The following is a 72,089-nucleotide window of genomic DNA, read 5'->3' as shown; positions in this document are numbered from 1 at the left end:
AAAATGACATAGAAACCAAAAAAGAACGAGTCAGAAGTGAAGAATACAATAACTGAAATGAAGAGTGTACTAGGTCCACAGTGTGAGGGATATAAATGATGAACATCTAAGTATTACCTTGTCTTTGTGCACCTGAAACTAATAAAAATAAATTAAAAAAAAAAAAAGAGTGTACTAGAAGGAATCACCAGCAGACTAGATGAAGCAGAATATTGAATCAGCGATTTAGAAGAGAAGGTAACAGAAAACACCCAATCAGAACAGCAAAAAGAGAATAGAATCAAAAAAAAAAAAAAGGATAGTTTAAGAGGGACAACCTCAAACATAACAACATTTGCATCATAGTGGTATCAGAAGGAAAAGAGAAAAAGCGAGGGATTGAAAACATATTTCAAGAATTAATGATTGAGAACTTATCTAACTTGGTAAAGGAAACAGACAAATAGACATACAATTTCAGGAAGTGCAGAGAGTCCCAAACAAGATGAACCCAAACTGGCGCACACCAAGACATATTATAACTGAAATGGCAAAGATTAAAGACAAAGAGAGAATCCTAAAAGCATCAAGAGAAAGGCAACTAGGAAGGGGGCCCTCATAAGATTGTCAACTGACTTCTTAACAGAAACTTTGCAGACCAGAAGAGATTGGCACTAAATATTCAATGTGATGAAAAGCAAGAACCTAAAGCAAAATTACTCTATTATTTAAAATGAAAGAACAGACAAAAAGCTCCCCAGACAAGAAAAAGCTAAAGGAGTTCATCACCACCAAACCAGCATTGCAAGGAATCTTAGATAGACTTCGTTAAGACGGGAAAAAAAGTAAAAAGTAAAATTATGAATAATAAAATGGCAATAGCTACATATTTATTGACAATCACTTTCAATGTAAATGGATTAAATGCTCTAATCAAAAGACAGAGGGGCTGAATGGATAAGAAAACAAAACCTTTACATATACTATTTACAAGAGACTCACTTTAAAGACACATAGAGATGTGAAGTAAAGGGATAGAAAAAGATATTTCATGGAAATGGAAATGAAAACAGCAACAAATAAAGGGGGGGTAGCAATACTTATGCTAGACAAGATAGACTTTAAAACAAAGGCTACAAGAAGAGACAATGGAAGTCCCAGTAATCCCACTTCAGAGTATTTATCTAAAGAAACCCCAAATACTACTTGGAAGTGACATGTGCATATCCAGATGTTTATTGCAGCACTGTTTACAATGGCCAAGATGTGGAGGCAGCCTGGGTGTCGGTCAATGGAAGAATGGATAAAGAGGAGGTGGTACATACGTACATACGATGAAATATTGCTCAGCCATGGGAAGGGAATTTGTTCTTGCCATCTGCAGCAACGTAAATGGAACTGGAGGGCACTGTGCTGAGTGGATTGTGCCGAGTGGATTGTCAGACAGCAAAACAGATACAATGTGATCTTGCATATATGTGGAATCTAAAGAACAAAATAAACAAACAGAACAGAAACAAACTCATAGACACAGAAAATATTTTACTGTTTGCCAGATGGGTGGGGGGTTGAGTGTGAGTGAAAAAAAAGGGGAAGGGATTTAGAAGTACAAATTGGTCTTACAAAGTAGTTATGAGGATGCAGTGTATAGCATAAGGAATATAGTCAACAATATTGTAATAACTATGTGTGGTGTCAGATGGGTCATAGATTTGTTGGGGTGATAGGTGGGAGAGGGTTGGGAACAGGGTGAAAAGATGAAGGGATTAAGAAGTACAAATTGGTAGTTATGAAATAGTCATGCGGATATAAAGTGAAGCAGGGAATATAGTCAATAATATGATAATAACTACGCATAGTGCCAGGTGAATTCTAGGCTAGTCAGGGGGATCATTTCTTAAATTATATAAATGTCTAACCACTATGCTCTACACCTGAAATTAATATAAAATAATATTGAATGTCAACTGTAATTGAAAAATTAAAAAAGGGAGGAAAAGGTGAAAGAGAATAAGAGATCCAAATTTCCAGGCATAAAACAAATTAGTCATGGGGATGTAAAGTACAGCATGGGGAATATAGTCAATAATATTGTCATAGTATGGTATGGTGTCAGATGGTTGCTGGACTTATCATGGTGATCACTTTAGGTATATAGATGTTGAATAACTATGGTGTACACCTGAAACTAATATAATATTGTATGTTAGCTATATTTTAAATTAAAAAAATTTTTAAAGTGTTTGCTATATTGAAAAATAAATGTCATGAGAAGTAACATGTCCCTACCACCTCCAGCTATTCCAGAGAAAGGCCATGGCTGGTTTTCTTTGTCTAATAAAAAATCATGCCTCAAAATTATACAGTCCCCACTGTCTAATTAAAACTGACGCCTTGCCAAAACTTTTGAAGTGTTTTTTTGGAGGGTCATTTTTCAGTCTTTGAAAAATATTGTGAGCATAGCATTCATTTAAGAAGCAGTTATTATGTAATTTTTTAACGTATATCCAAAGACAGTATATTAATATACCAACTCTACTGATTCATATATACCTTACTGACATTGAGAGTTCATGGAGAGAATACTTCTTTTCTGCAATGAATTACCTAAATTTTGAGTCCTTTCTGATATACTGTCACAACTGAATTACACCCATTACTATCCTGGAAAACTTCTTACCAGGTTCTTTATAACCCATTAAACATCTAGTCAGAAGACCTTTCAAATCCATTAAAAATAACATTAGACTTACAAAAACTAAAATACAATTTTCTTCAAATTTAGAAAGAGAATTTCTGAGAAAACCAATTACTGGAATTTTCATGTTCTTCTGTGATAAAAAAAGATATATATAAATATAAGTCAATGCTGAGTGAAATTGTTAAACAGGCAAAGTATCTTCAAGACTTTTCCATCTTCAGGCATTCAGTATTTTTACATTGTCTTGTCTTCCCCCTCACAAAGTAAAGGAGCTAGTAAATATATTCATACCCAGGTGTTGTGAATTGGCACTTATGTCGTCTTAGAATTGAAATATGTATTGGAGACCACCCAGCCCAGCCTTCTACCTAATATAGCAATTGACACTTCAATACACTTGAGAAGCAATCATTTCTGACACTTGCAAGGATCAACTCTCTCCCCATTCTGTTGCTGGGCAAGCTCTCTCAGAAAGCAGTGACCTCCTTTGGGTCAAAGTTGCCTCTCCACTTGCACCTGTTACCTTTTGGCTCCACAAATTGTGTCCAGCCTTAAGCTCAACTGCTCTTCAGGTATTTGAAGAAAGCTATTTTATTTTAAGTGTCTCTTTCACTGACTTGATTAACTTCAGTAATTTCAACTTCTCTTATATCATGATTTCTAGAGACTACTATCTTGTTCACTCTTGTTTGGATGTTTTCTAGTTTGTAAACATTCTTCTGCAAGTATGTCACTCAGAAAAATTTCATTTTGACAATTTCTGGGAAGGTGTCAGAGTATTTGGGGAAGATCTCAGACATTGAAATCATGCAGACTCCTGGTTCTGAATCCAGCTTTTGCACCTACCAGCTGTGTGGCTTTAGCAAGTTATATAACCTCTCTGTTTTCTCATCTGTCAAAGTCAAATTATGCCACCTGATAAAATTGAATACTAGATAAAAATCAAAGTGGCATCAAAGCATACCCCCCAGCACAGAGTAATAAACCCTCAATTTATGATAGCTATTATTAATACATATCACTATGGCTGGCTAAAAAATGATGGCACCAAAGATGTCTGAGTTGCTTTATATATCCAGGTGGGTATATGAATATTCTAGAAGCAAGAAACTAGGTTTGCAAAACTCCCAAGGGTGACTTCTGTGTTTTCAGTATAATTTCTCCTGGCTCTAATTCAAGGGTACAGATTAATCCATTGTGTGTGTGTGTGTGTGTGTGTGTGTGTGTGTGTGTGTGTGTATTGACACATTCTATATTTCAAGTATTTCAACTTTGGGAATTGAACAGTAAAGTTTTCCAAAATCCCAAAGTAGTGCTTGGGTTTTCTAATTTTATTTGAAATAAATGATCTCCCAGGTCATAAATTTTCTGTATCATCAACTAGCTCTGCTCACGGGTGCTATGGGAGAGATTTGCGTTATTGCTGACACTAAATCTCCACCAAACACCTCACTCTTGCTATAGAAATTACCACGAATATGGCACAGTTTTGGAGTTCAACTTCTAACTGTTCCACAACAGGGCTAACACCTAGAGAAAGGAAAGAGAGAGAAAGGGGGAGCGGAGGGACAGCCCCATTGGATCTGCTCACACACTAGAAATTAAGAGGTCCTCTCATGTCCACTGTGGACCCCTGCACAGGTGGCCTCTATGAGACTATGATCTAAAATGAGATTGAAATGATGAACGTCTAAGTATTACCTTGTTTTGTACACCTGAAACTAATAAATAAATTAATTAATTAAAAAAAATAAATAAATAAAAAAATAAAATGAGATTGAATTGAAGCAATTGCATTTTTAAATCCTAAATACACTGAAATGCAAATGGATCTCATTTCAGACTTCATTGGAGAAATTTTGACCTTAGGAACCTCTTCCTTCCTTGTCTAACTTCCCATCTTGAGATCTCTTGGTTTAGAGCTCTGAGAGAAAGTGGAAGGTGCAGGAGGCATCCTAAAACTGCAAAACTGAAAGTACTAGTTTCAGCATACAGAGAGAGTAATTGGTTGAAAGGGGCTGCCACCCAACTCTTTGCTCGATCTTGGCACACACATTGCTGAGCAAAACACGTCCTTTGATGCTCACTTTTCATGGTCCTTCCTGAATCTGACACCTGCTAACATGACCACCTCTGCCACTCACATGCTGTTTCAAAAGTGTATTCAGCCTTCCTGACTAGACTCTCTTTAATTCCCTGCAGCTCAGAGCCCCCAAGCACTTCCTGTCCCCTTGAGTTCAGCCCTAAGTGAGGGACCCTCCCGGGTCTTTCCAAATGCACAGAATACTCTGATTTCCCAACCTGCCACCTATCCCTAACATCAAGCGGTGTCCTGTGGTGTATTTACATGTAAAATCCCCATTTAAGATGCAAGTTACAAATAAATTCACAGCCACAGGCTAGGCATAGAGGAGCAGCCCCTCCAGGAGAACCAGAGTCCCTAGGACTCCCCCAACCCTACAACGAGGCCTAATACGTAGCATTGTCTCTGGTCCCAAATTTCATATGATCTACCAGAGACTGTTCCTCTGTCTCACCAGCACCTCCAACTCAACAACTGAACCCTCATCTTCTCTGCCAAACCTGCTCTTCCTCCTGTGTCATTCTCCTCCATCTATGGGACTAATTTGTTTCTGTTGTCCCATACTACTATTTACATTGTATGCAGTTCTTTCATCTTACAGAGCAAGTTATTTTATTATGTCACCTGCATAACAAAAACAAATAAATCTCTTATGAAAATGCAAAATGAAATGCAATATGATACAGTGACTTTTGTAGTAAATTAACAGATGCACTCCAGTTAACTTTGTATCGTTGCACCCAGCTGTATAAGCCCAAACAAACTAGCATATCTCCCGTGACCCCTTTCTCACTCTCGGCCGCCACATCCCATCAATCACCAAGTCTTGCTAGTGCTACCTCCTAAATAGCTCTTCAATCCACTTGTATCAGTTTCCACTGTCACTTACACAAGACATTTTCATGTCTTCAGTAACTTTTTCTTTGTGTAGTTTGGGCTTTCTCCTAACCATGTTCTACATTACACAGCAGGATGTTTCCATGTGCCAGTCCTCTTCTTACATCTTTAGCTCTTTCTCTTGAGAGTCACATCCTGGAAAAAGGCTCCTCCAATACAGAAACATTCACTCACACCTCCAGGACTTGCACAGGTTTCTCCACTGCTCCAAATGGACAACTGCTTTTACATGGCCTCCTGCCTCCTCCAGTCTTGGCTTAGATGTGACTTATTTCCTTGACTCTTTAGACTCACTATGTGCTCCCAGAGACCATGTAGTCAGTCCAGACGATGTTTTTCTTGTTGGATTGTGTACTTGAAATTCCCATTAACCTGCGGTTTCTTCCACTAGAGTAAGACTCAGAGAAGACAGGGGCTGGGTCTTGTTTACTACTGGACTCTCTACACAGGACATTGTAGGGGTTCCAGGAAAGATGGTTGAACTGAATGAGGTTGAAAGATGGTTGAACTGAATATCCAAAATATTCAAGGATACCCAAAAGATATTTTTTTATACATGGAGGTGAAGTTTATGCCATATTTTTGGTAAGACCTATGCTTTGCAAAGATGCCTTTATGAGCTTATGGTTTTGTTCAGGTTTTGATTCTCTGGCTATGGATGAAACAAATACGTCTATTCCTCTGTGACTAAATCTAATACCCAAATTCTATTAGCATGTGGAAGACAATAGCAACATCTAATATTTATATACTGCTTTACAATTTCAAAGTCATTTCAAATCCACCAACCTAATTAATTTTATTAATGCCATGTTCCTCTAATTATTCATTATCTGTTATGCATTCTAGATAAGTGTCCTTGTTTCTAAGATCTCCTCTCTCAGAAACCTGATGCATAACATAGCTCAGCTTGACTGACTAATACAAATGGCGTTAATAATTCAACATGACCTTTTCAATCCTGTTTTGTGCCTAAGGTTGTGCCCATTCCTAAGGCTCCCAAACATTTCAGGCTCACTACCTCCTATGAGTCACAGTTCCAGCTTCCACTTCATGACTAAGTGTGCTCGGCCACCAGAGCAGCAAGTTGGACAGACAAGTGTACTGTAGCCTCATCTTTCTCTTGGGTCATTTTATTTTCCTCCCAACTTACCTTCCTGCCTTCAGCTTGAGATTTTCTGGTTCACTCTCCTCTCTGCTGCTCAAATGTTTTTCAAAATTATAAATATTTCTGTGCCACAGTCTGCTCTAATACTCTTCAGTGACTCCAGCATTCCAAACAGCTCCCGATGGTGTGCAATGCTTGTGATGATTTGCCCTCTCTATCTTTCTCCAGGTTCCTCTCCCACTGTTCACCTTTCATGCTTCCTGACCCCTGGACACCATACTCCACGTCAAGCTGTTAACAATCTGTGAGCATGTCATGCTGTTTCCTGCTTTTATCCATTTTCAAAGACCTTTCTCTATTTGAAATACACTCTTCCACTTAATCAACATGAGACACTCCTACTGATCCATCAAGAACCTCCAATTCTGTCAAGGCCTCTCTTCTGTCCAAGAAAAGCTGATTATCCCCAATGGAACTGCCACCATACTTTATCTTCACTTGTTACATTGCTTGGTGGCCATATGTTTACACATGTGTCACACCTTTCAAACTATGAGTTGCTAGAGGACAATTCTGAGTTTCATTTTTCATTGTACCTGCACACCTGGTATATCATAGGTGTGTTTATTAAATGAATGAACGAACTAACACATCAATCATCAGAAGCAGCAGAGACTCCGAACTGTGTTAGAATTTTTCTAACCACATTATAAAGGCACCAACATTGATTCTCTACTTTGACTCAAGCTTTTCACTTGGTTTTGATTAAGGCCAGAGGCACAGTGGTGGTACCATCCAAAGAAAAATCCTAATGGTCATTAATCTTCCTGAGAAATCCTTATTTTTCCTACCAGTTGTTTTACTAAGTCTTATGACTATTCACTAGTCTAGCCCATTAAAAATCATAAAGACACATATAAATTGCATACTCCTCCAACTTGTTCTAAAACACCAAAGTTACCACATAAGTGCCATGAAAAGTCTACCGTAAAACAGAGTAATACACGAACATGAGGAGAATTATAAAGTGAGGCCAAAAATTGATTTGGGAAAAAATATACATTTGTCTTGAAACTTCTTAAAAAGAAAAATAAATAAATACCACCCATGTAGTGCTCTGTCAGCTAACTTTGCTGATGCATTTGTTTTTGACAGTGTTGGCACCAAGTGCAAAGTTAATATATATCTAGGAATTTAGAATGGTGGGGAAAGGGTGGGGAAAAATATATGTTTCTAGCGGTGTGCTTCAATTGGCATAGTTTTACAGAAATTACATTTGATGGGGAGAAAAATCATTTGACCACTTCCCCATATGATGGAGAGTATCATGATTCCAACATGACACGTCCACAGGAATTAGAAAAGTACACACCTTGAGACTTGCTAACTGTCCACAATCTCTAAGTCTAACATTCTGTAGCAACACATTTGACTTAATAAACTACAGCAACGTATTCAAACTTCTAAGACGCTGCCAAGTAAAATGAGATGATTTGACTAGAATAACATGTTCTAACTGCTCTGCAATGTAAGAGAGGTGTTATTCTACTTTCCACTGTACCCAGTGCATTCCACAGAGTTTGCCCCCAATTGTCTTTAATAGCGTAACCATAGAACTTATATAACATTTGTTCTTTTGAAATCCGATTTCATTTAAAGAGACAGTAAGCAGTCAATGATTTTCATCTGATTAATTTATCTGGGAGGATGCTTTTAAATCTACCTTTTATATCACATTGTATTAATCATAAACAATATGTTTTACTACACAAAGACATAGGAGATTTTTCTGTCAGTTCATTAAAACAAAGTTAGGTCTTCACATCAAACTATTATTATTGTATAGTTAATACTGTTACTTATTAGAAGAGAAAAAGGATGGTGAGGGCTAGGATATCAAGGTTTATCAAATGTTTCCATAATTCAAAATAGGTTTTTACTTCAGTGAGAAGCAATTCTATAGAACTGAAGAGTATGCAGGGATTTTTAAAAATAATAGCATAGGAATAAATCCAACTGCAAAAAAATTAATCCCTATGAATAATCAAGAGACACATCAATACCTTTGCTGGTGACTATGATACATTCAAGGTGCTCACCCCATTACATGGCTTACGCTTTACAATGGACCACAATAGATTCTGAGAGGTTCACGATGGTGGAGTAGATAAATACTCTGCCTGCATCTTTCCGTGAGCACATTAAAATTACAACTAAATTATAGAAAAATCAACCTGGAAAATCATCTTAAGTCTAGCTGAACAGAAGTTTTTAAACCATGACTACAAAGAAGAAGCCATATTGAGACTGGTAGGAGAGGCGGAGATGCGAAACGGGCTGGTCCCAAACCTCCATGTGATGGTTGAGAACCGGGAGGGATATCTCAGCCGAAAAGGTTCCCCCTGGAGGAGCAAGAGATTCTAGCTGCAAAACAACTTCCCCAGCCTGAACTACTGGTTCTGGGAAAAGAGTCCCCATAACATCCGGCTGTGAAAAATAAAGGATTCTGACCATCCTGGTGGGAGGAAAGGCTACAGGAAACACAGACATCCTTTTAAACGGCCCACACACAGACTCTCTCATTTGCAGGCACTCACCTTGGGCTCCAGCAAAGGGACACTTATGCAGGGAGTGTCAGAGACATGCAGCAAACAGACTGAGGTGTGGGGAATTAGAGCGAGGGCTGGAGAACGGTTGTTATTTTCCCTGTGTGGAATCTTCCTCCCAAGCAGCTGGCAGGAGGGAGCCACCTTTTCTGTGTTGAGCTCACCCATACCAGGGCCAAATCTGAATCTGATTGGCCAGGTGAGCTCTATTTCTCCACCCTACTGACTCACTGAGACCCTGACTCACCCAACTTGCATACTGCAGGAGGCTTTATCAGCCGCTGAAACTTAAAGGAGCCGGCAAGTGGCAGAAAGCTTCAGTTTGCAGCGTGGTCTCTCCCACGTGCCTCCAGGTACAGCACAGGTACTCCCTGGCCAGCCACAGGCAATGGCTGACCTGGGATTGCACTGAAGTCCCTCCTAAGAGGCCCCGGAGCCAACAAACCTGGGAGTTGGCTCAGATCACAGCAGAACACCACCCAATTAGTCCCACAAGCAGCACAACCAAAGGGTGGTTTCAACAGACACCAGAGCTTGCTGGGGTAAATTCCCCTCAGTGGAGAAAGCCCACCACACAGCAGCCTATAAACTGTGGATGTGACCAAACCCCACAACCAATCAGCCTGAGGGTCAATCCCACCTACTGACTACCAATAGCAATCAAGGCTCAGCTATAGCAGGAAGGCACACACAACTGACACAAGGGACATTCCTGGAGCACCCAGAGCAGATGACCTGGGAAACGGTGCCAGAGCCCCACAGGGCACCTTCTACATAAGGTCATCTGTCCAAGACTGGGAGACATAACAGATCTACCTAAAACATAGAAACAAACACAGAGAAGCAGTCAAAATAAGGAAACAGAAATACATCCCAAATGAAAGAACAGGAGAAAACTCCAGAAAAAATAACTAAACAAAATGGAGGCAAGCAATCTACCAGATACAGAGTTCAAAACAGTGGTTATAAAGATGCTGAAGGAACTTACTGAGAACTTCAACAAAGAGATAGAAGAGATAAAAAAAAGTGACATAGAAACCAAAAAAAGAACCAGTCAGAAGTGAAGAATACAATAATTGAAAGGAAGAATGCACTAGAAGGAATCACCAGCAGACCAGGTGACACAGAGGATCAAACCAGCAATTTGGAAGACACCAAATCAGAACAGCAAAAAAAAAAAGAAAGAAACCCAAAAAATGAGGATAGTTTAAGAAACCTCTGGGACAACATCATGCGTAACTACTGGTTGTCTGTCGTTGGAAGAATGGATAAAGAGGAGGTGGTACATATATACAATGGATATTGGTCAGCCAGGGAAGGTTTGGGTTCTTGCCATCCGCAGTTTCATCGATAGACCTGGAGGCTACTATGTTGTTTGGAATGTAAGACAGAGAAGGACAGATGCAATGTAATTTCACTTATATGTAAAATCTAAAGAACAAAAGAAACAAACAAAACAGAAACAAACTCATAGATACAGAGAACATTTTGATGGTTGCCAGATGAGAGGGGGTTGGGGGTGAGTACCAAAGGGGAAGGGATTAAGAAGTACAAATGGGTTGTTATACAGTAATCATGCAGATGTAGGGTGTAGCATAAGGAATATAGTCATTAATATTGTAATAACTATGTATGGTGTTATATTGGTACTAGATTTGCTGGGATGATAGATGTGAGAGGATTGGTAGGCAGGGTGAGAAAGGTGAAGGGATTAAGAAGTACAAAATGGTAGAACAAAATTGACATGGGGATATAAAGTAAAGCACAGGGAATATTGTCAATAATAAGGTAATAACTAAGTATAGTGCCAGGTGAGTACCAGACTAGTCAGGGGGATCATTTCTTAAATTATATAATGTCTAACTACTATGCTGTACACCTGAAATTGATATAAAATAATATTGAATGTAAATCATAATTGAAAATTTAAAATAGGGGGGAAAAGTTGAAGGGAAATAAGAGATCCAAATTTCTTGGTATAAAATAAATAAGTCATGAGGATGTCATGTATAACATTGGGAATATAGTCAATGACAGTGTGATAGCATGGTACAGTGTCAGATGGTTGCTGGACTTTTATCATGGCGATCACTTTTATTAGGTATATAAATGTTGAATAACTGTGGCGTACACCTGAAATTAATATAATATTGTATGTTAGCTATATTTTAATAAAAATATTTTTAATAGTAAGTGTAATATAAGGCAAAAAGTAATGAAAAAGTAGCAGGGGGATTTGTAGCACAAACCTTTTAATTGTCCATTAAAACTTTAAAATAAAAATTAATAAAAAACATTAAATTTCATACACACACAAAGAAAAAAAGAAAAACAATGGCCAACAACATATTACAAAGAAATATTATAGATCCTATATGTTCCGAGCTGCCTTACAAAATCCTAAAAAAAAAAAAAAATCTGTCTTAAGAAAAGAAAGAAAAAAACAAGACCTCTTTTCTTAACTTATTTTTGAATGACTAGATTCAATAAATAAGAAATGTTTAGGGGAAAATACCTACTGTTTTTTTATAAGCCTGAAAGTTACACTATTTAAGCAAAAAGTTGAAATGTATTTCCTTTTTTATCTGTTTTCTAATGTACTTTTGATACTTTTCTTACTATAATCAGTTGCTAATGAATATGATTAATAAACCTTGCTACACTTAAGATTTCCATGATAACATAGATTTAAAGTTGGAAAAGCCTTTTAATATCAACAATGTGATAGAATAATCTATAACCTACTGTGCACCATCTCAGAAATGATACACCTATTTTTTCTATGTGCTTTGGATCAATAATATGAAATAATCAAATCAATCTTTAATACTCAGAAAATAAGTATTTTTTAACTAAATGCTTGTTATAGAATTAAAATGTAAAATAAATTAACTCACATCTGTTTTTTTCCAACTTGAAGATTAACAATTAATATGAAAATGTAAATAAGTTGCAAACTAGAATTTTATTTAGATCCATTCAGTACCACATACTGAAAGAAGGAAAGATTTTTAGATCTGTAAACCAAAAACATAGACAAATTAAACTTCAATATATCCCACCTAGTTAACACTTAGCTTATAGTTAGGGATTTTAAACCTTAAAAATGAATTTTTATTTTTCCAATGGATTCATAAGAAACATGCAGCATTGCATGTTTGGTAAAGCTCTATTGATTTGAAAGTTTTGCTAATGTTATTCTCTGTATTAGGTAAGTTCATGGAGAAATAAAACAAGAGACCAAAATCAATATTGTACCATTGTGGAGTTTTAGGGAAGAGATACTAATTGAAATTAGAATTCAATCAGAAAAAGCTTTTCAAGGAAATTTAGCACAAGATCTTGAAATAGGACGAAGTAATAAGACACTCGATCAATTTGCTTTCCTTTGTTTTCTTTCTTTCATTCTACTTAGTTTTTTAACTAAGGTAAGGGAAAGAGCAACATCTGCCTCAGAGTAAGAGAAAAGGGGACTTTAACAGTGCTGAGAAAAGTAAGATGGTGGAACAGACAATTCTAAGTTTTGGTAAAAATTGAATTTAACAGAATAGATTTCTTATACCTCTAATTTGTAAATCAAAATTAGGTTCTTTATCCTGTATTAACAAAAACAGGGATATCTAGGTGTAGCAAAATAAGAAGGCTGCTTCTGGCCAAAGGAGAACTGAGTAACTCTTAAAAGTTGTAAGAATATAAGACATTCTATATGGAAATAAGAAGGTTGTTTGTATCCAAAGAAAAATAAGGAAGTATACCCTATCTTTAACAAGTTGCCCACCTTGCAAGGCAAGCTGCCTAAGGGTGTGATAATAACTGAGAAAATGTCCCAGATTGTATTAGCCGATAAGGAAAAAATGTGAAGTTCACTGATTAGCCCACAGTGTAAAAAATGGACCACCAAAGGAAGGTCGGCTACCAATCCACCAGAAGCTCTCGGGTTGTATCTATGCAAGAACATGAGCAGTGGGTCAGTCAGAACAACAATACTGAATCCATTCCATTACTATTTATGAAACAAAGACCCAAACCCAAAACAGTATACCTACCAGCCTCAACCATAGAGCAGAAATAAAATCTCCATGTTCATCGCCCTGAGTGTACAGTGTATCTCAATAGTAGCAAAGGACAGGTGAGAATTAAAAACATGGGACTTCCAATGAGAATGAGGCAACTGGGAAACAGACATCCCCTTAATATGATTTGTATTTTCCTTTTATGATATAATTCAGTAAGTAAATTAATCCAATAATATACATTAGATGGCAAAACTAAAGCCCGTTTATGAAATAATATGTGTAAACATTTAGTAGAATGTTTAGTAGAATAATGAGGTAAGCAGCTTAATATATCCTTTTAGTAAATTGTGAATATATTAATATATTGCCTAATAAAAATACCAAATATACTAGAAAGTGATCCTATAATCTTAAGCATAATACTGATAACAAATACACTGTTTGGGTCCTTTATTTTCTTTAAATTTTTTTTAATGCTCCTTCTGCATAAAATGAATGCATTATTATACATAAAGAAATCTTGCTTTTTCATTCATGGTGTATGTCAGTTATTCATATTAAATATAAATCTATTAGAATGGGAAATATGCAATCTGCAAAGTATTCTTGTCACTTATGAATTAATTACAATTGTAAAACTATATGTTATTGTAGTATGAAACATGAAAGTATTTAGTATGCTTGCCAGGTATGTTTTAAGTCCTTAGAGTAAAAATCATTTTACTTAGTACAAAAAAATTGCAGTGGAATCTACATAATTATAATTATTCATGCAAAATACTTCACAGGGCTTCTTACAAAAACAAACTGATCAAAAGACTGCCATTGTGAGGGAAAAAGAAAAATATGTTTATAAGTTTGGTAGTTTGCTTAAGATCAGACTGTATACAAATTCCAGACCTAAAAATGAAAATGTAGTTGTGATTTAGTAAAATCGAAGCTTTGAGTTATGTCAAATTGATGCTCCTTGAAAGTTAAGATTCATTTTCCCCAAAGAGCGGTATTCAGACAAATCCCCGTTACCACCTTCTCCATCACACACCTACTCTCCAAAGAGAGCAGAGCTTTTGAGCTCACCATAATTCACTTCCCACTCAAGATCCTCTTGAATGTAACACTAGCTGGCATTACTAAATCTATAAGGAGTTGCAGCCTTTAGAATAGCTTACTGACTAGCAAGTAATACATCATCAGGCATTCTTTCATCCAGACCAGACCCCCCAGGTGATTCTGACATGAATCCCATTAGGCCTTAGGCTACGTCAGCAGTTCTCCAAGTGTGGTCCCTGGGCCAGCAGCAGCATCACCTGGCAATTTGTGAGAAATGCAGATTCTCAGTTCTCCCCCCAAACCTATGAAATAAAAAATTCTGGAGGTGGAGCCCAGCAATCTGTGTTTAAACATGCCCCCCACATGATTCTGACATGCTAAAATTTGATACTCACTGCTCTACATCATGCAACTACCTATGTAGGTCCTGAAGATGAAGTTACGATGAAGAGAAGAGCTATGGTAGGCACCTTTAAGTTGGTTAAAAAAATAGGACATTGTCTCAAGGTGGTGACAGTGGTTTAAAGTCCACACCCCTCTTTATAGAAAAGAAGTAGTGTAATGGTACTGGTTTGCCCAAAGCACACCCCAGTTGGTATTCCCATGACCCATGTAGCCCTACTTTGCCCTTAATTTTTCTTTCTTTTCTAGAAAAGAGGCCTTTTCAGGGCCATGAACTATTTATCCTTTTATCTCCATTTTCCAATCTCATAAGCCAGCACTGAGGAAGCTATTGAGGATTTGTTTGTTCGCTTGTTTGTTTAAGTTAGCCTGACATTCTCTCTGGGGAAAAACTGGCCTTCCCAGTTTATCTTCCTTTGCAGACACAAGGGACTAACATCAACCTAACTTTACAACCTCTGTCCCACCCCTCTTCCTAACCCATGACCCTCCAGTCCCATCTGTCCCTTGAATGTAGCAAACTCGTTTTCCCTCAGACACTTTGCATTCACTGTCCCTCTACATGGAACATTCTAGAACCCAGGCCTTACGAGCCCACTCCTTTCTGGTCATTTGACCTCAGCCCCAATGTTTCCTCCTCAGAGAAACCATCTCAGAACACACGTCCAACCCTAGCCTTAGCTATTCACAGTTTATCATCTCACTGTTTAATCTATTTACTGTTCCTCAGAAATGTGCTTTCTTTTATTTATTTCATTATTGGTTTGGGCACTCTGCACACAAATGCAAATTCCACGAGAGCAGAGACCTTGTCTGTTTTGTTTACCATGCTGTATCCAACACCAAATAGCACCTGGAACTGAAGTAAACATTCCCTGAATATATGTTCAATGAATGAATAAAAATATTTCCATAATATTTATTCTGTTAACTAGAATTCTTTTGATTGAAAGTTATTGAAACCATTTCAATGTAACCTAGTCAAACAGAATATTTGTTAAAGGATATAAGAATATCTCACAGAAATCCAGGACAGGAACACATTCAGATCTTCAGAACAACTGGAATAAGGGTGTGCAATTCATGTGTAGGGTCTCCCTTTCTATTTTGTTCCTTTGCTACAGTTCCCAATCTTCTCTCTCACATTGCATTGGCATACCCCCCATCTCTGGTCCACGTGGAAGGAAATCTGACATCACTATCTTTGAAGTTGTACCTATTCCACTTTCAGCCTGCTGGAGAAAGAATAAATTCTCATTCTCATTCCCAGATTCAAAAATTTCAGGAAAGCTCTCCATTTCACCCAACTATGCCAAGTTCTCAACCATAGTGGAAGCGAGAAAGGTGATATGATGAAGGCTCTATGTTATACTTTCATGAAAGTATCTCAGTAACCATGCAGGTTCAGTAGAAGAAGAATGGTAGTTCTTCAGAAAAAAAGAGGTAATTCTCAAGGAAACATAGATGCTGAGTAGATAAAACCATTAGTCCCACTAGTTGAGTAGTATTAATTACATTGGGCCGTCAGATGCTCATTGATAAACTATTGAGAGGCAGCATAGTATTTGGTGAGGGTTGTAAACTTTACAGCCTAGCTTCTGGGCTTCAATCTCCAACCTTACCACTTAAAACCTGTGTCATCTGGGGCAAGATTCTTATCTTATCCAGGTGTCAGTGTTTCCTTTGTAAAATAAGGAAGACACAAAGCTATTGTGAGGATTAATACATGAAAATAAATTCCCACAGGGTCTGGCATACAGTGAGTTTTGAATGTGTTAATATAGCTTCCAAAGCAGCCTAACAGTTCAAAGGAAGCATTGACACTACAAAGTGCCACCAAACAGAATGGTTACAGGCACACACTAGCAAGCCATCTGCAAATGTACAGTGTCAAAAGAAATGCTCGACACACTTCAGTGTTTTTTTTTAGATACATTTCCACACATTAGTAGAATACTGTCATCTTGACATAAAAATGGCCATCATTTGGATATGTGAGTGTGGGCTCATGTATAAGAGACAGAGGGAATTTTTCTATAAATGGACATGTGACCGGATCATATGTGACCAACCTCATGGCTCATTCTTCCCCCTCACACACACACACTAATGCTTTCTTTCAGCAATCTCCTACAGCACTCTTTTTTTTCTCCTCACCACTTCTCACTGACAGACTTTGCTGTCCAATGGACACACAGTCTGTGAAAGCTGCTCCAAACAGAAAGATTCAGAGACATATCTGAAGAGACTGTCTCTTTAGTTGTTAAGACGCAACAAATGATGGCGTCCCAGGGAGAGAGAAGGAGTTGAAACATGGGGCTGAGGGAAGGCCCTAGAATCAACCTGAAGCTGGGAGGGAGCCATCCCTCACGAAGTTCTGGCTGTAGCACAGGAGCAAGCACTCTACAGAGCTGACTGTGCTCCTGCTTTCATCTGGGAGACCCCACTGCCACAGAGACACAAAGGACTTCCCATTTGGGAGTAACATTCGTCAGTGCCAAAAGGACTCCACCATGACACATGCCCTCCCTCCTGAGACCCCACACACACACACAGTCACTGAGTACTTGTGTTGACCTTCTGTCCATTGGACACTTGGAAGGCTAAGAACTTAGACCCTTGTTTCCTCTAGGTCTTGAAATCCTTCCAAACAACTTCAAACAGCAAATATTTTCAGGCCACAGAGAGAAAATATGTGATTTTTTAAATTCAATAATACTTAATTATCATAAATTTAAACATATATTAATAAATCACATGTGTGAATGTCACAGTATCTGATAAGTTGCCAGTTTCTGAAGCAACAGGACTTTCTCATTAAGCTATAATAATCTGACAAAATATTTAGTGGCTCAAAATGAATACTAGGAAAAGATACAATCGTCGTTATATTTTTAAAAAAATAATAGAAATATCTACTTTAAGGTGGCAAGTTCTTCATTGCTAGAAACGCTCCAGTATTTAATGTCAGATACAAGGTGGTATTTCTAAAATAGTCCAGTGTGTAAACCAGAAAGACATTGATCTCACTCTTTCAAAGCCACGCAGGACCAAAGGTGCTGCACTTAAGGCAAATTGATCTGATTTCATCTACTGGCCCCTAACTCCTAAAATCAAGGCTCCTCTTGTTGGTACTAATTTGAGCTTCCCATTAGCCATCTCTGATATGGGGCCACTCAACTCTCAACAGCTTGTATTTGAAACCTTTTACTTCATTGGGGTGTTTGGCTAATATTTACCCATTGCTTCTGGAGCATGGCTTTACTTTCAGCCCTTGCTCCATCTCACACTCATCTGATATACAATATTTATTAGGAGTGCTGCAAAGGAGAATTCCTGCTGAGGGGTTTGTTCTAAAATTACCTTCAATAACCCTTTAAAAACTAAGATTTTTCACACCCTCTGAATGCATGAGTAGTCAGGATTATACTCATTCAATTTTTGGTGATAGGAACAGCCTCATAAAGCTGTAGAAACCCAAACAGAAATGTTTCTGGGAAAGCACGACCAAACTCATTCTCTAAAAGATCAGCTGTACCTGCTAACCACATGGAAAAGCCAGGCATCAAAATCACATTTGTGGTAACTCCAGAAATTAATTTTGTCATCATTACCCTCTTTAAATATAAACAAAAATACAATATGAAACATGGTCAACATCTTATGGAGTTCCAGGGAAGATGCAATCTATTTTATTTCTTATTTCACATATCTGTCTTTACATGATTTGAGATATCGGATTACCTCATTCTTGAAAAAGTACAAAATGTGCACCAATGACTAAAATATTTTCCAATTTAAATGGTGAACAAACATTTATGAATAGCTACAAAAATAATATTTTTTTCTAAATTGAAGGTGCTTTTTGTTTCGTCATGGAAATAACACATTGACATTAGCAACAGTATCAAAAATCCTACACCCAAAAGATAATTTGAACTTACAATAGCAACTCAAGAATTGTATGATTAAAGAACATTTTTTTCCACATAGTTTTGTTTTCTTTAAGATTCTCCAGAGGTATTTCTACACCACAACTTTTATTTTTGCTACAAGTTAGCATGTAGCATTTGTTCATTCTTCAACGAACAAAAAATCCATTAGATTTTCCTCATCAAATTCCTGAATGTCTACAAAAGTGGGTTGCAGGAGGGGAGCCTTTACATATTCCTATCCCACAGATCAAAAGATAAGTTTTATCGTGAGGAAAAACCTTGCCCCCAAAGTTTTCAACAAATGTGTGAGGTTTATCCATGAATCGCCAACTGAAAACATAAGGCATAATAATCATTTCTAGGCAGCCAACAGATGAAACTGCACTAGCGTTTATTTGGATTGCTCTTCTCCTGCTTAAATAGGATTGAATATGTCAGCCCCTTCTTGCTTCCTAACCCAGAATGTGGAGTAGCATTTTCTGCTACAGTCACATCAGTTTAGTGTAAAACTATTGATAGCCTAAGAATTGTGTACAATCCAACTACTTCAACATTTAATGAAAATTGTTTTTCAAATATGCAGAACGATGGACCAAGATAACATATTTGACTATTTACCGGGGTAACAGCTGTGGTAATGAGGAGTCAAGCTCATCTGTAACATGAGCTTTCCATAACCGACACAACCTTAGAGTGGAACAGAGGTGGGTGGGTATAATTACCCCACCAACTTACCCCCAACTTCCTTACAAAATCACACATTATGGTTAAAATAAAGCCTCAGCTTGTGCAACTAAATATATTCCACATTTTCTCTGATCAGCAAGCATATCATATTCTCTTAAGTGATCAAAAGTATTGGCAGCAAAGGATTTCATTTTCTGAACATTTATATCCATTACTGACAACAGAAATAGAATTTTCTAGAAAGTACTATCTGAAAATATTCTTAACCAAGCACCTACATGAAGGAGCTATTTCAACACAATTGATTTTATTACCGGGATTAGTGTTTTTTGCATGAAACATTAAGATAGTTTTTATGATGCCTTGAAAAATGTAAACAAGTAACAAATTAAGAAACACAAAATCTTTTGTAATACTTTTTTTGATTGTTTCATAGGCACTCTTATAGTTTGTCCAAAACAATTTTGCTTAAAATATTTCAAAGATAAAATTGCATCAAACCTTCAGAAAATAACTCAGATACTTATATTTAAAATAACCTTGGCCCCTGGGGACCCGTTACTTTTTAAGGGGCTGTGGTCAAATAGAAATTCGATTCACCTTCCTACTCTTCTCAGGAGAGTCCATAATAGTCAGATACACATGACCTTCCAAAGTTAGTTTATTTTGGATTATAGCTTGATTCCCCAAAGATTTGGATATTTAACAAGGAATTACTACTGACTTAAATAAGTTCACAAAAGATACTAAGTAGGCTGTGCATGCTACACATAAACACAGAGAAGTATCCATGAAGGCCAACATTCCTATAAATGTGGGATTCATTTTAGCCTGATTAGCAACGGTTTTCAAAATGGCTCCATTAATCCTCACACAACCACCCCCCACCTCAACCCAGAACCAACAAAATCTTCAGCTTATTGAAGCTTGAAACTTGAGAAAATAATCTTGCACTCCATTGGAACCCCATATGCAGCTGTAGGTATCCCTCTGGGACCTTCATGGGGTTGTAGACACCTCAGTAAAAGAGTTTTATTAGCATTTATTTAATTTTGAAGGGATTAGATGAAATGTTAGCATACCTGACTACAATCCACATTCCACAATCACCACCCCAATACCATGACTTCTTCCAAGAAAATGACCATGTATTTTGAGAATGGCTTTATACAGTCAGCATGTTTTGCAGCTTGAGGTTTCTCTGGAGGGGGAAAAAAGATGAATAGTTTGAGGTTTTGCAGCTAACTAGCTACTTAAGAAGGAAGCAGACATAAGCCAAAACCTCAGAGAATCATGTCAAACTATTTAAAGGCAAATCCATGCCTTTAATTCTCATTCTTATCTGAAAAGAAATTATTATTCTCAATGAACAATTTTATTCTCATTGCCATGTATTATAGAGGTTAGGTACTAAATTAGAATACATTGTAAAAAAATCTTCAGGTCATAACTGAGCATTTAAACAGCTTTTCTTATTTCAAGGGAATAGTAAGAAAAGCATTAACCCTTGCAGTAAGACCTATTGGGCTCAATTCTGGGAGGAAACAAATCAGCCAGAACCTCCATGGGAGATAACGTACATGTACACACAAAATGATCTTGATAAAATACATTTTTTACTGATTGCCTTCTATGTACCTAGTATTGTATATACCAATGTATAATGGACACAGTATTTCCAGAGATTATTCCCGGCCAGAAAATTAATTGTGAACCATAAAAGGGGGAAAAAAATTATCCCTCCAAACAAAGAAAATTACCTGCTGGTTTCATACAAATCAGAGCTGGCATTTGAAGCACAGGATTCTGGCTTTTCTGTGCAGCATCCAGTTAAGCTGGCATCTGATGACAGTGAGCACATTGCCAATATCAGCTGCATGCCAACCCTATCACTAGTCAGGCTGGCAGCCCCGAAATAAAACAAAGACCAGATTACTGCCCTTGAAAATATCAAGAGGGAGGAACTGCTGCTTAAGAGGCATTTAAATAATCTTCCTATGTTACTTAATAAGATTACCCCTAAAAGACCATGAGAAACCAACTCCTTTCTGCCCCATGCTTTGTGCTTGCCTGGTTAGAAAGCTTCGTTTAGACTTATTCGTAGTGTCCCTCTCCACCAAGTGTAGAAGTTGGGCCCCAACATCTTGGCTTGTCACTCTTAATGAGGATGTTGTCAGACAGCCTAAATCCTTGCTGAGAGACTACAGTTTAATACACCTCTCATCCAGGCCAACAGCAGAAACGTGGCTGTGTTGGCACACTCAGAGGCCGAATGTATGTCCCTTTCATTGATCTAACATTTTCTTTTCATGAGTACGCACATCCACCCAGCAAACCTATGAAAATGAGGGTTATTTTCCCCATTTACAGTTGAAAAAAAATGGAACTGCAAGAGCCAGACAATTTGCTGATGAGTGCTCTTTCCATATTTCATCACCACACCTCTACCCAGGAGCTCTTCTAAAAGCCTTTTTCCTTTAAAGTTGTGAATGTGATCAATTTACACGTCTCAATGGCAAGGATGTGAGAGAATCATAGTCATCACATTCACCATCCAGCTGGATGGCACTTACCACTTTAGGTTGCAAATGTCAACTGGTATGCCTCTCCATGGTGGCAGATAGCCATCCCCCCACATAATCTTCATACAGCTAACAGTAGCATGCAGGGTAGAACTCCCCTTCAAAATCCTGGCAATTTTATTAATTTGTTTTGGGTGCACATATCCTTTTAAAGGTTTATCATTGTACTAAATGGCTTTCCAGAAAGAATTTTAAATAACAGAGATTTTAGGCCATTATTGAAATAGCCATATCACCTCGAAGTTTCCTCTCTTAAACAAGAATAAGAGCTTCCTAACATGTTCTACAGAACGCCATGAAGAATTGCTTTTAGGATGACAACGTATAACTATAAATTGTGAGAATGGAGTTCAGGTCATTTTCTACACACATAGGCATAGCAGATTACATCTACCTATGGGGGAAAAAAAAGAAAAAAGATAGGACATAGATTCTGCAAATGCAAAAACATAAATCAACTCCACTGTGGGATATTGAACTTCTAAGTTTAATGTTAATCCTAAATTGCTCAGAAACATTGTTTGCTTTAATTATTATAATATTCTCATTCAAATTAAAAAATTAGGTGTTGTAATTCAGACTTTTAATTAAGCGAATTAGCTTTTGACATTTTCTTGGAAATAGATGTTCCCAATGTGGTTTTTTTTTTCCCCCTTTACTTGCAATTAAACATTCCTTAGCACTATTTAAATACTGAGGTAAGAAATACACAATTTATAGCAATGTGCCAGTTTTTGTTAGACATTGAGGAGGCAGCTGTTAATCTCAGGCGTCGTGCATTTTAGTGAGAGGTGCAAACTTGCATTGAATATGAATGATCTTTTTTATGGTGATGGACACAAATACCACAACTGAACCTGGAGCATGATCATTTTGGGGTTCTGGAGACAAACCCAGCTGGTACTCTTGGAAGGGCTCTTTTTATTTACTGAAGCAGAGCAGATCCTTGCCATACCTAAGTATGTCTTAACTTTGCTTTCATGTCTCAACTATAAATTTTCTGCTGCCACATTCCTGTTGCTTCTGTTACTTGAAGTTGTCAGAGGAAAAAGTTAACTCTGCCATGAAACAAAGACCTCTTTATATTTGCCTGAGGTGTAGCTGAAGGAGCCCTGTAAACTGAGTGCTGACTGCAGAAGTGCTGCCTTTGTCATGTGTGTTGTAACTCTCATCTCAGTGTCCCTAATAATTGGTAGGGACAAATGAAGCCTGTGGTGAGATCATTAGCAATGTCTTCTCCCTGACTTTATCTTCGAGCATTTGTTTTTATGATAGAGCCAATGGATCTCATCATTGTAGTTCATCAATATGTCTTTACATTAACAATAATGATGATGATGATAATGATGATGATGCTTTATTCCTTTTGTAATAAGTACCCACTCTGACATTTCTCTAATTAAGAAGTTCGACTTTTAAAACATGTTCTTTTTGTTGCCTGGATACAAAAGTTTCAACAGATTTAAGATAGCTAGTGAGGTGAGGTCCTGCATTGAACACCTCTGCCTCCTTGCAAGCCCTTCATTGAATGCCCCTTCCGTTTGGGTGACTTGATCCAGTTCAGGAGCAAGGAGAATTGATCTTTTATGACTCATAAAATATTTTCTCCTTCAAAAAGAATGAAGGAAATACAACACAGTGATCAAATATATGTGTATTTGTGCCTATTTGAAATCAAGCTCTTTGATATGCAATACTGATCCTATCATCAGGGAAAAGAAAAAAGAAACATTTTAAAGAACTCTATTAAAAAAAAAAAGGTTCCACTTCATTTCATAAAACCTGAAAAACTCTAGAAGTACATCTAGTTACTCATCTTTGAAGTCACCTGCTCAGTCAAACATTCTTAGCTGTGTATCTGTGGTTTCAAATGTTTGCTTTTGTAATAAAACAATTCTAACCTTATGAGACTGTCAACTCTACAGAATAAGATCAGCTAACTAAAAGCTTTTGCTTTGGTTTTTCAACAATGCAACAAAAAAAAAATGAAAAGGAAGACGAGGAAAAAAATAACATGGTATTCAAACAACTCAAATGAATATGGGAAAAGAAAATTATACTACAGAATCCATTGAATAATGGTCTATGATCTTATCAATTTTCATAAATTAAGCAAGTTGAAACTGGTCACTGTTTAGCTAGCAAATTTGAGTGACTAAAAAGAGACTGATGAAAAGCAAATACCATCAACTAGATTTTATCTGTGGACAGACTTACCAACCTGTGGGTTAGCAATGCCATCCGATCTTTTGCCCACCCACAGGCCTTTGTGTTCTTTTGAAACCCCAGGCCACCTGGGGCTAATAGAAAACCTCTTCCCAGACCCCACTGGGCCACACTGGCTATTTACTACAACTAAAACCTATCTCCTGTGGCCAGTCACTGCAGTGGAGAGAATGAAGAGAAATTCTCCCAATTCATCATCAGGGACATGATTCTGTAAGTTTTGATGTATGGCACTTCTCTTTAAATAAAACAAATGCTATTGTTTGCATATTTTGTGTCAGGCACTTTGCCAAAAACATATGTATGTATTATTTCATTTAATCCTCACAACACTCCAAGGAAGAAACTATTATAATTTTCACGTTAGAGGTGAAGACAGTAATTTCAAAGAGATTAAAGTCACACAAACAGTAGGATTTGAACTCCTGTTTGTCTTACTCCAAAGTACTTGTGAAGAGGACATGTGTAACTTTGATCTATCCAGAATTTCTTTGCCCTTCTCTCTGGTACCCTCCAACTTTCCTTTGGGAAACTGCCTCTCCCACTTTCCACGTGGTAGAGCCAATGGTCCCAGAAGTGGTTCATGACCCAAACTGGACTAGTCGGATTCGTTTGGGCACATAAATGTTGAGCAAGAAGGGAACGTGAGCTTGGTCATCAGGTGGCTGAACCAAGAGAGTCAAAGAGCACTTGCAGGGAGATCAACAAATTGTTTTCCCAGGGCCTAGTTGCTAAGCTCTTCCTTTGATTCCAGGAGCCACTTAAGATCTTTCCACTAAACCCTCTTTCTTGTGCTATTCAGAGTTGGTCTCTGATGCTTGCTAACAAAGGATTCCTCCCGGAGGCTCTAACATAATAATGCTTCATAATACACATACTAAGTACTTAGTACCCAGAAATAAGGAAGACCTGCTCCATCTCCATAAAGAATTCAGAATCTAGATGGAGAGATATACACGTGTTTAGTCAAAACTCTCTCAGGAGTATGAAAATGTATTATCTAAGCATAAAAGAATGAGCAACTAATTCTGTTTAGGAAACCAGAGAAAGTTCACAGAGAGACATTGTGGTTAACTGAGTGCAACGATTTTGTTCTCCTTAACATGAGGATCCCCTGGTTAAAACATCATACCTCTTTGTTTGGAGCAGCAACAAAACTTTTCATTGACTTATTTAGGTTTTCATCCTCTCAATATTCACAGATTGAGTGACTCTTTTATTCTCTTTTATTTAAGTACTATATGAACAAGAATTTTTTTTAAAAAATAAATAACAATAAATAAACCTGCTTGCTGGTCTGAAAGAAAAACTCATCTGTATCAAATACTTCCAGTGATGTTTTATGTACTTGGTAGACTGAGAAGCCATTGTAGTACAGAGAAGAGAACAGATTTTACAAGTCAGACAGATCTGAGTTCAAGTATGGCTCTGAAAACATTAACTCTGAGTATTGAGAAAAGTGACTTAAAATCTCAGAGTCTTGAATTCTTTATTTGTAAAATAAAAATCATAATCCTTGACTCATGTATTTGGTGAAAGATTCAATGAGAAAATCTATGTCTGTAAGTTAAATGTCTGACACAATTTCATGGGGCTAAAATCAAAGCATCATTACGCCTGACTGTGTTTCTTTCTGGGAGGTCCAGGGGAGAATTTTTCTTGCCTTTCCAGTGTGTAGCAGCTGCTCACATGCCTTGGTTCAAGGCCCCCTTCCATCTGCAAGCCAGCATGGGCATTCACATCTTCCCATTGCATTATCCTCTCTCTCTCTCTCTCTCTCTCTCTCTCTCTCTCTCTCTCTCTCTCTCTCTCTCTCTCTCTCTCTCTCTCTCTCTCTCTCTCTCTCTCTCTCACTTCCCTCTTCCACGCGTAGAAGGACGCTTATGTTTACATCAGACCCACCTGGATAATCTAAAATAATCTTTCTATCTCCAGGTCAGCTGATTAGCCATCTTAATTCCATCTGCAAAATTAATTTCCCTGTGCCATGTAACCTGATATATTCTCACATTCCAGGGAGTATGACATGAACATCTTTAAGGAGTCATTATTCTGCTGACCACAATAATGAAAAGTAGAAAGCATAAGCAATCCAGTACGTATTGCAAGAACTATATTCACCATTGTCAGATCACTTATTTAAGAGTTACCTTGATTTGTAAAGTCTTCTTCCACACATGCATGTTTGCTCACTTATACAAGGTTTGTATACTGTACTCTAATTACATTTTAGATTATAGAAAAATACTAGCAGCTATTTTCTATGACATTACTTAACTGAAATTATGTCTCTATTTTGAAAGTCTGTTCTGTGCACATATTAAAGTCAATGTCATACAACTTGTCTTTTTTTTTTTTTTTTCCCATTCATCACTTAGGCCTAATCCACTTACTGCCTTTAAGAAATCTAGCAGAACTAAAGTTATCATGTTTCTCCATTCCCAAAAATACACTTTGAAATCAGTGAAGTGCCTAATAAATACCAATAGCTAAAACAAAAAGTTTCCTTAAAACAAGCTTGACAATTCACCTGCATACTGATAAGAAGCGCTCAGGAAGTTAATTAACAGGGTATTTCTTTCATTACCTCCCTAAGTGTAGGTTGCAATATAAAACACAGACAGTGATATGGGGTCTTCAGAACACTTTGCTGAATGGAGAAATGATGGATGAGAGTGATATGTAAAGGAAGAGAAGCCATCAGAACACCTCTCTTTCACCTTTTAAACTATACTTTAAAAATGTTATCGTAATGTTATCATGTATCATTAGTAATAGGCCTTTACCAGGAAAATAAAGTTGCTCCCCCCAAATTATATCAGGACCATGATGAATTTTTCCTCAAAATGAAAATTATTGCTCCACATTTACTGAAAGTGTATGGCACTAGGCTTTGGTAGAAATGGCAATCAAGTTCTTAGTCCCACGGCAACGCTGCATATGAATGCTTCCATAGATGATCAACAGCGAAAGTCACTGAAATACATTCATCGCAATCTCTGTTTCAGTGTTTTTCTCAACCATTATCTTTTTTTATTATTGCCCCAGCTAAGGAGACTTTCGATCCCTTTTTACATAACCACCCCTCACTATCAAATTGCAATGCTGCAATTACACTGTATATCTGTTTATATATGATATGTATATCTGCATTACGCATCAAAAGAGTAAGATTATTTTCACTCCTACCCCCAACAAACAAATATTGCCTTGTGGAGAATTCATGCTTATGTGATGCTCACTTATATTCAGTTATTAATTCAACCCACAAATGTTTATTGGGGGCTTACTATGTGCCAGGCACACAACAGGAAACAGACCCCATTCTCATTGTAGTAAGACAGACAGAGCAAGCATGTCACTAACTATATAAGGCATCACAATATTGATGTTAAGAAGAAAAATTCAAGAGCAAGAAAATGTTTCTGTGAGCAGTTTCTTTTATAATTAAAACAGAAAAAGTATCGTGCCTGCAGCACTCCTTTGCTGTAATGTCTAAGGAAATCGTGGATCTTTGAGAAGCAGCAAGAGAAGCTGACACGAAAGTGGAATTCTTCAGAGTGACCTCAGCTCCGGGTGTGACAAGCTCCGGGCCACCTGCCGAAGCGCCATTACTATGGCTGAGGGATTTCCCTCGGTCAGTCTTTCCTCCAGCCTGCCTCTTGGGAAGCAGGAACTTGGGAGAAAAACAGTTAACTCCCAGGACTGAAAAGATAAATAAGGTTTCACTGTGTAAAGCTGGCCAGATTCTGCTTTTTTCAGTTACAAGTGTTGAAGACATAACAACAAAATCTATAATCTTTAATTCATTTTAAAAATATTTAGGGACTGCCATGTAGACAGAATCTGATGCAAAAAAAAAAAAAAGACATGTATTAGAATGAACAATTTCTGGTGCTTTCCAATGGTTTTTAAAATGATAATGCATTACAATGTATGCTTCCCTGATAACATTTAGAATACGTATTGAAAGAAGTAAAAGAGAAAAAAAAAGATGAATGACTCACAGCCCCATTTCACTAACAAAAACAAATTTAACATTTAGTTTGAAGCCTGGGGAAGTGGAATTCATCAGCAAGCAGGAGGCAGAGAGAATGGAAAGGCTGCAGGAGTCAGGAGAGGCCTGTCTGGGGACAGGGAAAAGGGATGTGGTTGGGAGGTCGGAGGCAGGAGCCTGGCAGGACAAAATCACTGTGGCACCACAGCTACTGCCAGTGGTCAGAGCCACTGCCAGACCCTAAACAGCAGTGAATCCCATTTTGGTTTTCCACAAACTGGCTGTGAGGTTGCTGAGATAGCGTTTCTGTCTTTATGACATTAAACACCCATTTACTAAGATACCCAGGTTGTATCTCTCTTCTTTGAACCTGAAAGTGACCAACTCAACCGGATTTGTCAAGTGCTTACACTTCTAAACCATTCAATGATTTGACTCAAGATATGAAAAATGTTGTTTATTTTCCCTCTATCGTTCTTAAAAATAACTCCTTTTCTTTGATATAGCTGGGTACTTTCAGGGTGACTATCCTCTTTGTCTAGGAGAGAGGCCGGCTAGCTAGGGTGACCAGAGAACCAGGAAGAAAACAATATCTGAGTACTGTGGCCCAGCGAACTTGACACATATAATTAACCATCACAAGTGACAAGCAGGTATTTTCCATTAGAGTGAAGGAACCTGCAGTAGAAACACACGGTGCTATCCAAACAAAAGGAGAAGCCCTGTCTCAGACTCCAGTAATCACAGGAGCTTTCCCCAAAGGGTAACATCTGATCCAGGAGCTACCTTCAGTCATAAGGAATTACATGCTGTAGTCCAGAGTAAGAAGTCACGTGACACATATGAAGCCCTGAAAGCTGTCCAATACATCTGGAACAGTGGAAGTTGAGAGATAAGGAGCTAAAGAGAGAGACAAGACTAGTTCATGAAAGGGTCTGTTGACCATCTCTAAAAGCTGATTTTTTTCACAAAGGTAAAGGGGAATCATTGAAAGGCTAATAAGAACTGATGTGATGAGAATTGCATTATATATAATGACTTTCATTGTATTGTGGAGAATTGGATTTGAGGTAGCAAGCAGGAAGTCCCTTTAGGAGTAAGTTGAGATAATTGGGATAAGTTGCTATGGTGACCTGTGTGTGGATATTCTCAATAGAAGGGTGCGGCAAACATTTTCTATAAAAGGCCAGATAGTAAATATTTTAAGCTCTGTGGACCATATGTTCTCTATCACCAGAATTCAACTTGGCAGTTGTAGCATAAAAACAGTCATAGACAATACATAACAAATGGGCATGGCTGTGTTGCAATGAAACTTTACTCACAAAAACAGGCAGTAGGCCAGATTTGATCAGCGGGTCATAGTTTACTGACAGCTGGTCAAGGGAAATGGAAAGCCATGGACTGATTCAAGAATTGTTTAGGAGAGAGAACCAACATAAAGTGGTGAGCAGTTATGCATAGAGAATGGGGATAGGGAAAAGGAAATACCAAGGATGATACATTTAGGAATGCATAGAAGTGAAGATGTCCAGTCAATGCTTGAACATAAGAGCCTAGAACTCAAAAAAGAAATCTGGACTGAAGGGTTTGGGTTGGGAGTTGTTTGCATATAGGTGCTCATTGAAGCAAATAAATTGCCTGGGAGGAGAGGATAGCTGGAGAATGGAAGAAACCTCAGGAAAGATGTTGGCTAACTGCCCCCATTCAAGAGATGTACAATGAAAGAGGAATTCACAAAGGTGACTGGAAAAGAGTACTCAGAGAGGAAAGAAGTAAAAAAGAACCTTGGTATCCAAGAGACAGAGGAAGAGAAGGGTGATTAGAGAGAGAGAGCATGCACACATCAGCACTGTTGAATGCTACAGTGAAAATGCACAAGTTCAGACCCCAAAGCCTGAGTGGATTTACTAAAAAGGAGGTATGTGATGAGGAGGTATCTGATTGCTTGCCTGATGGATTTCCCAGTGGAATGGTGAAGGAGGTCTCTACCTCCAACACCTTTTTAGACGCCTTCCCTACAAAGTCTTCAGGAGCACTACCAACACCCAGTTGGTTTGCGATTGATCATCACATTACTGAATTTTGTTCTTTGGCTTCCAGTCCACTCAAACTCTTAATTGTGGTGCAAATTTGAAGAGATAGTGTGGGGGGAAAAAAAACGTTAACCACAGACAATTTTACTCCAATCATTATTTTTAGAATCTCCCATTAAGATTCTACTCACACAATGGCCAATTGTCAAAAGAAGACTGAAAGGGAAAAAAAAAAAAATCTTACCAAGATTTTGGTTATTGGAATACTTGGCATTGTATGTATTAACTACATATGGTGCATAATAGCCCTTAGAAAACAAAGTTCTAGTTGAAAAATATGTTATCATCATTACAATTTTTAAAATAGATTGTTATATCTTTAGTTATTACATGTTTTAGATGCAGAATATATGTGTGTGCTCAAGTGTGTGCACACTATGCTTTGTTAGCATTAAATAAGCACAAAGAAAAGTCCTGCTTTAATTAATAGGTGTAGGATAAAAACCTGATGAGGAAATTTTATTTTTAAATATCTTTCATTAAGGAAAACCTGTCACAGGTTTTTTTCAGCTGCTATTTTAAGCTTCTCTTGTCTGCTCTGAAGTATCTGGTATAAACCATATCCTTTCTCTTCACATCTTTCTTGAAGCTTGTGGGGGTGGAGGTAGAAACAAATCTATGCAGCGAGAATGAAGATGTGCAAGTCTCTTTTCTTTCACTGCCTTGATTTAAAGTAGCATTCATTTCACATTGGTTCAAAGGAGACAAGAGGCCATGTTGCATACGCAACTAACACTACTGACTTTAATTGACTCTTCACTGAGCTTAAGAAAAAAAGGGGAAAAAAATGAGAGTAATTTTAACTATTGTCGATAAGTTATATTTTTCATAAGTTCAAAACAACTTTTGAAGTTTTCAAACTTTGAAGTAATATTTAATTTAAAGCATTCACTTTATTTTTCTCAGTTACTTTCAGAAAGAAAGAAATATTTCCTATTAAACTAAAAAACTCATGATTCTCATTTTAAATGACAGATTAAAAATTTATGTTTATTAAATGGAAAAGTCAAGAAAATATCTTCCTATTGATCAAATAATATTTAGAATTTGACATAGACGAGTAAACTTTAGACCCTTAGGTCTAATTTCTCTAGAAAATAAAATGGAGTTTTGTACCACATTGCACATGACTTCTAAGAGTGTATCATTTTTACAACTGTAGCTTGGCTATTAATTAATTTTAAGATAAATTACAATAATGGAGTTTTTTCAACATTACATGTAAGTTAGAAACTTTTCATTGGCCTCAAAATAAGAGTTTACCATTTTAATAATAAAAGTTTGATGAGAAATGAAATGAACAGCTTGAATTTCATTTCGTATAAGTCAATTTCTTTATTAGAATTCCTTCACAAAAGATATTAGGTAATTACCCTGTTATATTCTAATTCATGCACATAAAATATCTCAGCAATGAAGGTTAATTGAAGCTCCTTCCTCATCATTGTAAATGTCTCTAAGCTGCTTTGTCTCCAGCAAATTAAAACAAAAGATATTCTTTAATAAATGCACAGAGAAAATTGATAATGCAGTAATACTAACCTCATAAATGATGTTTTCTGATATATTTAAAGTTTCATATTAAATATTCCTAGTTTACTTCCCAGATTCATTTTATATCAAGCATAATGCATATAAAGAGAGCAAATGAATTTATAACTATATTTATTTTCTTAATATAAAAAAATCCAAGAGAGAAATAAAAATTACTAAGTACATTTCTAACAGTTTGGTTTTAGTGCATACTATTTTTTCTTTCCTTATGACTTTATTCTAAACTTGCACAAATAATCAGCAATATAAAAATGACTTTTTCTAACATATTAACAGTTTCATCATATTTTCCTGACCTTTCGTTATTTAATAGTGGAAACTTCTACTTAATTTCTTGTATTTTGTTAACGTTTTAAAGGTAGCCAAGTAAAATTCTGTAGTGATTTGTCCTTTTATTTAGAAAAATATATTATTTGCACATACATTGCACGTTAATGTATCTTAAGGGAATGTATACATCGTCAGGAACAACTGTAGTATTATATTTCTCTTGCGAGCAGGAAGGAGACTTCAGCTAATATTATGTTTTTGGAATTTTTTTAAATAATATATCTCTCCTTTGCTTACTATAAAGGCCACTAGATATGATTGCAGGAAAAGAAAAGCAATTATGAAAGAAAATCACAAAGAAATAATTATGGTTTCACCTATAATGTAAGATTAATTTAAAATTGAACTTCAGTGGAAATAGAAAAATAGAAAACACCTTTAAAATTAGAAAACAACCAAACTTCAAAGGATCGACAGAAATAACCAACACACTTAAGTACCTAGAGGAAAAGGTAGGAGACAGGGAACTTTGTCTAAATTGTCACATAAATGGTTAAAATAATAAGTTTTTATAAGTACTTATAGATTAAAATTATTAATAAAGTTACTTCTTCCCCTTTTCTTTCATCTGAAATCCAATCTTACTTCAAGTCCTGGTGAGGCAAGAAATGCCTGAATTTAATAAGAGAATTAAAAAAAAAATGTTTCTATTAACAAAAAGAAAACCATCAGTCAATGAAACACCACAGTTCACACAAACACATTTCACTCATGATTTACATTCGTTAAATTTGAAGAGCATTTATTTTCAAGCACCTTTGTTGTCAAGGTTTATTGATGAAGATGCAGCTTGCTCGTCAATAGAACTTCAAGCACCTTTTTTTTTTTTTTTAACTTAATTCACCAGGACCAGGAAGTGGAATTGTGATTGGAAGGTTCTGTCAAAGCTAGTTTGAATGATGGTTGCACTTTTCATCAGCATAATCCACAATCCCCCCTTCCACTGGCTGCCATAATTCATTGTCACAGTGACACATACACACACCCTCTCCTGGGCTCAGGGAAGGATCCCATCTCACAAAGAAAAGATGCTTCTGCATCCAATACTGAAGCCATTCACAAGTTCCTGCAGTTGATATATAGGCTGATGTTCACAAATTATCTAGTCAGGGCCTTCCTGAGAATCACCTGTATACTGTAATTTAAGGCAAATGTACAGCTTGTCAGGAAAGCCATGCCCTCTTAGCATGGATGTCAATCATGGCCTGAAACTTTTTACTTAAAAGCTTCTAGCTGTTTCTCACACCACTCGAGGAAGTTGACATCTCATACAATTCAAAAATGAATTTGTGCCATAGAGAGAGAAAAAAGAGACAGAAAGGACTCCTAGACTCCCGATTCAGTGAAGACAAGATCTGTCGTGTTGCAGTGAAATCCATTAGCTTATTTAGAATGCTAATGTTAACAAAATATTTTTTATCAGAGGTTATTTTCTTTTCCTGTGGGTTTTTTTTTTAATTTTATTTTATTTTTACCCTGTAATGGTGAAAGAGGAGATACAAGAATTACACTGGGTCTCAAATTAGAACCCTATGGGATGTGACAAGTTGTAATTACCGATAATGCCAGGACAAGTGGTATGTGCGTGCGTGTGTACTGGATTGAGGAAGACACATCTTGATCAACGCTTCTCTCAGGACAATTGAAAAGGGTAAAGTGTTTTCTGTCCCTACCAAAAGCAATGTGACTAACATGAGAATCACTGGCATTGTAGAGGGCTTTTGAACAGGAAATACTGCCATATTATATTTTGCTAAGTGTCCCATCTATGTCTGGTTAGCAGCAAGACAAGATGGACAAGTGAAAGAACAGGACAGGACAAAAGCTGAACACACATCAGCATCATTATCCAAATCAGCAGAGTGGGTGATGCAGCCAGAAACCAAGGAGTTAATGGCCGCTAGTGGGCACGCAAACAGAAGACCTCAGGCATCCAAGGGCAGTCAAGGCCACAAGAACAACAGTCAGACAGTTGGAGGGCAGAATGTGGTGAACAGAATATACGAGAGGAGCCCTCAGAAAGCACTCGGAAACCATGCCCCTCATCTGCTTCTGTTCTGCCTATCCAGCAGCATAAAGTGGCAGCTGAACCTCCGCACCTGTGGGAAAGCAGTGACTGACTTAAAGGGATAACCTGCATCCTCAAAGAAAAGGTCTCTTTCAGCACAGGACTCCTCCATGGCAATCAACATGCAAGTGAGCTTCCTAAAGGAGGCTAAAAGCTGAGTCAACTCACAGGGATTTGCAGTTATTATTCCCCAGAGTCCCAGCAGCCTAAGCCCTCTCATTCAGTCCTGTGAGCTCGCCCAGTCACAATAGCATCTTGGTGACGCATGAGGCTGCAGGGCTGGAGGATTAACGGACACCTCACTGGAGCTCCTCAGAGGAAGGAAGCAGCAGAAACCTCCACAGCTGGCCTTCCTCCCCAATTCACTGATTTAAGGAGGAAGAGCCTCTAATACTCCGGATCTGGGATTGAGCTCTTTGATTTCAGGAACTGTCCACTGCCAAGAAAAAAAGGCACTTTAAGCCTTAAAAAGACAGACATGTGTAATAAAGAGACTGTATGTCAGAGTTGTCACCTTGACTGCTAAGATGTCTATGTGATTCACTGCTGAAACGATGCTCTGTATGGGGCCTTTCCACCAGTATTCTTATGTTTTTATTCTTGTTTCACATCATAGTGAAAGCTTGCATTCCATGTGAAGTAAGCAATTCTAAATGATCAGATGGCATCAATTTTAAGTTTCCTTCATGGTTTTGTGTGAATCTGTTTATAAATACATTCAAAAAGTGGTTTTACCACAAAGCAAATGGTTCAACACATGTTCTCTCTAAATATATTAATACAAAGAGCATAGTTAACTGTTTAAAAAGAGTAAAACTTAGTAATTGTGGTTAGAAAATCTGAATACAATTTGAAAGCTCCCTCTGAATGCATCTTTCTCATTTCTTTGAAAAGAGGTGTCATTCTCAACAATATTTGTGAAGGAGAATGTATCATCCTAATTAAACGTAGTTAAATATTAGGTAACGGGGGATAATAGGGAGATGAGGACAGTTTAGTAGTTAAAACCACATGCTCTAGAGCCAGACACGCTGGGTTCCATCCCAGCTGCACCAGTTAATGGCTGTGCAACCTTAGACAAGTGACTCAACATTTCTATGCCTCAGATTCCTCATCTCTGAAGTCATAAGAGTAAAAGACTCACAGGTTCGTTTGGAGGATTCAAAAATGTAGGATATGTTTCAACACTTAGAACAGTTCCTTAAATCACTTTGGTCCATAGACATCTTTCAGGGGATTCTTTCAGGGAACCCAGAAGGTCAAAACCATTTCATAATAATATTAAGATATCACTTCCCTTTTCCATTGTGTTCACATTTGCACTGATGGGCCCAAAACAATTTCGGTAAAACTGCTGTCACGTTAGCTTGAATCAAGCCAGTGGGACACAACTGTACTAGTAGACATGGAATTCTTCACCACCATGAACTCGCAATAAAAGAAAATTACCAGTTTCATTTAAGTGTCCTTGGTGGAACAGTACAAACTATTAACATTATAAATTTTGACCTTTGATTGCAAGTCTTTTCATCTTTTTTAATATTCTCTGCAGCAAAATGAGAAGCCACTTCTGTTGCCTACCCAAGAACAATAGTTGTCTCAAGGAAAAACACTCAACTAGTCAGTATTTTTTTCATGGAAGACAACTTTTATCTTAAAAATGGGTAAAAGATTTCTTCAAAGTGCAAGACGGACCAATAGATTTTGATATTACTTCTCAGGAAATTCATTTATACAGTTTCAGATTCCACAATGTAATTAACCTTTAAGTAATGATCACCTGCTGAGGTTTGGTGTAGTATCAAAGTGGACTAACGATAATTACCTGTTCGTACCACAGATCTAGGTGACGCTTCATATACTTCAACCAAGACAACATATTGCGACCAATGAAAGGGAAACAGATATGAGAATTCAGCAGTCTGTTATCAATTTTGACATTAAAGAAAGGTGCAAAAATATAAAAATGTCGTTCTTCTTACCTTTTTTGTTTTAGAAAATAGTTATTTTTCCTTAAAATTGTGTCATTATACCGTAAAAATCTCAAATTACTTGAATCATGGGGAAAGTGAAAACAATGACAATGTATACATGAATAATGTTGAAGGAAATGTTAATGCCAAACTGTTAACAGAAAACAAGTTTTTCAGTGATTATGAATGTGTTATTGTCACTAACGAAGAGTCATAAATCCCTTAGTTTCACTTCTTAACAAATTTTCTTTTCATGCTTTCTGATCTCTAACCACAGCAAAAGTCTCCCAAGAATGGACTGAAAAGTCCTGATCAGCTGGTTCCCAAATCTGGCTGCAAGAAGGTTTGAGAGGCTAGGGGGAAATATCCCAACCATCCTTATACCTTGTGCTTCTACTTGGAGCCTTGGAGTTTTATTTCAGAAGGCTCTTTTTCACTGCAGGTAAGATGTTTTAAGCCCATTTCCCCTGTTGTGGACCAAATTGTGTCCCTCTCAAAATTCATATGTTGACATCCTAAGCCCCAGCACCTCAGAATATGACTGCATTTGGAGATAAAGCCTTGAATGAGGTAATTAATGTACAAATGAGGCCATATGGATGGCTTTAATTCAATGTGACTGATGTCGTTATAAGAAGAGATTAGGAACAGATACACAAAGAAGGAAAACCATGTGAAAACACAGGAGAAGACGCCATTTACGAGCCTAAGAGAAAGGTCTCAGAAGAAACCAACTCTGCTGACATCTTGATCTCAGACTTTTTTAGCTTCTCAGAATCATTAGAAAATGAATTCTGTTGTTTAAGTCACAGTCTGTAGTATTTTCTATGGCAGCCCTAGCAAATTAATACACCCCCTTCTTGCTTTCTCTTTATAGTTGAGCCTTTTTACCCCATCCAGCACCATGTCCCAAGTAGCCTTGGAACATAATATTACAATTAGAGATTTATCTAAATGTAGACTTTAGACAATTGTTTCCCTGATTTTAGAATGGAATTTAATCATGCAAAATAAGAATAATAATAGTAATAATAAGCACATGTAAACCCCAAATAACCTGCTATTTATTTTGTATGTTACAGACAATGGTTGTTATTCAATTTAATCTACATTTTCAAAAGGATTAGAAATGACTTAAAACCAAAGCTGCACATATAATCTTCCCAATGGTAAGCCTAGAAGATTAGAAGTCATGGAGTAGGAGATGGGAGATGACAGAAGACATTAAGAGTCAGAAGAGTTAATAGGAATTTGGCAGAAAAGCAGAGCTCTGAGGTGTTGGAAACAGAAATAAATGTAGACTGCAAAAAATCTATCAGATATTATAGAACTTAAAAGAGCTCTTTGACCTCATGGGGATTATAAATTGATAGTATTGAAATCATGAACTTAAATTTTCAGTTCCCGAATTATTAGCACTAAATGAATATCCTTCAACTCAATATGGTTTAATATTTTCTTGGGATAAATAAAGCCAAGAAGCATAAACATTTCTTAAACCTACTACACAGACCTGACTGTCACTCTTAGGTTTCGATCAGCAAATACCACATTAAAAAGATCTTGTACCACAATGACACATCTAGAGGAAGCGCATTATGGTGTATTATCCTAAACAAAGACGCATGTGCTTGTCCAAACAAGATTTTCCTTAATTTCAGTTCTCATAAGATGGTTTCCAAATGACTTCTCATGTTTGTGAATTAAAAACAAAATCTAACTTTATAGTGACATTGATCTTCAAACCTGCTCCCTTGCTCCTCCCCTCTCCGTCCATGGCAACTCCACCCTGCAGGCACTTTGCAGGCACTCTTCACAATCCTATCTCACCTTATATCCAATACAAAATGGAATTCTGTTGGTTTCACCTTTGAAATGTATCCAAATGTGACCACATCTCTTTACCTTCATTGCTGCAATACTTGGGTACCGTAATCTCTGATTGGGATTATTGCAATGCCCCCACCCCCAACAACGTGTATCCCTACTTCCAACCATTGTCTCCTCACAATCTGTTCTCTGTGCAGCAGAGGAATCCCATTAAAACCTATCATGTGACTCCTCTGCTTAAAACAATCCAAGCATCTCCTATTGCATTCAGAGTGAATTCCAAGTTCTCTTTCATGACGTACAAAGCCGGACCCAGTCTAGACTCCTGTTACCTACCACATTTTTTTAATTCTTCCCCCACTCACTCCACTCCACTCCATTAGCCAACTTGTTATTCCTAAAATGTTCAGGTGTGCTTTTACCTCAGAGCATTCTCATTGCCTTTTCCCATTGCTTGGAATCATATTTCCACCCAGAATCTGCATAACCAGTTCCTCTACCTTCCTCAAGTCTTAACTTAAATGACACTTTCTCTTTGAGCCCTCCATCTCTCCTCTTTAATAATACAACCCCACCTCTACTTTATGTTCTTGTTACCCTTACTCTGCTCTTTCTCTAAAAGCGCTTACCAATTCCTAATATGACATAATTTCTAGCGTACTATATAAAAATGGCATACTACATACAAATAATAATTTCTAGCACACTATGTACTTATTTATTATATTTGTAATTTGTCCTCTCCCACTAGACTATGAGTTCCACAAAAGTCTGAATTTGTATCCGTTCTATTTGCCAATGTATCCCCAGAGTCTAAGACAATGCTTACACATAAAAGGAGCTAAATCAAAAATTGCTGAATTTGTTAAACCTTTCTGCAAACCTCTCAAATTTAGTTTTTCAACATAACAGAAGTTCCTACAGAGTAGCAATCAAATATTTTCTTCATTTGCTTTCTTTCCATATTGCTTTTTCCATAGTATTTTCTGAAAAATAGGAAACTCCAGCCAGATACATCAATGGAAATACCAACACTCATCCAACAATTTAGGATTTGTCTGTCTTAAAATTGACACAAATTGTTTTTCAGAAAGAATAGGATCCTGAGCAAAAATTTCTCCCATTCCATTATGAAATTCTATGCTTCTTCTCCAAATATTTAGAATCTTTATATTTCTATCTGGTCTACTGAGGCCAACACACTGTAGCTCATAGATCTGCCTCTCCTCCAAGAACTTCCAAGTGACTCTTAATTATTGGCAAGACCCTCCCCTCAACCATTTGTTTTGTGCTCAGGCCAATTGCACTCAGTAAGGTAATTTGGAGGAAAAGAGTCTTTTTAAGAGTAGCTATTTTAGGGTCAGTTAGCTCAGTTGGTTAGAGTGTGGTGCTCATAATACCAAGGTTGCTGGTTTGATCCCCACATGGTCCACTGTGAGCTGCGCCCTCCACAACTAAATTGGAACAACTACTTGACTTGGAGCTGATGGGTCCTGGAAAAGGTTTAAGTGCCTAATAGGGTTAATCCTTCCTAGGATAATTGCATTTTAAAAAGAGAATTTAAACCCAGCTGAATGTCTATTTGCATAATACACATGGGAGAAACTTCACATTCCTTCTTGATATTCCTTTCCTGTTCCTGGTGCTATCTGGTGTATAGAAGGACAAAATTCTCTAACATAGTACTGAAAACCTCTGGAAAACATGGCCAAACTTCTGGATACTTGTTTAGATTATCTGATATTAATGCACACAAAATTTAAAATGTACCCTTTTCTTCTTTCTTATTTTTTAAAACATCTTTCTGATTTGACAGGTATTAAATTATGTGCAAGCTGGTGAACAGTGTATTATATCATGGGGATAAAATATGTAGGAGCTAACCTTTCCAGAACCAATTATACTCAAGTGATATGAAAAAATAGCACTTGTAGGCTTTCTGATTTTTTTAATATTATGGATTCCAACTCATTCTTAATTTGTAAACTGTATATTTTGTGAATTTCCTATGCTCCAAAAATCATAACATAAGTTATCTAAATTTACTGCCATAATCAGAGTATATTTTGGCAAAAAAAAAAAAAAGATATTGGCATGAAATTTAAATTGTGGTTCAGGAAAGTATGGAAATCCCTTTAAGGGATCTATCATATTTTCTATGAGATTTTTTTTTCTCCTATTACAAGATATTTTGGCTTGAAATTTAATAACCTAGCAAGAGCAGAAGAACTGTTACATCATCACACACTACAGGAAGACAGAATGGAATATATCTAATTTATAATGAATTTTCAAATTAATTTTCTTTTTTAATGTCACTGGATTTTGTAATGTCAATATACTGGTAAATGGTTGGCACAGATGTACAAGAGTAATCCAATAGAAATTACAGAGCAGCTTGAAAAGAAAAATTATCCACTCACCCTTTTTTAAGCCAACTTTTTTTTCCCCCAGAAAAGAGTACATATTTTAATCTGTTTGTGTATGAAACAGAATTATAGGTAGGAAATTGGGAATGAAGGAAGTTGGAAGTGGAGCGAAGTTGTGGAAATATTTAAAGACAGTGGATAATCTAAAATGTAATTGAATTTGGAATGAAAATTCATTTTTATATTTTAATGTGCATGTGTCTGATGCTCTTGTAATTTACAACACTTAAGCAGAATTGCAAATTCACATTTCAAGGACAACTCAGTCTTGAGTCAAAGGGGTAATGCCCACCTTATTCCACTTCCCTGTATTTTCACCTTCTTTCCACTTTTCTGGAAGTAGAAACATCTGATAGATGTTAGGAAGAACTACCATGTTTCCCCGAAAATAAGACCTCGCTGGACAATCAGCTCTAATGCTGATTGTAAGCAAAAGTTAATATAAGACCCAGTCTTATTTTACTATAAGATAACATAGTGTAGTGTAGTGTAGTGTAGTGTAGTGTAGCGTAGCGTAGCGTAGCGTAATGTAATATAATGTAATGTAATGTAATGTAATATAATATAATACTGGGTCTTATATTAATTTTTCCTCCAAAAGACGCATTAGAGCTGATTGTCCAGCCAGGTTTTATTTTCGGGGAAACACAGTAGCACATCTATTAGATTGACACAATGTAGTAGGTGCCAAGTGAACCACCTCTCCCTCTAGATACTATCCTAGACCCTCCCTCTATGGGTAGAAAGAGTAAGGAGAAACTTGTGCTTCTTGCTATATATGGTTAATTGTTTGACTGGATCTGTGCAAGAAGTTCTGCTTGATTTGGTGTACAGTGTACTTAGGGATCACTCATATGCAAATCAAAATATATGTCAAACCATAAAGTGGACCCATGCATGAGGATGGTCAACATTTCTAAACCATCTTGGAACTTCCTTGTACAAGAAGAGTATTACAAATTGGCAGAAGCAAAATCTTCAAGTCCAATTTAATTCTGCTGCCATATCTGAATATTCTGTGTAAATAAAGAGTCCTGTCTAATGTAATACGGAAGCTAAAGGAACTATATGAAACACGTGATACAATTCTACTAAGTAACATATAAAGGTTATAATTTGTTTATGAATGGGAGTACTCGATATTGTAAAGACATAAATTCTCCATTAATTAATATTTGGATCAAGCATGATTATAATCAAATTTTTAATATGATTTTTTTTAGAATTTAATGAAATTATTCCAAAGTTTATTTGGAAGGCTATGTTTGCAAATAATCAGAAAAATTCTAAGGAACGAAGTGAACAGCAGAATTCTAAATAATAATTAAAATTGTATGGTGGGCCGGCCGGGTGGCGCAGGCGGTTGGAGCTCCATGCTCCTAACTCCGAAGGCTGCCGGTTCGATTCCCACATGGGCCAGTGGGCTCTCAACCAAAAAAAAAAAAAAAAAAAAAAAAAAATTGTATGGTGATGATGCAAATAAATATTGATGGCAGAAAATAGAAAGTCTAGACGAAAAACAATTACATATGTGGATATAGCACATGATAAAGACAGTATTGCAAATGAATGCAAGGAAATACATTTATTATTTACAATGTTGGCAGAGCTCACTAGCCATTTGAAAAATAAATGAATAAATCTGCATTTTTATGTCCCTTTTTTAACACTAAAATAAAATCCAGGTAAAACAAACACTTAAAGGTAAAACATTAAGATAACTAAAAAAAAGCCTAAATACTTCCATAATTTCATCATTGTATAAATTTTTTAAGCCCAGTACAAAGACTATAAAGTAAAAGATATAAATTATATATATTTATATATATAATTTATATATAAATATATATAATTTATATATAAATGGAAATTAATTCTGTTTCAAAAATAAGTAAACTTTTTTAAAGTGTAAGGGAAAGACTGAGAAAAATATTTACAACACATCTGACAAGAGCTAATTTTCTTGATATTATGAAACGTTCTTATAAGTCAATAGTGAAAGGATGTCTGATCTATTTTTAAGTGGGCAAAGGATGTAAAGAGTCATTTCACAGAGAACAAAACAGAAGAGGACATTAATCATTTGAAAACCTAATGAAACTCACAAATAATTAAATTCAAATAACAATAATATACCATTTTTCAACTATCAAATTGGCAGTGGTTAAAAGATTAATAATTCCCATTGTTGGCAAGAATATGGGAAAACAAGTTCTGTCATATGCTGCTAGTGGGAGTATAAAAATTTGCTAATTTTTTGGAAGGAAAAATTGCAATATCAAAATGTTTAATGTTCATATTCTTTAACTAATGATTTCACTTCTAAGAATTTATCCAATTGAAAAACTCATACAAGTATGTTTTTAAAATGTAGTTTTTTGGAACATGGTTTATAATGGTGAAAAAATTGGAAACTATTTGAATTTTTTAAAGATAAAGAATTATTTGTTAGTATTTAAATTTCACATATAAGAATTGAGTTTAAACAGATTTCTCATAGTGTGGGAATCCCTCAATACTTGATAGAAAGAACATGTTCTAAATTTTACTTTCTCTCTATTTTCCTCTTATTTTTTCTTTTCATTGTACTTTGTTGTTTCCTTCTCCTTATATTCTACTTCTTTTCCAGTCTATACTTGTATACTGTCTTATCAGTGCACATGTCCAGGCATTTCTTTGTGTTTTTTTGTGCATCTGTTTTTAATTGTCAATTGAATTTTCTCTGGCTAATTTTGTATTTCCTCTGCATTAAAAAAATTTAAAAAGTAGCAACACTGAAGAGCCAATGACAGTTTATAATTTGTTTATGAATGGGAGTACTCAATATTGTAAAGACATAAGTTCTCCATTAATTAATATTTGGGTCAAGCATGATTCAAAACTTTTTGTATTGAAACAGGATAGATCTTCCTGCTGCTGCAATACCTTAATACCATTTATTTTAATGCTGGTTATATCATTACTCAAGATACTGCACAACCTTGCCACCTTAAGTATTGGCTTCCAACAAGTCTCTCAGATTGTAACTGTGGTTCCTTGATGATGTCTGCAAATGCAAGTGTTACCCAGAGTGTGTAGAGAAATGCAAATGATCATTTTCTTACAGTTCTAAATTTTCCATTCGTAAATTTATAGCATAAATGTAAACAACACATCCTCCAACCATGTCTTTTCTTGAACTCTTCAGGTTGGAATCACTGAATTCATATAATGTGATCTCTTACAATGATGAGTGCATTCTGTTGAATTGTTACCAATAAAGTATAATTAAATATGCTGACACGGAAAGATATCTAAGACATATTGCTAAATATAAAAAACATAGTTGCCAAACTATGAAACCATTTTTGTTAAGAAATTATTTATACGTTTGGATATATACGTGTTTGTGTGTATGTATATGCAGTGTCCATATCTAAAGATCAGAAATAATGTACATTGAACTCTTAATGACAGTGGTTTCTGATTATTAAAAGAATGAAAGTCATTTTAGGACAAAGTTGAGATGCAGAAATAGAGAGTGTGAACTAGAAGAACTAATTCAGGATGGTAAAAAACAAATAGACCGTGACACAGGCACCACCTTAATATAAGTAAATACAAATAAAGAGACTTAAGTTAGCAGCCTGTCCTTCCCTGTCACTCTGATACCCCCAGCCATCACCACCCCCACCTTTCTCTATGCTTCTCTGTCCAGATGTTCCTTGAAAGGCTGAGCCTGTGGCCCTCTATAGGCTGCAGGCAATGAGAGGCACTTGAGGGAAATTGGAGCATAGGAAGAAAGAGGTCGAGATATTTCTTCCCTACTTCCTTCCTGTTTTGACGCTGTCTTATCAATAAAAAATAAAAAAAAATAAAAAAAAAAAATCCAGACTTGGTAAGGAGAGATTTTCTTCGAAAGGATTACTTCAAGAGATGGTGAAAGGACTATTGAAATGTGGAGAATTTGTGATGATAAGATCTAAAAGTGTCTCCAGAGTGAGGCAAAAAGAGATTTTTCTTTTTTAGAGAGGAATAAAAGATAGAAAGACCTGGCTGTGTGGGAGTGGGGTGAAAGGAGGGCATAATCGGAGGTAGATCAGAGAATATTTTTCTCTGAGGCCAGCCTGTTCTGAGAAGGGCTGTCTACTTGTTCAGGCTGAGGGTGGGCCAAATTTCAGGCATCTGGGAGCAGGAGAGAAGCTTAACCAAAGTTTGATTAACAAGCATTTTATTCTCATCAATCAGTGGGAAAAAGCAGTTCAGCTAATCATTTCTGAGGCCAAGAATGGGAATTGGAGGGTCTGTGTGTAGCCTTGACATAGGTAGACAAAGGAGGCATCTGAGTCCTATCTATGTAGGTCACCGGGGGAGGGTAGTTCCTTGCAGGAAGTCGTTTCCCAGAACACAAAGGGTGGGAGATCTCTTAACCTTCTATGTTTCCCAGGACCCCAGAGCATGGGTAAAGTTCAAGATTGTGGGTCCCCCTAGCAGCACCAGGAGCACTCAGGGGGCCTTCTCCACAGCTGCAGTTCACCAAGCTTTAGTAACCCGTGTCCTCACCTTGCCCCCTCAGTTCTAGAGACTGGGAGGCCACCCACAATTTGCTACTCTCCGGATACCTCAACATCCCTGTTAGCTCCCTTAACTCCCTCTGTAACTGTCCTTCATGATGGCCTTAGCACGTGTTCTGGGGGGTCATCCTATGTCCTGCTGTGGTCTGGTGGTTTGTACCAACCAGTTAGAAAGTTGGCGCTATTCTCAAGTTTTGACAGAAAGTTTCTTTTGGATAGGGTGGTAGGTTACAGGATAAAATAAGGCAGAAGTTGAGACGTCAATATAGAGAAGAGACTGAACGTGAAGTAACCTTGTTTCCTTGATTCCAGAAAACTCCCTAAAAATCTCATAATCATATCATGGTTAATATGTTGTGAAATGGTCCTAATTAGCTTTCTGCTTAAATACTATGCTCAATTGTGAGTTCATCATTATCAAAAAGCATTTAAGAGGCACCTGTGGAAGACATTAACAATTAAAGTCATAAAAAAATGAATGAATGAATGAATATATAAATAAATAAATAAATAATTTGAGGGTTCTCGGGGTCCCTTAGTCCAGGGGTGGCAGGGTTATGCTATTTTTTAATATATCACCAAAGTCAAGGCCAAGTGAAGGGGAAAATGGGGGCTACATCTGCTTGCTTAGCTTGCCTCCCTCCTTCTCCTTCCTCTACCATTGCAAAAGGGAAAAAGCATTTCTTTTTATCATGATGTTTTGTATCATGCCTTCTTTCCTGTCTCCATGGATTTTCTAAACAGCAAGAACTCAACCTAGGTCTCCAAACCCAGTTGTTAATAGGGCAAATGTGCAAATAAATGAATTTGGAAAATCCATTCTCAAGATAATATCCTGACTTACATGGCTATTGTTTTCAGAAACACTAGTGTTGAACATCAAAAGCCAAGTTCCTTCTTAGTGTGTTTCCTCTGCATCCTTTTGCTAGCAAATCCCCAGCTCCATCTAAGCAGAGGATGTCTAGGGTGATGTAGACTCTGGTCTTATACTCACTACAGCAAAAGAGCAGAGCTCATTAAATGATTCTTAAGTATTACCATTATTATATGTCCAAGCAAAGCACAGCATCTGAATTTAAAACATACTAGCGGCAATTATAACATGAGTATTCAGAAACACCTCAACCACAGTGATGGGCAAGATGCAAGAAGCTCATCCTACATGTGATAAAATATGCCTTTTGCTGTGGTCAATCAAAACATGATAAGAAAGAAGGTGCAGGACTAACACTAGAGTTGCAATTCCATTTACATACCTATCAATTACTTCTACAGAACTATCTCAACTAAGGTTTGTGGGATATTTTTGTATTGACAGAGCAGCCATAAACCAACAAGAATTACCAATACCTAGGAGATATGAAACAGTTCCACAACAAAGCCCCTGAGACCTACCGTCATATTGCAAGACACTTCAGGAAGCTTGAAAATGAGATAGGTTTGAGGCCTTTGAAAACTCAGCCTCAGAGGCATCCAACAGAGTGTATTTACAATCACTGTTGGGGAGCTGTTGCAATCACATGAGGCACAAGATTCACATTCTCCACTTGTCTTGATAGTTTTATGCAGCAAGGAACAGAACTATAATAACAGCAATAGAAATTAAGTTGATTAAGTTTTATGGTTGTGGCAAAGAGTTTCGGAGTCTTTCAGTGAACTTTGAAATTGAAAACAAGGCAGAAAATAGCTGGGCTTTGATACAAAGAAGAAACCGGTACGAAGCCAGAAAAAAAGAAAAGCATGGACCATGGATATAATTTGTTCAAACTCTGAAAACTTCGATCATCTTGAAACTTATGTCCCCTTGATGCCCAACAGTGGTCAAGTGGCAGCCTCCAATTCCAGAAATCACCTCCAGCACAAAGTGCTATCAACAGATGGTCTTCCCAAGCCACTCTTACTTGCTAGAAACCAAGGACCTGTTTTCGTCAAGTTTAATTATCCATGGACTTCTGGCATTTCATAGTGAGGGAGAGCCTTCCAGTTCTGCAAATACAATAAAGTAGCCGGAAGTAATGGGACTGTGTGGAAGGGCAGGGTCAGGGCCTGTGGGCCTACGAGTCATCTCAACATCAGAGCATCAGTTTGCAAATGATCCTTCTTGGTTAGATGCTGAAATATACTGTATGGAACCCGTCATCACCTAAGACCCAGGCTGCTCTGGTTGTCTATTGCAGTATAACAAACCACCCAAAACCAGTTGCTGAAAACAAGAATAATCCTTTATTTTGTTCTCCTACCTGAGAGTCAACTGGATTCAGCAAGGCAGTTCTGGCTCAAGATGTGTCGTCCAGCGACAGTCAGTAGGTGCGTGCCCAGGGTTTGGGTCACCTCGAAGGCTTCTTCACTCACATGGCTGAAGGAAGGTCTCAAACAGCTCAGGCTGGAGCAGCTGGGGCTCCTTGAGTGTCACTCCCTCTCGACATATGCATACTGTTCACAGGAAAGCCTCAGGAGTGCCTGGCTCCCTCCTAGAGTGAGGGTCCCGAGACAAAGTGGTAGAAGCAGTGGTCTTTGCTAAGCTTGCCTCTAGAAGTTATGTAGCATCATTGCCACAGAACTGCTCCTGGAACTGTCCCAAAAGCCCACTCAGATTTAAGGAATAGGACCCTAGCCTCTACCTCATGGTGGGTGGTGTTTCATAGAAGTCACTTACCTTTTTCTAAATCATCACACAGGAGTTGAGACCACCACCAGTGCCTTCAGGAAAACCCATGAGATGTAAAATAAAACAAAAGCACCTGGTTTGGAAGGAAAGATTTCCTCAAATACCAAGAGTATCTGGTGCTTCCTTGACAGTGAGGCACCCATAGAGATATCTCAAAAGTGGACAATGCAAACTGAAGACCTAACCAAGAGGGAAAAAGAAGGAAGGCCCTGTAGGACAAAACCCCAGCCAGTTCTAAGCGCTGCATTGATAGTCATAGGATAAAAAACATTTTCAGTTAATACAAGATTCACGCAGCAATTATGCCATACATTATGTATAATTTTCTTCAAGTATCTGTACATGATTTAGCTGTTAAAAACACCTCTGTAGTTCTGTGTGGTTCATCCCAAACATGAATTTAGTTCTTCTCAACTAAATCCTTTTGTTTAAGTTAAAAGAACATAATTGGATATCATAATAAAAAGTCACTTCAACTTCAAGCAACATGCTAAGGTCCATATTAAAAAGACAAAGTAGGGCCCAGCCTGTAGAAAATGGAGCTTAATTTGGGATTGTCCCTATATGTGAATGTCACCTCACTTATCACCACATAGAATTTCAGGGAAGAAGAAACTCAATCAAACTTATGTATATGTTTTTTAAAAGGCTATGGTGAGCATCCAAGCTTTTAACGCTACAACACAATCATTAATTTCTTTCAGCTATAATTTCAGCTATTACCTTCAAAAAGTTCTGATTCATAAATAACCCCAAAGCGGAAAAAACTGAAATATAAATCAGTTATATTATCATTTGTATATGATTAGGAAGTGGGCAAAACAATTGCTCTTAACTTCTGAATAACTCAATTTGAGGGTCTTGATAATTGTATATGCTTATTTAATGTAAAAATAGGATCACTAATCAGAAAAACTGGTGCTGAAATGTTAAGGCCAAGTGAATGCTATTTTCCATTACAGAAATTTTTTTTCGGTTTAATTAATGAATTTGTCCAGTACCCTCATTAACCATTACTGTGCTATTTTATAAATGAAATAATAAAACTATTCATATGACTTGACATCAATCTGGCCAGAAAATGTCACTCTTTTAATGAAGATTGAAATTATTTGATTGCTGGTCTTGCATTAGGGCATAACTAAATATAAATGCATGATGAGCATATCATTTGAAAATTGTTCTGATGCATTGAACTTAATGATCTAATCACACTTTTGTCATTATGAAGAACTAACACTTGTCAGGTAATGGAATTAAATTCAAATAGAAATGCTCATATATTTAATGGCTAATTTGGAAGAATAAGGTTTTTAAAATTCAAAATTCATTTAACAAAGAACTAGCGAGTAATTATGTTCATGAATAAGCACTCTAATCTGAGAAACACATGAGCGTTTTAAACACTGAAAATTTTAGGAGCACGCACTCAAAAAAGCCATCTGTTTTAATACACCTGCCCACTATTTGGTTGGTTTCGATCCCAATTTTCCTGCTGTTTCACAGTATCTTTCAATCCTTTTTTCTTAGGAACAAATCTGTTCAGCTTCTGAGTTCACCTTAGGACCTTTGTCTCATCCACCTTATGCCAATTTCTCCGGTATTAGGTCAGCCTACAGGTAAGCATCTCTTCAATGCAAATCCTTCTCCCTCTTTGTGCTTCCTTTCTCCTCCAATATGCAAGGCAGAGGTTATTAAAATGCCCTGAGACTGTTACACCTAATAGGATAGGAGGAGGTGAACAGGGCATGCTCCTTTGGGCTTCAGTACCACAAAGGATCATAGCTAAGGGAAGGAGGGGGAGCCTGGAAGCAGTGGTGTGCTGTAGCTGACTCATTTCAGTGGCTCAGAAGAGCCAGTTGGTAAACTTTCAGGAATTTTGCAAACAGGCTGTTAAACTATTGCTAGCTTGAAACAGACCACGACGAGAATATTTATTTTCCCCTTGGAAACCAGGGCTGGGTGGAGGGAAGGAGCCAGTTGTTAAACATTTACCAGCACACCACTATGGTGAAGAAACAGCATTTTATTGACTGTCTACTATAGTGTGTGCCACTATCATTTAAAAAAATAATAATAATAAGTACACTTAATTCTCACATGAACAGTGTAAAACTGGCATGGTTACTGCTGTTTCTTTTGTTTTGTTTTGTTTTTGGTTTTGTTTTTGTTTGAGAAGTACTTTGCTCAGAGAAGGAACTTGACAGAATTTAAACTACTGCCTGAAGTATTATAAAGTCTAAACTAGCTATCCTCTTTGCCTCACTAACCTCCATCTGCTTCACCCTTTATTCCCATAGGATTTTAGGACTGGAAGAAATCTTAAATGCTCTCTAGTCCTATTGGCCAGTCAAAGGGAACAGCATTATAATAAACCCAAAAATCATTGCCCCGCCTATGCTTGAACACTTCTAGTGCCAGAAAATTCATGACTTCACACCATTCATAGTTTGAAAGCTATTATTCTTAGAAAGTGCTTCCTTATTTTTAATAGAAATACATTTTGCCTTCAACCAGGAAACCGAAGGAATAAAAAAGCAAGATACATTTTCTCGGCTTTGCATTTTGCCTTAACATATATCTACTATTCACCCTGCAAAGACTTGTTGGCCAGATAATCAGCTATTCACCAGACTAAACTGTGTTTCCCCTCATATAAGACTTAGCTGGACAATTGGCTCTAATGCGTCTTTTGGAGCAAAAATTAATATAAGACCCGGTCTTATTTTACTATAAGTATTATATTATATTATATTATATTATATTATATTATATTATATTATATTATATTATATTATATTATATTATATTATATTATAAAGACCCGGGTCTTATACTATAGTAAAATTTTTATATATTAATTTTTGCTCCATAGGATGCATTAGAGCTGATAGTCTGGCTAGGTCTTATTTTCGGGGAAACACGGTACACTCCATAGACAAAGATGAGCAAGATAGTTGCTGACCTAAAGAATCTTACCGGCCTATGTACACCACTGCCACTTAAAGTGTGGTCTTCATTTCTTAATGAAAATGTAGTCTTAGGTCCCTCTCAGACCCCCAGATCTACTGAATCAGAATTTACATTTTAATAAGATTTTCAAGTGATTCTTTTGAACCTTAAATGTTGAGAAATCTTAATCTTGGTTGAAGTGAACACCTCACTTCTCTAAAGCAATATGTTTCCATTATTTATATTTTAATGAATTATTTTTCTCAAGACAAATGAAACACAAAACTCTGGAGCAGGTGCTCTTTATCTACATTTTCTCTTCCTGTTTTGAAGATGGTTTATAAGAGATAAATTTGTAGCACAAATGTTTCACCTTAAGTTCACATCATTTGTCAGAGTTTGTGGACACATTGTAATGACTATCATAAAAATTATCCAAAGTGCTATTATTCCAATATATTGTGCGTGGGTCATGTCATATTTTTATAGCTGGATTTGATGGCATGTGTATGTTTCTCTGCCGTCTGCAGAGTTCACACTTCAGTTTTCCTTCGAGGATGTCCTGCAGGAAAGGACACTGCAAATGGAGAAATTCCATTCTTCATCACAGATACTGTCAGCACTTGCTTAAGGGAACCACAGCAAGACTGGTCCAGAATCTAGAGGCAGACTGATTTTCTTGTTTTCTCCCCGTGGGTTACTAGACATACCTATCTTGTCTTTGAAGAAATGGCCTCGGACCTAGAAGTGCACCTTCTAAGAGGTTAGGTGTCTTTTTGGTCTGTGATAGTTTACTTAATTGCTGACACAAGGAAATAGAAGCCAAAAAAAAAAAAAACCTACAATAAATACACATTGCAAAGCAACACAGGGTTAGAGGAGCTATTTTAACCACGGAGCCTCTCAAAATATGTTAAATGCCCAGGTTGGGTTGAAAACGTATAATATCACAAGGAAAGCACCCGTTGGTATGCACACACTGCTGTTATGATAAAGCACACCTGCTTTCAAACTTATTCAACATAACCATATAACATAAGAGATATCAATGCCAATAATACACCATGCCCTTTCTCCTAAGAAGAAATTTTTTGTTGCTAGAGGACACTCTTTTTTTCTCTGGTACCTGGTAATTAAATTATTCCCAAAAAGAAAGAACATCACCATGTTTTTCATAAGAAATCCTCAGAAAACAAGTCATTCTAAATAACTAAAGTTTTAGCCTCATTTACATCTCAAACCACGTTTTTCTTGTTTTTCAGTCTACTTACTTTTGCTTTCTTTACTCTTTTTCATTCTCAAAGTAAACAAAACACAATTTACTAATAATACCGAGCCCTCACTTTTGCTACGTGTAGTACTGTGCTAGGGCTGCCATAAACAAAATACCACAGACTAAGGGGCTTAATCAACAGAAATTTCTTTTCTTACAATTGTGGAAGCTGGAAGCCCAAAATAAAGGTGCCGGCAGGAATGGTTTGCCTGTGGCCTCTCTCCTTGGCTTACAGACAGCTGCTCTTCACTACCTGTTCATGTGGTCATCCTTCTGTGCACTCTGGCCCTTGCCGTCTTCCTCTTCTTATAAGGGCGTGGTCAGATTGGATTAGGACCCACCCTAATGGCTCATTTTAACTTAATCACCTCTTTAAACACCCTGTCTCCAAATATGGTTACTGGGGTTTGGGACTCTAATATATAAATCTTGAGGGGACACAGTGCCATAACACTGTGTCAGGCACTTCCTACACACTTCACATGGAGGAACTCCTTTAACTTGAGGCAGACACAGTGAGTGCCTGCCTCCATCGTAAGGAAACGACTAGAAGTCCAGCACGAAGCTACACAACTAACCTGGAAGCTGCAGTGTCAGAAGGCTGTTCTAGAGGAGGTTTACAAATCAAGAGGCCATGTTGACTTTGTTTTTTATTCAGCACATCAGCATGGTTATAAAACTTTGTGCTGTGTCTGTGTTGAGGAAAACAACTCTATTTGCTCCCATATTAAACAACTCCAGAATGCCTAGTTTTTTGTGGCCTCTAGTGTTTTTTCTCTGACTCCTTCTTCGATGTGTCCATTCGTGCTACTTTCTGTACAGGGGCCTATCAAGTGTGCAGGTAGCTGCCTTGTGGTCTCTGAAAGCTGAATGATGCACATCTCTTCCATGTTCCACCTTCAGTGATGTCATATTGGCAACCTGAAACAGACCATGATGGGAGTATTTACACAATGTAAATTGGTAAAACTACAATTCAGGGCCTTCTGTTTGTTTATTTATTTATTTATTTATTTATTTATTTATTTATTTATTTATTTTTGCTAGAATACAAATCAAGATTTCTTTTTAAGCCATTTTTTTTAGTACATCACTGCCTATACCCTGCATCCTGTACAGTTTCCCTTTGTAATTTGCTGAAAAGAAATATGATTTCTAAGATTCCTATGGTTAATCATTATCTTGAGAATATGTCTATTTTAATGTATGAAGTTTGTGACACTTTTTATTTTTTTCTTTAGAGATAACTTTTTCTGATCTCATCTGTTAACACAATATACAAATATTCATGATGCTAATTGTTAAATATTACAATGTGCATTTTCAAATGCTATTAATAATATGATATAAAAGATAACAAATTTCGTTGGTGTCACAAGTTTCTCATACAAAAATTTACATTATATAAGTATATGTACATAAGAACGTAGTACAAAAACATAGGAAACATGAAATTCAATTAACAATCTACTTGATGTAAAGTTACATCACTTAATACAATTCTAAATCAATGATATCAGTTGGAATCATTGATATAAATTTTATATCTCAAATAAATATAATGACCTTCAGTCTTTGATCATATACATTGATACTATTAATAAAGTAGACGAATATCACTGGCATTCTTTGGGGGTAAATGTGTATTACTGGAGAAAGAAATAACACATTTCCCACCAGGAACATAGTCTGGGAAGGTACTGGAAGACAGGACCTCATGTTCCTTTTGCCATTATTAGGCTAAGGTTTTTATTTTTATTATTTTTTTTATATATATCCAAAGTCCCTCCTTATTTCATCATCATAATAAGTACCCACTCCTCTCCCATCCTGTTTCCATGGACTTTCCAGATCTCACATTCCTCCAGGGGAGGTAAAACCGTTCAGAATGCTTGGCAGAATAGCTCCCCAACCCAGCCGCTGATTCCATGCAAACTACCCTCTAAGTTGTCACTGCCACTAGCCCTATGCTGAAGACCCCAGATACCCTTCAGTCCTTTTGCATACTTCATTCACCCACAGTAGATTCAAAGTGATCATATTTAATTAAGCCATCCTTCTAATAACAATGCCTAAAAAAGAAAACTGATCACAAACATCTGACTTTTTATAAGAAAGGACAGAATTTGTAACTTTTGGTGATGGAGGTATAGGTAGGAGAGAAGGGGCTTTCATCAAAGGGTTACACTAATGGGGTCCGTTTCTTGAGGACCTACTCTGTGCCAGGCCCGAGACAAGGCCTTATTACATCACTTTATTTGGTCCTCAATAAAAGCACAATTTCTTTCACCTCATGGATAAAGAAATTGAAACTCAAATGAATTAATGAATTAACTTATTTTTTTCAGATTCCTCTCCCTTAGTGAGTGGCAAGGCTGGAATTCAAACCCAGGATTATCTCATTCCAGAGCCTGACTTCTCTCCTTCAATCATGCAACCTGTGATTCTGGATTCAGTGGCAGAATTTGAAAACTGGAAGTTCATCAAGCACAAGATATTGGATGTCCAGAAAAATCAGACGTTTGGAGGGGAAAATCCCTGTGGACATGATGAAATGAATCTCTTTCCTTGCACCTTTGAACAGACAGGGGGTTCCTGCTCTGTCATTACCCCACTGTGAGCCGCAGTGGAGTCTTGCTCTGGATTCCTTTTACTCATTTGTAAACAAGTTTCATTCTTACCCCCAACCTGCTTCACGGGTGGTACAGATGAAGTATATAATGTCTGCAAAAGTCTTTGAGCACATCAAAGACGGCGCTGTATAAATACTATATTATTATACACGTTCCCATAGGAAGCATCTCCAGGACTCTTTGATCCATAAATATTTCATTGACTCAACTCAGCCAAAGCCATCTTAGACTCTGAGGCATCATAAGGTAATTGACCACAGAGAGAGTTCAAAACTTAATGCATTCTACATCCATATCACAGCTCTCTTCTTAACTATTTAATTTCGACTTGGTTATTTTTTAAAACAATTTTATATCATGTTTTATATTTTCTATTTTAGAGTAAGCATGTATCAGCACTTAATTCTAGGTTCCATGAGAATACAATGACCATGGGTGCTGACACATAAGGAAACAAAAAAACTATTCATACTTTTTAAGGGGTAAGAAACACTAAATAATTCAGGTCTCTGCCCTCAAAGATAACACTTGATACTCCAGGATCTATTTTTTTCTGCTTTTATGTCTTTTTGGATTTAATTTCATTTCATTTCTAAAAGAAAAGCAACAAAGGGATTTTCATGTCATTTTAAGAAGGAATAAATTTAAATCATACAAATTCATTGTTGCTTTCTGTATATTATTATTGGGATGACTTAATTTAGTTTTTAAAAAACAAAAATATGTCATATTTAACCACATTAAATTTACTTATTATAAATCCAGAAAAGCTCCCCATCCTCAAATCCAAAATGAACTCTGGGACAATTAGCAGTTAGTTGGTGATATGATTTTACAGGTAAATATTCCTCAGAGGAAAACTATAAATTTTAGTGAACATATTTAAATGTAAGTCATTTGTGAAAATTACTAAGTATTAAATTAAAATTTCAGGATTTTGAAGTAATAGTATAATAAATTTTCTAACAAATATAAATGTCTGCAATCCAAGGGAAAAAAAAGTATAGCTAAAAGCTTACAATTAGTTGTTTAATCTCAACAATTTCTCTGGCTTCTGCTCTTCTGACTCCAAAAGGGAAAAAAAAACAAAGAAACCACAGGGAACAGGAACTGAGGAGGGTGAGTTCATTCACCTAAAGGTTACATCAGTGATTGTAAGAGTTCCCACTCAGCTTTGTAGCACTGTGTAGCACTGTGGACTGAATCTTGTAAAGAAATGTTAATCATTATGACCATTTAAAGAAAAAAACCTATTCAACAAGCATGTATTTGTATTGCATATAGCATTCTATAATATTAGACCAACACGACCACTGAAAATATAGGTTTGTTTTTATCCACATGCTTTGATAAGTGTGAAAAGTTCTAGAAAAATATATAGTTCTTTACACACTTGCCCCCACTCCTATTGGTCTGTTTTATTCCAGCAACAACTGCTGTTTGCTCCTCCAGCCAGCTACCCATTTATTAACGTCTAGTTACACATCTGCTTATAGATATACTGCCAAATCTGTTACTACCAAAAGGATCATGACCAAATCAATGATAATTTTTTAGGATAGGGATGAAATTACATGTGATTCAGAAGTCACTTAGATGTGAACGTGCACATTTAGTTAATATCCAGTAGTCCTGTGAAATATTGCCTGCTCCAAAACATAGAAAAGCTCGCTGCCTCATGTTCTCACAGTTCCCATCTTGGACTATTGCTAATATAAAAAGGAGTCATATGCTCACCAAAACTAACTCAGTATACACCAGACACAACAAATTTGATATTTTTATCAGCCCCTAACACATCCTCTCTGTCCTTACACAAATAACCACTGAGCATCAATGAAGTGCTGGGCAACGTTCCAGGTGATAGAGGCACGATACAGAACGTGGAGGGAGACACGGATTGTTAGCAAGTAAACAAATAATCAATGATATAAATTCAGAGACTTGGATCATTTACAAAGGAATAAAAACATGGTCGGAGGATAAAGAATCACTGGCGGGCTGAGCAAGTTATTGAGACAGGCTTTTCTAAGGAGGTAACTTTCAAGCGGCAACTTGAATAGTGAGAAGGAGCAGATTGTACACAGATTTGCAGGAAGAAATACATGGTCAGAAATAGCTAGAGCCCCATGAAGGTGAGAGTATGATGATAAAGGGAAGGGATGCGATAGTAGAGGAAGACCAGGATTCAATCTTTTTTGTGTGTGATGATTATACCAGTCTAATTTATTTTATAATGAGAACTCTCCTCTGCTCTCAGACATTAACATATATTCCTTAAATTATTGCAAGTGGATTTTCTTATCTTTTTTTTTTCCTGCTGAAAACTTGAGCTTTATTTTGCCTATACTTTTTTTTTTTAATTTTTGGGGTGACAATTGTTAGTAAAATTACATAGATTTCAGGTGTACAATTCTGTATTACATCATCTATAAATCCCATTGTGTGTTCACCACCCAGAGTCAGTTCTCCTTCCATCACCATATATTTGATCCCACTTACCCTCATCTCCCTCCCCCAACCCTCCTTACCCTCTGGTAACCACTAAACTATTGTCTCTGTCTATGAGGTTTTGTTTCTCATTTGTTTGTCTTGTTCTTTTGTTGTTTTTGGTTTATATACCACATACCAGTGAAATCATATGGTTCTCTGTTTTTTCTGTCTTACTTATTTCGCTTAGCATTATACTCTCAAAATCCATCCATGTTGTCACAAATGTTCCTATATTATCTTTTCTTACCGCTGAATAGTATTTCATTGTGTATATATACCACAACTTCTTTATCCATTCATCTATCGAAGGACATTTTGGTTGTTTCCATATCTTGGCCACCGTAAACAAAGCTGCAATGAACATTGGAGCACTCGTGTCTTTATGTATAAATGTTTTCAGATTTTTGGGGGGTAGATACCCAGGAGAGGGATTGCTGGGTCATACGGTACTTCTATTTGTAATTTTTTGAGGAACCTCCACACTGCCTTCCGTAACGGCTGCACCAGTCTTCATTCCCAACAACAGTGGAAGAGGGTTCTTTTTTCTCCACAGCCTCTCCAACATTTGTTACTATTTGTCTTGTTGATGATAGCCATTCTGACTGGGGTGAGTTTACATCTCATTGTGGTTTTTATTTGCATTTCTCTGATGATTAGTGATGTTGACCATTTTTTCATATGTCTATTTGCCATTTGTATGTCCTGTTTGGAGAAATGACTCCTCAGGTCCTCTGCCCATTTTTCAATTGGGTTGTTTGTTTTTTTGTTGTTGAGTTTCATGAGTTCCTTGTATATTTTGGATATTAGTCCCTTATTGGAGGCACTGTTTGCAAAATCTTCTCCGATTCAGTTAGTTGCCTCTTTATTTTGTCGATGGTTTCTTTTGCTGTGCAGAAGCTTTTAAGTTTCATATAGTCCCATTCATTTATTTAAGCTTTTACTTCCTTTGCCTTTGGAGTCAAATTCATAAAATGCTCTTTGAATCCAAGGTCCATAAGTTTAGTACCTATGTTTTCTTCTATGCAGTTCATTGTGTCAGGTCTTATCTGATTCTGCCAGCACCATTTACTGAAGAGGCTGTCTTTTCTCCATTGTACGTTTTTTGCTTCTTTGTCAAAAATTATCTGTCCATATTTATGTGGTTTTAGTTCTGGGTTCTCATTTTTATTCCACTGGTCTATGTGTCTGTTTTTCTGCCAATACCATGCTGTTTTAATTATTGTAGCCCTGTAGTACAAGCTAAAGTCATGGAGTGTGATACCTCCAGTATTGTTTTTTTTCCTTAAGATTGCTTTAGCTATTTGGGGTCTTATGTGGTTCCAAACAAATCTGATGATTTTTTGTTCTATTTCCTTAAAAAGTGCCATTGGGATTTTGATGCGGATTGCATTAAATCTGTATACTGCTTTGCGGAATGTGGCCATTTTAACTATGTTGATTCTTCCAATCCATGAGCATGGAGTGTCTTTCCATTTCTTTATGTCTTCTTCAATTTCTTTCAAAAATGTCTTAATAGTTTTCAGCATATAGGTCATTCACATCCTTGGTTAAGTTTATTCCTAGGTATTTTATTCTTTTTGCTGCAATTGCAAAAGTAATTGTTTTTTGTATTTCTTTTTCTGAGATTTCATTGTTAGTATATAGGAATGCAATTGACTTTTGTACGTTGAGTTTGTAGCCGGCACCTTTACTGTATTCGTTGATTGTTTCTAATAGCTTTTTTGGTGGAGTCTTTAGGGTTTTCTATATATAGCATCATGTCATCTGCAAAGAGTGACAATTTAACTTCTTCATTCCCAAGTTGGAAGCCTTTTATTTCTTTCTCTTGCCTGATTGCTCTGTCAAGGACTTCCAACACTATGTTGAAAAGCAGAGATGATAGGGGACAGCCCTGTTGTGGTCCTGAACATACAGCAAAGGGCTTCAGTTTCTCACCATTAATTATGAGATTAGCTGAGGGTTTGTCATATATGGCCTTTATTGTGTTAAGGTATTTCCCTTCTATACCTATTTTATTAAGTGTTTTAATCATAAATTGATGATGTATCTTGTCAAATGATTTTCTGAATCAATTGATGTAATCATGATTTTTGTCCTGTATTTTGTTTATGTAATGTATCACTTTTATGGATTTGCAGATGTTGAACCATCCTTGTGCCCCAGGGATGAACCCCACTTGGTCGTGATGAATAATCTTTTTAATGCATTGTTGTATTCGATTTGCTAGAATTTTGTTTTGAATTTTTGCATCTGTATTCATCAGAGATATTGGTCTGTAGTTTTCCTTTTTTGTGTTGTCCTTACCAGGTTTTGGTATCAGGGTAATGTTGGCCTCATAAAATGAGTTAGGGAGTACTGACTCTTCTTCAATTTTTTTGGAAGAGTTTGAGCAGGATTGGTATTAGATCCTCTTTGAAGGTTGGTAGAATTCACTAGTGAAGCCATCTGGTCCTGAACTTTTGCTTTCAGGAATGTTTTGGATGACTGATTCAATTTCATTACTGGTAATTGGTCTGTTTAGATTTTCCAGTTCTTCATGGTTCATCCTTGGAAAACTATATGTTTCTAAGAACTTGTCCATTTATTCTAGGTTATTGAATTTGGTGGCATATAGTCCTTCATAGTATTCTTGGATGATTCTTTGTAGTTCTGTGGTGTCAGTGATAACTTCCCCTTTTTCATTTCTGATTTGGTTAATTAGCATTTTCTTTTTATCTTAGTGAGTCTAGCCAAGGGTTTGTCAATTTTGTTAATCTTTTCAAAGAACCAGCTCTTTGTCACATTAATTTTTTCTATTGTCTTTTTGTTCTCTATTTCATTTAGTTCTGCTCTGATTTTTGTTATTTCTTTTCTTCTGCTGACCTTGGGTTTCATTTGTTCTTCTTTTTCTAGTTTTTTAATGTGTAACATGAGGTTATTTATTTGTGATTTTTCTTGTTTCTTGAGATAGGCCTATAATGATATAAATTTCCCTCTTAAAACTGCTTTTGCTGCATCCCAAAAATTTTGGTAGGATGTATTTTCATTGTCATTTGTTTCTATGTATCTTTTGAGCTCTCCTCTAATTTCTTCTTTGACCCAGTCATTCTTTAAAAGCATGTTGTTCAATCTCCATGTATTTGTGGTTTTTCCTGCTTTCTTTTTGCAGTTGATATCCAATTTCAAAGCCTTGTGACCAGCGAATATTCTTGGTATGATTTCAATGCTCTTAAATTTGCTGAGGTTAATTTTATGCCCCAAGATATGGTCTATCCTTGAGAATGTTCCATGTACACTAGAAAAGAATGTATAGTCTGATGTTTTAGGATGAAGTGCTCTATATATGTCAATTATGTCCATTTTCATCTAATGTTTCATTTATGGCTGCTATTTCATTATTTATTTTCTGTTTGGATGATCTATCCATAGCTGTCAATGATGTATTTAAGTCCCCTAGTATAATTGTGTTTTGGTCAATTTCTCCCTTTAGCTCTGTTAGTAGTTGATTGGTATATTTCGGTGCTCCCTGATTGGGAGCATAAATATTGATGACTGTTATGTCTTCTTGTTGTACAGTCCCCTTTACCATTATGAAATGACCATCTTTGTCTCTTGTTACCTTTTCACCCTGAAGTCTATTTCATCTGATATCATTATGGCTACACCTGATTTTCTCTGGGTACCATTTGCTTGGAGTGTCAATTTCCAACCTTTCACTTTGAGTATACGCTTGTCCTTGTAGCTGAGATGTGTCTCTTGGAGACAGCATATGGTTGGGTTTAGTTTTTTGATCCAATCTGATACTCGGTGACTTTTTATTTGTGAGTTCAGTCCATTTACATTTAGGGTAATTATTGATATGTGAGGATATCCTATCATCCTATCTTTAGTTTTCTGGTACAGCTGTGTCTCCATTGTTTCTTTGCTTTTTTGTTGTTGTCTATTATTTCTATGTGGTGGTATTCTATGATGTTTCCCTCTGTTTCTTCTATTATTACAGTATGTATTTCAGTCCTGATTTTTTTGAGTGGTTACCCATAAGTTTATGTAAAAGAAAGTTTGATATTTAGAGTATTCCATTTTCTTCAGCACACTTACTTTCTCCATTCCCATATTCTGTTTCAGGCCTTTACTCTCCCCATTTTTATGTTTTGGTTGCCACAAATTGTCCCTGTTGGTGATGGTCGAATAGCCTCCTTTAGTATTTCTTGTAGTGCAGGTCGTGTATTAGAAAATTCCCTCAGCTTCTGTATGTCTGGAAAGGTCTTTATTCCTCCTTCATATCTAAAGTATATCTTTGCTGGATATATTATCCTTGGCTCATAATTTCTCTCTTTCAATAGTTTGAATATTTGGTTCCACTCCCTCTTGGCCGGTAGAGTTTCTCCTGAAAAATCTGATGATAATCTAATGGGCTTTCCTTTGTAGGTTACCATCTTCTTTTCCCTGGCTGCCTTAAGGATTCTTTCTTTGGCGTTGATTTTAGACAGCTTCAATATAATGTGCCTTCGAGAAGGCCTGTTGGGATTGAGGTAATTAGGTGTTCTATTTGCTTCTTGGATTCGAGAATCCAGTTCTGTCTACAAGTTTGGAAAGTTCTCATTGACAATTTGTTTGAATATATTCTCTGTTCTCTTCTCTCTTCTCCTTCTGGTATGCCATTTTTCATATATTGCTCTTTCTGATGGAGTCACAAAGTTCTTGTAGAGTTATTTCATTTCTTTTAAGTCTCAAGTCTCTTTCTTCTTCCATCTGTGTCATTTCCAGGTTCCTATCTTTGATGTCACTGATTCTTTCCTCCATCTGGTCAACTCCACTACCAAAGCTTGTTATTTCATTCTTAATTTCTTCTACTGAGTTCTTAATCTCCAGAAATTCTATTTGGTTCTTTTTTAAAATTTCAATCTCTTTCATAAAATGCTCATGTTGTTCTTTGATTGTGTTTCTGAATTCATTAAACTGCCTTTCTGTGTTTTCTTGCATCTCGTTGAGTTTTTTCAGAACTGCAATCTTGAATTCTCTGTTATTTAAGTCACATATTTCCATATCTTTAAGTTCCTTTTCTGGAGACTTTTCACTTTCTTTCTGAGCTGTCTTGTTGCCTTGGTTATTCATGGCTATTACTGATTTATTATTTCTCTTCCTAGACATCTACAGGAGTGGCTTCTGCAACAGGTTGATAGGAAGAGGTCTTTCTTTTGTTTTCCAGTACTTGTTGGTAGAATATTTTATTTTCTCTCTGACTGCAGCCTTTTTTTCTCTCTCACACGGTAGTGCTAGGTTTTCTGTGCACTATTCCAGCTTCTCACACAATGGGGGGATTCCCTGGGAGACGAACTTCTCCTCTGTTAATAGTTCACCTGGGTCACAGGGTGCGGTGTCCGTGTGGGTATGCGGAGAGCTTTTGAAGTTCTAAAGCTCTTCCTCCACCAGATTCAGAGCCCATATGTTTCAGCAGTACTGTTTCAGCAGTTCTGTTTACTCCTGCAGGGATCTGCCCAGATAGGTGGGGCCAGGGGCGGGGTGAGTTGTGAGAGGTGGCCCAGAGCAATGGCGGCGACCACCACCACAGCCGGCTCTGCTTCCACAGCTCCTTCCCCTTTGCTGGAACTAGTTGGGCTGTGAACCTGTGTCTGCAGTCCACAGTTCTCAGAACAGCAAATATTCTGTTCTTTTGATCTGACACTGCTACTATTCCGCTTCTAGCACTGGGCAGGTGGGGGCGGGGTGAGCTCTGGGAGGGTAGGGAGGGGGCGGCCAGTCTCAGTGCCTAAGGCTTTTGTTCTCTGCTCAGCAGTGAGGGCTTAAACCACTGTTTTCAGCCTTCTTCCCTCAGTGTTTTCTCTGAGGTCTCTGCCGTGAGTGCTGGGTTCAGCCGTGTTACATGCTGCCCCCTCAGCCCTGTGGGCCATAATTGGAGCCCTAGCAGTCCAAGTTCTTCCCTCTCCCGCAGCTGCGGTAGTTCAAGGATGCAGCGAGCTCGGAGCACTGAGCTAGGTCTGCGTCCTGCGCCCGCGCGGCTCTGTCTCTGCACTTCTCCCTTCTCTCCTCCCCCACTCGTGCAATTCACCCACCTTTAGGTGAATTCAGTAGTGGGCCTCTTCATCTTGCCTGTGTGCTGGGCAGGGAGTCCGTTGTGGAGTTATAGTTGTTCGGTTAGTTGTAAATTCCAGGGAAGATTTACAGAGGCTCACCTCATGCCACCATTTTGATGACGTCCACAAGTGGATTTTCTCCAGGATTCAATCTTGTAGGGGCATTAAGGTTTGGATTTTAATTTAAATGTTCAGAAGTTGTATACAGGAAATGGCATGATCTGCCTTACATTTTTGGAAGATCATGATAAGTGTGACAAATAGACTGAACAAGAACAAGAATGCATGTCAAAAGACTGGGTAACTGCTGTGGCAGGGTTCCAGGACAGAGATGATGACAACCTGAATAGAAGGGTGACAGTGGAAATTGGGAGCTGTGTTAATCTAGGTCTTTAGAAGCAGGTGCTAAGATAGGGTACAGTGGATTTTATTATGAAAATGCCTGTGTGGAAAGCAATAAGGAGGGAGGCAGAAAGGCTGGGAGAGCTGTCAGAGGGCCATGCTAGTATGACCCCAGTGCAGTGACAGGCTTAGCAGAAGCATCTGAGACTGCCATGCAGTCTAAGGAAGGTTGTGCAAAGCCTGAAAGGAATCTGTGAGCCAAAGTCAGTTGACAAGGAATCTCATATCTCCCAGGAATGGCTGCTTTGTAGCTCTGCTGCGCACAGTCCTTAGCGTGGAGCAGTCCTCCGGAGGCTTGACCTTGGCACAGAGAGTTTCAAAGCCCAGCAGGGACCCTTGTTCAGTTACACTCCCTGTAGTAGGAGGTCTGTGAGATGTACACATAGCACCACCAGGAATAGTGGTCAGGCCAGCATGCCCTGGAGAGAGGGAAGAGATAGGGCTTGGGGTATAATTCCAGGAGACAGATAAAATTATGGTACATTCATACCATAGAGTACCTCACAGAAGTGGAAACAATGAGAAATCTTCCCATAGACTGGCAAGGAAAGATTTATTAAGTGAGAAAAACAAGGTATAATGTTGATCTGATGGAATCTATTCAACAATAAAAAAAGAAGAAACCACTGATACATGGTCAGTCTGGATGAAGAGCTTAAGCATTATGATTAGTGAAAGAACCAGACAAGGAAAGCTGCATACCATGTGATTTTATTTATATCTCATTCTAAACAAGGCAAAACAAACCTTCAAGACAGAAGTCAGATGATGCTTACCAGGGGAGAAGACTGACTGCAAAGAAATGCAAAGAAACTTTCATAAAGTGTGATGGCCAATTCTATCTATATCTTGATTTTGTTTGCATGTACATGATTGTATGTATGTGTTAAAAACTTACAGAACTATACACATTTTCATGGTCTATTTTACTGGTATAAATTATACTTCAATAACCACTCCCCCCCCAAAAAAAATGGTGCAGAAAAAGAGTATATTTAATATGCTACATGCTACCTTTTGGGTATAAAAGGAGAACATTAAAAATATGTATTTGCATTTTCTTGTAGAATTATATAAAACTTCAGAAGTATAAATAAATGAGTAACAGTGCTTATCTATTAGGGGATGGAACTGAGTGTATAAAAGAAAGGTGTGGGCAAAATGGTCTATTATTTACCTATATAAAAATAAATATAAAATAAATAAATAAAATTCTTTTATTTTGTATTTATAATGAAAAGAGAGAGAGAGAACTCAAGGAGGAAAGCTAAGATTCTTACTAACAACTGTGTGAATAATGGTGACACAATTAGTGGAGGGGGGTTGTCTGGGGAAGGAGCAAGTGGTAAATGTGGGGTGGAGAGGAAGTAAAAAGCAAGAATTTTGTGATGGATTACTTTAATGGTCAAAGTGATGGTTACTTTTATGTGTCAACTTGATTGGGCTAAATGATGTCCAGATAGCTGGTCAAACATTATTTCTGGAGGTTTCTGTGAGGGTGACTCCAGAAAGATTTGCATTTGAATCCAGTAGACTGAGTAAAGAAGATGTCCTCACCAATGTGAGCATTATCCAATCCATAAGGGTTTGAATAACACAAAAAGGCAAAGGATGAATTTGTTATTTGCTTAAGTTGGGACCTTCTTCTTCTCCTGCCCTCGGACGTCAGTGCTCCTGGTTGTGGGGCCTTTGAACTGTGATTTGGATTTACACCATTGTCCCCGCCCGGCCCCCAATTCTTGAGCCTTTAAACTTGGATTAGAACTTACACCATTGGCTCCTCTGGTTCTCAGGTCTTTGGACTCTGACCAAATTACACTATCAGTGTTCCTGGTTCTCTACTTTGCAGGCAGCTGATTATAAGACTTCTAAACTTCCATAATCGTGTGAGCCAATTTTTACAATAAATCTCCTCTTATATTCTTAAATCCTATTGGTTGTGTTTCTCTGGAGAACGAATAGTTTGAGATGTCTGTCAGACTTCCAGATGGAGCTGATGAACAGGTTAGGGGCTGTACTAAGCTCATGTTCACGGGCCAGCTCTATTCTAGAGATATAGGGCATTAGCATGTAGCTGTGGAACAGGATAAACTCTTATAGACAGAGAGTGTAGAGAAGGAAGAGAAGTAGTCCTGAGGCAGTCCCACATGAGGTCTGCAAGAAAAGGAAGGGCAGCCCCAGAGTGAACATGGATATGGTCAGTGATGCCAGGGATCAATGCAGGGAGAGGTTTGTTCAGGGAATCAAGCAAAGATTCTACCTTAAGCGGGAAAATCTGGTCCACCGTGTCAGATGTGTCTGAGATATCAAACTAAGAGTACTGAGAATCAATCGCTGGATTTCCCATGATGCTCATTGGTGATTCTTACTGTCTTAGAGGAGGGGGTGGAGACAACACGTGGTTGGAATAACTACATTAAAGTGAAGATGGGAGGTGGGGATTGGTGACAATGAGCAAATACAGAGCAGTCTCTGTAAAAAGATGTAGGTTAAGAAAGAGTTGTTTGTCTCAATGATGTCACCACATGTCTGTGTACTGATGAGAATTATGCAGTGGGGAGGGATAAGAGTTTACAAACAACCTGAAATTCCCAATTTGAACAGTGTTGTTTCCAAAACGCCATATCACAAAATTCTATCTGAAACGTATGTGTACCCAATATATTGCATGAAAGAAATACTCTACTATATTGTCTGTTAGGCCTGAAAACAGCACAATATCAAGCTCTTTCAAATTAATGATTCTGTACAGAAACAGCTGCTAATTTTCAAATTCTCCATTTAATTAAGACCATTACAGCTATTTCAATAACATAATTTTTATTTGCTTTTAATATATTAAAAAGTTTTTCTTTCTTTGAAATTGGATGACCTTTAAAGTATATCCTCCAATGTATACCATGGGCAGGATGGACCTGCAATGGGTGTCAAAATTATTTTCCTAAAACCAAACGGACTGTGACTTTTATAATAAGTCATTTTTTAAAAGATCATTCTTTTAGAGAAGGAGTGCATGAAAAGTACAAACAAGTAAACCACAGTGTCTTCCCATAGGAAATTTATAATCTTAAAATGGAAGTTTATATATATATTATATATATATATATATATACACATATATATATATACATACATATATATATATATATATATATATATATATATATATGAATCATTAAATTATGTTATGTGTTAAGTTACACAAAAGAGGGCAAACCACTCTAGGGACTTGGAGGGAAGAGAGATCAATTTCCAGCCAGTGTGATGAAGGAAGATGTGGTAGTGAGGGTCCCAAGAGGAAACAGAGGGCACTCACAAGTTAGGGAACTTTGAAAGCGTTTATTTACAGAGGGAGCTCTGTAACTAGAGGTGTGGGTGTTGGGAAACCACAGCCCAGTACCCTGGGGCTAGTAGCAACAGGAGCTGTTACCACCAGAGCTCAAAGGGAGAGTGTTCTCTCAAAGGTTCACTCAAAAGCCAACAGGGACGGATGGACTCCTGTAGAGAAGCAGCAAGCTGTAGTCAAAGAATATAACAGCCAGAAGTGACCTCACAGCGGGACCCAAAAACGAAATTCCCTGATTTCTCTCCTCCTTCCTCTGACCTTCCGCAGGTTCCCTACTGGCCTCCCCCAACAAAAGTCACAGGCCTGGGGACTTTTCACACAGCCCACACAGCATCCTGAGACACAGAGAAAGATGAATCAAGAGGAGAAAATGGAAGAGCTGGAGCATACGATTTTATGAAGGAGGTGGCCTGAGACCTGAAATTTGGAAAAAAAATGAATAAACAGAGATTAGGCATGCTCTCGCAGGTGGAAGTTATATAGCAAGATCAAATATTGATAAGTGCGAACAACAATTATGGTTTCCCATCAGCTCTGAATACGTGTAGGTTTAGAGAGGGAAGTAAGAATAGGAAATACAGTTCAGAGGATTCGGTCAAGGCATTAAATACTGTACTCAGGGTTTTATTTTGATTTTATAGAAAATGAAGAATTGCTCATGGTGACTAATCTCCCAGTGAAACAAAGAGAAAAGGAAAGAAGCAAGAAATTGAAGACAGGGAAAACAGGAGAAACTGCCTAGGGAAAGTTACAAGATGTGGACCATTGTATTTCTCTGTATAACATTCTCCATAGAATAATCTAATTAAAATCATTTGTATCTGGGCAACAATTTAAATGAATTTCCCAGAATGGGAGAGATTCAGCTACAATCAGAACATTTCCATTACCAGTTGGCATGAATAAGAAATATTTTGAGGAAACAAAATGATGGCATTCTTAAAACGGCAAAATGCACTTTAGAACTTGACCGGACTCAGAAATCCACATTTTCACTACAAAAATGGTGCAGCCGCTGTGAAAAATGTTAAACATAGAACTACCACATGGCCCAGCAATTTCACTCCCAGGTATATATCCACAAGAATTGAAAGCAGGGACTCCAATAGATATTTAAATTGCCATTCCCTACTCGTGAAGTTTATAATAGGTCCAGCATTCATTGCTCACAATGAAAATTCTGGAACTCCACTAATAATGTTACTGTGTAGCTGCCTTTACTTCCCTGTTAACAAAACAAAATCACACACATACACACACACACACACACACACACACACACACACACACACGAAGGAGCGGTTGGGGACTCCTTTCTTTGCCCATTCTAAGAAACTATTCTAAGAAACCAGTTCACACAAAAGTAAAGACTTAGTTGTACAAACTGGTGTAATTTTACAAACCATACACTGTCTGGGCTTCTGTTAAGGAAATACTGTGATTTTAACATTATACAAGAAAACCAAAGAGATCATTTTGATGCAAATAGATAATTTCAAGTCATTCACCAATGAAATGCTGCTTGAAGAGTGCAAAAGTTGAGTTAATATAGTTTGTTTAGTTGTTTTCAGGTTCTTTGTTGTTGTTGTTATTTTGGTCTGTTTTACTTTAATCAGAGTCAAAAATAACAGAAAGAAAAAGAAGGAAAAATGTTAGTGATATAGTTCAGAATTTTTGAAAATGTCTATTTTACATTACAGGACAGTGAAAGGCACATTTCATAGAGGAGTAAGCTAAGAGGAAGAATTGAGTATTGGGAAAATTGGCTGTTCCTGGAATGATGGCAACAGAAAATCACCTCCAATAAGCAGAGACCTTATTTAATAGAATTGTCATTACTTAGCTTGCATATTTAAAATATTTCCTTAGTTTTCCAGTATGATTCATTTTTCATCTATACAAAGAATAAATTTAGAACTTGCGTATGAAAGGCTGGTAGAATCTTTACATCCACAAAACCCATTTCTATGAATAATTTTTCTTCAAAAAATAGTCAAAAACATCTATTTTATTTTTTGTTAAGATAAACAAAAAGCAAAAACAACTTTGTTTACATCTACCCGAACAATGGCAAAAGTTGTTTCCATCAAATAAGCCAGAGTCTTCACTGAGAAAAGGGTGACAATTTGATAAGGGGATAAACTAATAAATTTCTAATTTTCCTTTTAAAGAAGTGTGTTTTTAAAAGGTAAACATTTCCCAATATATATAAACATAAAGTATTTTCCGAAACACTTCCTGTTTCACTCATATTTATTATAAAAAGCAATCTAAAAATATTAATACCGATCCTTTAGACTAGTATTTATAACAATAAAATGTTGTCACATTGTAAAGGAAAATATTGAGATCAAATTGTTTTTTCTTAAAAGTTTATCTTGTTATCTAAACCCATACTTGATGCCATAATAAAGTTTTGCAACTTTGCCTATGGTTTTAACATAGTCATTGACAAGGAAAAGTCTCAGGTTCTGGGTTAATATCCTTTCATAGTGATTTTGTTCTCCATTTACTCAGCTATGAGCAGTCTCCCGTAGTTAGATAAAACAGTGAGCACTTTTGAAACTGTAGCGGCACTTTGGAAACTAGATCTCACATCAGCATGCAAGGATCTCAAAGTGGAAAAAAACACGGAGAACGCTCGGTGTGATTTAAATTCTGCTTTCTGGCAGGGAGATCTGGGAGCCTACACCAGTTTGCATTGATTCTCAGTCTGGACCTGGCAGAAATATCAGGTGATTCTTACACTTCTCACTTCCAGTGTGCCAGGACCCTGTGTTTTGAGATAAGTCTGAAGACAGGCCATCCTGTGTGATAGTAAAAATGTGTTAATCTAAGCAAAATTTTTTTTTAGTGTGGAACTTCAGAATTCTACCCTGCATTCCATTCCCTTTTCTCCTTTTTGATTGTTAACGGATGAAATAATCTCCCAAACGACTTATCAGTACTGAAAGCACTATCTTTTCCATCAAATAGGTCACAAAGGCAGGAAAGCTGATTCTATGGGAGGCTCTGCAGGGACCTGAAATGCCATCTCTTTCAGGTAGCAATACTTTGGCCTTTTGACTACAATGGGATCTAAGAATTTGCAGCAAAACTATTTTTTAAAGAAAAAAATACAGATTTTTTCACATGAGCACTTTGTTTTTTAGGTTTCTTCTAATTTCTCAAACAAAATTAAATTTCAAGGACAATCATTAAAATATATATGAAATCATTTTCTCACCTAACAAATAACTTTCTAGTTTACATTCCTCGAATGTTTTTCCCCCACCATAATGTGTAATGATGCCACCGTCACCATCCAAAACAGAGATGATTATTATACTAGAAACCATCACTAGCAATAATTTTAGATTACTCATATAATTCTCTATTGACTAGTATGGGATTAAAATCTAACATATTCTCATGATTTCCCTTACCAATTATCTATTTTGTAGGTGGTAATTTTATTTTTCTGAACTCTGGGGAAAATGTAGTAAGCTACCCAATATTTCCATTTTCATAGTTACATATTATTCATATTAGAAGTCCATGACTCTTAAAGTGGCAAGTCGAGAGATATTATTAGTTCCAATCAAGTTTGTTGTTCTCCTTACCTCCCAAACATATACACTAATTGCACTTCTTGTTTATTTTTTAAAGCTTTTCATCAACTTCAATGATAATTACATAATTAAATTTTAGAGCTACAGAGATTTTTTATGATGTAGATTTGCCTCTCATATTTTAACATAAGATAGCTGCACCCTCAAATTTGCATTTTTATTTCCTTAGTGTAATGTAGAAATGTTACTTCAACCTATTTACTAGTTGTTCTCTCAAAATATTCTAAAATTAATTTATAGATAAATTATAGTACACATTCCTATTTTTAGGAAATAGACTGTAATAGTATTGTATTCATATCCTACCTAAAGCGAGGATGTTTTGAATACCCTTTAGAAAGTACCATCAAATTCCCATTTCAATTTTTTCTATTTATGAATGAGATCAGTAAATACCGCTTTAAACATTCATACAACAACTTAATATCCATATTTCTATTACTCCCTGAATTATTTTATATAGCTACTTTTAGTAGAACTATCAAAGGCAAAAGAACATGATCACAAAATTTCTTTCACTTTCTAATACTATGAAGCATCACTCCATTTTTATATCTCCATCCAATTAAGTTGAAATAATATCCTCTACTTACCTTCAACTTAAATTGACTACCCCCTAAAGGGCATTTACAGATTCTGAAACATAAATTGATCTGAATGTTGTGGGGGTGGGAGGAACCCACATCTACAACCACAGTGTAAACTAATTGACTTCAATATAATTCAAAAGAAAACATTTTCAAAAGAAAACTTAACTGAATTGATTATTTTCTTTCATATTTAGCATTACTATAATCTCTCACCAAATCCCTTTTTTCCCCCTGAAACATCCAGTCCCTGATAAGATTTTAAAGCATACTCTTCAGCCTGAAATGGTATCCCCAGCTGGTCTCAAGGAGTAATTTTGTAACTCTGCACCCAGGGCTCCGCATGTCTGTGGCTTTACTCCCATCTCAGCGGGAATATTCTTCAATTGAAACCATCGTATTCTGAGCTTTTGCATGAGACCCTAAATTAAAATTGGAGATTGTTCACTTCAAACTGATATTTCAGTTGGATTTCCCATAATTCTTTAAAAAATAACTTTACAAAATTAGAAATGCCTTGAAGAAACATAACTAGATAGCCCAAAGAAAAACTATGCAAAACTTCTCAGAATCTTCACTCTTTATAATCAATATGTACTTATAATAATCTTTTTATCAAAAATATGTCAAGAACCAGAAAATCTTATTAGCAAGAAGGCCTTTAACTTTCGATGATATTTGTAATTTGAACACCCACCGTGTTGACAGAAGGGTTATTTAAAATGCAGAGGTAAATAAATAGAGCATGACAGAACCAAGGGAAATTCAGCAGCATGCGCTCCTCTTTGGTGCTGAGGAGTCGTATCTTTTTAATCCATTCAATGTTAGCTGAGATCTTATGGTTTGACATTCAAAGAAAACATGAAAGACTCAGAGTTCCTATTTTCAGAGAACCACAAGAGCAAGTTTTTAAGTACTTGTTTAGTTCAACGAATTTGGATAAATAAA

Source organism: Rhinolophus hipposideros (assembly GCF_964194185.1).
Source record: "Rhinolophus hipposideros genome assembly, chromosome: 4".
NCBI lineage: Eukaryota > Metazoa > Chordata > Mammalia > Chiroptera > Rhinolophidae > Rhinolophus > Rhinolophus hipposideros.
This window is presented reverse-complemented; position numbering follows the sequence as displayed.